The 72,089-nt window shown below is 42.4% G+C and overlaps 4 protein-coding genes across 4 annotated transcripts; 3 read left to right on the forward strand and 1 right to left on the reverse strand.

The window, feature by feature from the left end:
• Positions 1-6,561: 6,561 nt before the first annotated feature.
• Positions 6,562-33,493, reverse strand: lmbr1l (limb development membrane protein 1-like). Its single transcript, XM_083768500.1, has 17 exons — positions 33,212-33,493; positions 24,964-25,048; positions 22,112-22,145; positions 19,860-19,999; positions 18,804-18,907; positions 17,674-17,797; positions 16,429-16,497; positions 16,221-16,285; positions 16,004-16,076; positions 14,969-15,058; positions 14,524-14,600; positions 14,343-14,420; positions 13,858-13,931; positions 12,486-12,576; positions 11,568-11,634; positions 11,036-11,197; positions 6,562-8,670 (listed from the first exon to the last, which is right to left on the reverse strand). The coding sequence occupies exons 1-17, from the start codon at positions 33,272-33,274 to the stop codon at positions 8,576-8,578; spliced, it is 1,491 nt and encodes a 496-aa protein (XP_083624626.1). The 5' UTR covers positions 33,275-33,493; the 3' UTR covers positions 6,562-8,575.
• A 3,671-nt stretch (positions 33,494-37,164) lies between these two features.
• On the forward strand, positions 37,165-38,575 carry dnajc22 (DnaJ (Hsp40) homolog, subfamily C, member 22; the record flags this gene model as incomplete). The annotated part of the gene is made up of 3 exons (XM_083768853.1): positions 37,165-37,729; positions 37,890-38,182; positions 38,399-38,575. The coding sequence occupies exons 1-3, from the start codon at positions 37,174-37,176 to the stop codon at positions 38,573-38,575; spliced, it is 1,026 nt and encodes a 341-aa protein (XP_083624979.1). The 5' UTR covers positions 37,165-37,173.
• A 1,277-nt stretch (positions 38,576-39,852) lies between these two features.
• Positions 39,853-49,215, forward strand: ikzf4 (IKAROS family zinc finger 4; the record flags this gene model as incomplete). Its single annotated transcript, XM_083769718.1, has 7 exons — positions 39,853-39,877; positions 42,895-43,002; positions 43,917-44,204; positions 44,632-44,799; positions 45,515-45,664; positions 47,720-47,845; positions 48,407-49,215. The coding sequence occupies 7 exons, from the start codon at positions 39,853-39,855 to the stop codon at positions 49,213-49,215; spliced, it is 1,674 nt and encodes a 557-aa protein (XP_083625844.1).
• A 7,879-nt stretch (positions 49,216-57,094) lies between these two features.
• On the forward strand, positions 57,095-58,165 carry LOC310861636 (protein arginine N-methyltransferase 1-like; the record flags this gene model as incomplete). Its single annotated transcript, XM_083769171.1, has 1 exon — positions 57,095-58,165. One exon carries the CDS (start codon positions 57,095-57,097, stop codon positions 58,163-58,165), a length of 1,071 nt encoding a protein of 356 aa, XP_083625297.1.
• Between the last annotated feature and the right edge of the window lie 13,924 nt (positions 58,166-72,089).

Consider the following 72,089-nt stretch of genomic DNA (forward strand, 5'->3'; position numbering starts at 1 on the left):
GAGAGGGGCTCCTAGTATCCAGCCTTGACACCCTGAGCACACTCGCTTTGACTTACAGTGCTGCCTTCCTTTGTTTGCCTCCTCGGCCAGGAGACCCATGCATGCCGACACGAGTGACCTCTGAACCCTGCCTGCCACCCCTAGACCTCTTCACTGGAAACACCCAATGGCCACAACAACATATTATTTTTATCCATCTCAGAACAATAGCTGGGAATAAGGGTGTCATAAAAAAGTGTCAAGAGATAATATCCCAGAGGGAACAAAAGAGGAATAATGGAGATTTGTGCTTTTACCCGTGAGCCTGACCTCTCTAATCACCTACGGAAACTGAAATTAATAGATATCAAAGGTCAAAGTGTTACTGCACTATCTTGCCTTTAGTTTCCATTCAGGAAGTCTTGTGGACACCATGTGTCGTCGCCAATAAAGACACCGAGCATTGATTAATCATGAGAATCTTCAGGACTTTCTGCTATTATTTAGGTTTTTACGCTCAGTCGCTTGTATCTTAATGTTGTATCTTGCTGGTATGTGAAGGACGTTTCACCTGTCGCCATCAAGTGTGTTTAAGTGCCGTTTACGCCCAGCACTATAGTGTCTATAAAGATATGATTTAAAAAAAATCATCACAACTCAAGTGCATGGCAGAGACCACACCACAACTAACAAAGACAATGGTGAACGATAGCTTTGTGTGAAAAACCTTTAGCATGAAAACAATTTACTAATTTAAAAGACACTTCTACACTTTAGAAATCCCTCATTAATTAAAATAAGGGATTAAATATTTGATAATTTAGTCCCACTGTATTTTTGTATGCATTTTACCCATCCTAACCATTATAGGAGCAGTGGGCACTACTTAATACAGCACCTGGGGAGCAGTTGGGGGTTAAAGTGTCTTGTGCTCACTTCAACACATTAGACAGGCCGGGGTGTGAACCTGGCACCTTCTGTTTCCGAGGCGACCATTCAGCTATTGCTGCCCCCCACAATTAAACAGTATTTAACAAACAACATTCTGGACAGACATAAACCCATGTGCTTTACACAGTGATGGGTTATAGGTCAATAAGCTGCCCTCTGCAGGGGTCACAGAGAGGCAGCCATGTAAGGGAAGGTTCCAGAAGATCCCAGGATGTTGAAGGGAGGGGTAGCGTGGTGGAGCTGCATCTTCCTGTGCTTATGATAAACATGGAAGAATGCTCAAGTCAGGCCCCGGCACGCAGATGAGAGATCGCAGCCATCGTGACAAATGCAGGGTATGCTCGATCAAAAACAAAAAAAGAAAGCAACAAATGCTTTCATATCAACAATTACCCGCACTGTTAAACCAATACAAGAAAAGAGATTTCCATCCGACATGAAAGGGAAGGGAAGGAAGCAAACATCTGTGGGCTGGAGATGGAAATAAAGTCATTATTATTAGTTTTTATTTCAGAGCCCACCCCAGCACCCCTCCTCTATTCCCCTGCCTCCTCCTGACTCTCAACAGCCCCCAGCTCCCCCACTTCAGGATGGGAGTATATTGCTGTGTGAATGGCTGTGTTTCCTGCAAAGCTACAGCGCAGAAAACGAGATCTTTCCTGCCTCTGGGTCAGCCTACCCTTCTTTGTTCCCTCCAACTGGAGGCCTGTGCCTACACCTGGGCTCATGGTCAAATACCTGCCTGCCATGCCCAAGCCTTGCCCTTCACGAGGAAGTGTCAGGGAGAACTCCAGGAACAACTATCGATTTGTCCCTCCCTAATTGACAAATGCAGGACAAAATAGGAATTTGATTAGATTAGACTTTATTGTCCCAGAGGGATATTGGTTTTCACAGCATGTTCAACATAGAAACACGTAAGGCTAAGGAACAGTAGTATACCGGTACAAGGTTCAGTAATAATTTTAACAAGGAGGTGCTGACGTGCTGTCATAGGATCAATAAAGATGTAGTTATTACATACATGAAATTGTAAAGCAGCAGCAGTAATGTGGACTTTCATAATTTCAGTCTGACAAATCTTTGATTGAATTTAGAATATATATTGAGCTCTCCCGAACCTCTCCAATACCTCCCGATATTGAGCATAGATATATGAAGCATATAGTAGTTTGGCTCTGTCTCTATTCATTCCATGTAGCATGAACATTTTATAAGCCAAATAGAATTCCAGGGAATTAATTAAGATCCCCAGGGGGATCTAGAAACAGAGCGTGGAATTTGCATAACTGTGACGAGAGAAGCCAGGAATGAGCAGGTAGGCAGAGAAGTTTAAATAGCCGCTCTTTTCAGGCAAAGAGTGCATGTGACTACTAGTCATCTGATTAGGTAGGCGCGTTCTCTTGAGTTGCCTGAACTAGCTACGCATCATGAAATAATGCAGACATTGAAATCTTAACCACATTCTCTATTCTGGAACACTATGGTCAGTGGTGTAAGAAAAGTATCAATACCACAACGTAAAAATAGTCTGTTGCAAGTTCAGTATTCAAAATGTACTTGAGTAAAAGTACAAAAGTATTGGTATCAGTATTGGCAACACGAAATGTATATAGGGATGAAGTGGTTACTGTATGTTTTTGTAATAATAATCAAAATCTACAAAGTAGGCTAACTAGTAACTAAAGTTTTCAAATAATGGTAGTGGAGTAAAAAGTACAATATTTGTGAAGTAGAAGTAAAAGTATAGAAACTAAACCAACTAAAACATATCTCAAACTTGTAATTATTAAATTAAGTACAGTATTGATTAGATGTACTTAATTACTTTACATGACTGGCTAAAATAGGTGAACATTCTGTAAAAAATAGCTGATCTTGTTGGCTCACAGTCACAACTAACCGAGCTTCTATTTTTTGCTACACGGGTTTAAGTGGGTAAGTGGTTGTTTTGTCTCCTGGAACTGAAAAGACATGCTGCAAGATCCACTTCCTCAGATGGAGGCCATTGGAAGGGTCGTGAGGGGGGCGGGGGGGGGGGGGGGGGGGGGTGAAGGAAAGTCAAGGCCCCCCTCCATCCACTCTCACTGACCAACCAGCGGCAGAGCGAGCACCACCCCGTTCTACTGTCTCTCACCCTGTTATCAGTGCAGGAAGAAGCAGGGTGGTGCGCCGTGATGTGGCCACACATTCTGGATAACTTCTGGCTTTAGGTACTGTTAGCTTTGTGTCGGTCGAGACATGCAGCACTTCGCCCTAAAAGAACACACGTGTCACCAACAGAAGACAAGTGTAATGAAATGTGACGTACGTGTTCAGGTGACCCAAACGTAACAGTGTACTGTTAACATAGCCGGGGCGTGTTTTAGTGGCTATATTCTTGCTGAGATATTGCAGCAGGTTGAAAAAGCACAGTAGTGAGCCAGGGGGCTGAGGCGATGCTGCAATGGGTTTTTGGACAATAGACTGACCATGGGTGGAACTTCCTGGCCCCAGACAAGCAGGTCAGAGGTCAGATATAACGCTGTATCGCATTAAATGTACCTGCTGTGAAAAATATACATGCCATCGTGTGTACATTACATACTGTACACTCACTGCCCTCCCGTCAAATAGTGATATCAGAGGGGTTCCCCAAACCAATAGCAGCCACCCAAAGTAACCAGTGTAACATTTAGCAGTTTAACATTTAGTCACAACAGTGCTGTGGCAGATGGCCGTCTACTTGGGTTTGGACCAAAGCCTTCCCCACACAGAAGAATGTGTAAAATGGCCCCTTATGGATGTAGTTTAAGCACTTAAACCCTATCTATAATTATCTATTATATCTATATCTATATATCTAATAAACCCAATCTATAAACACACACTGCCTAAAGCTTGTAGAAACGTTTGAAAAATATGTGGAAAAATATTATGTTTTGTTACTTTTGACAATTTGTAGAATATATTTGAATAATGACACGTCGAAAATATGGATGCCAGGGTTAATGAATGTGGTTAAAATCACATTCTGGATTTTACTGTGCATGTGCCAATCGAGTGTGTGAATCAAGTGTGCCATGAGTGTGCACGTAGGGTGGAGGGCAGCCATGGCAAATGGACAGTGCAACCCATTATCAGTTGATTAGCAAGAAAGTCTCGCCTTTTCCTGTGAGTGGCTCTGCGTTTGCAAGTGTCCAAAAGTGGGAATAATAGCCCCTAATGCACTTTGGCATGCACTTCAAACGGCCGACTGTCAGGAAAGCTAATCTGTGTCTTTTTTCCCCCCTTCATTCTCATGTTTTGACAATAAAGATAGCCTATCTCATCCCATTACAGGCTGTCTGTCTCCCGCCTTCATGTCCCCGATATGCCCACCAACTAGTAGTCCAATAGAGCATGTTGAGTCTATTATATACTTCGTTGCACAGTGGTGTCAATCGAACAACGAAAAGCAATACCACTTATTTTCAGCGAGTGACAGTCGTGTGACAAAGTATAAAATAGATTTTACCCAATGGTTATGCTAGCAATAATCATATTTTCGGGGAGGTGGTATTCTAATGTCACCAACCCTCAAATGTAGCTGTTGGGGAGATGGTATTCAAATATCCTCCCCCTAAATAGAAACTCACTCGTTTTCACCATCTCTCTATACAGGTCGTCCTCACCGAACCGAATCTCATTATAATCCAAACATACAGTATAGGCTAAAACCACATGTCTCATTTGCCCTTGCATTTATTCAACAAGAGATAGAATTTCAGCAGCAAAGAATTGGGTTACCTAGATATAGACTTCAAATAGCACAGTTCTGCCAGTGTTTATTTACATTTAAAGAGTTTCGTCCCAAGGACATTCAGTTGGCCAGAGGGTTCTGTGCACTGGAAACAGAGGCAATTCACACATGGGATGAGGGTTTAGGCCAAGAGTTTTCCTTGAAGAATTCCATCTAGTAGTTACACAACATAATTCACCAATGGCTATAATTCACCAATGGTTTTAATTATTGTATTTGATGCATATGAAGTCATGTTAGGGAGTTAAATAAGGTATAAATAACATGTAAATTGCATTCCTCTTGTAACGTTAGTGTCACAAGTACACAAATATGTGAATGTGAATTTGTTAGAATGACATTGTGATGAGATGGATGGCATCTTCTCATATATACAGACACTGGTGATGAGTGATGACATGCATCAGTGAGCATGACATGCATCGGTGAGTAGCATGAAAAACACCTGACAGTTAGGTAGGTTCACCCGTCTTTTTTTTTTTTAGACAGAGCAAATGTGTTGCTCTGTCAGACACACATGGGTTGGGGACATTGCGTCAACTTCATATCCATACATACCCCAACCTTAACACCATAAGAGGTGGAAAGTAGGTCAAGTTTATTTGGCCAAGTACATTTGCATACTCAGTTTTTGTCCACTGCAATCTGCAATCTAATTGGACCAGTGGGCAGCTAATTAACAACCAGGGAGCAGTTATGGGTTCATGGTCTTGCTCAAGGACACTTGGGCGCGATGCCAGAAGAGCCCAGATAGAACCAGGAATCTTTCCATTCACGTGTGACTGCTGTATTACCTTCTAACTTAGCCATTGCTTTCCAAACCCGACAAATACATGCTTAACCATAACTTTGACCCTTAGCTCAAACTCAACCCTCACATATAATTAGACTGCACCCTCTGGCCTGTTTGATGTCCAAAATGAGGCCTATATGAGGCCACTGACCAAGGCTGAATAGCCGAAAGTAACGTTTCTCTCTCACTATGATGTAAAGAAATAAAAAGATATGTAAAACTCACGCTTGCCACTGTGTGCGACCCAGTACCCTTTATACAAAATGAGGCCTATGTCAGCAATGCACAAGCACAACTTGGAGATGTGTCATACCTCACAGAATAACCAGTTCTTTGATGTATATGTAGTGTTCCGGGAACATTGAAGCTCACTCCCTTTTAACAGAGGAAAGGCAACCCAAAACAAAACCCAAACCAAATAAGCTCAATTAAACTCATCCAACAAAAGAAAACAAGAAAAGAAATGCAAACAAAAATCAAGAAGGGAGAAATTAATCAAGAGGCCTGGGATTTGCTTGTTCCGACTTCAGAAAAAGGAGGAGAGGAAATGAACAATAGGCGAGGAAAGCGGATGGAAGAAAAAGAAGGTGCGGGTGACTAGCTGGGGGAGATGAAGGAGCGAAAGCAAGCCAACGTCACCCCTCCTCCTGATTCTGTGTCGGGTTGTTTTTATCTAGCTGTGGCATCCAAGCGGGGAAAGCGTGGGCAACGGTTGTAGCGGCGTCGCTCCTGGCCACTGTTGACAGGCAGGCCAAAATATGTCTTTCTTCTACTGCTGATTAAAGAAAGCCAACAAAGGGTGGAGGGACACAAAGGACAGACATGCACGCTCACCCATCACACTCGCACACGCCCGCCAAACACCAAGACTGAATAGCTACAGTATATATATATATACCAGTAGACAGTCTCTTTTGTTGTACCTATACCGTACGGTACGAATAAGTAAAAGGTGCTGAAGAAACTAATACTTTGAGTAAGCCATCTAAAAAACAGCCATCTAAAAAAAGACACAGGACTTAAGTAGGAAAACAATGCATTTATTGCTTTTCTCATAAATGTGTGGGTGAAAAGTTTTAAGAACACCTGTAATGTCAGAGTTTAAGAGTTCCTTAGTAAACCATTAAAAAAAACCAATGTCACCTTGAGAAGAACTCTAAATACCCTTCCTTGGGTTTCAACTGTGCCGTCACATTTTCAACCATTTTCACATTTTCAACAGTTTTCTTTTTACCGTTAAGATCCCATGGTCCCATAGTAGGTCAATATGTTACAGTAAAGACAGTGCCCAAATGCCCTACAAAAAAATGAAACGGTTATTTTTCCAAAACTAAGAACATTTCCCAGACAAAATGAAATGAGTCAACCTATAATTATTGTGCTCCATGTGTAATGACTGACCTGGTACACACAGGGATTCAGGCAACAGACGCAGTGAATTTGGGAGACACTGCCCCCTGCTGGCGATTAAGCGAAGAGCTCATAAACTGCTGATACAGCAAAGGCAAACAGTGACACAGGATCACTATCATGTCAAAAACAAAATAGTAAAGCGCAATTTTGCATTTAATAGAATGCATGTTATCAACGAATAAAAATGCACATTGAATACATTGCATTGGAAAGATTGTCATGTCAAATTAGTTCTTTGAGCAATAAATACAAAACTAACCTATTCACAAGTCCATAAAACCTCGACCAAATCACAAAAGACAATCAAAATAATCTCTGAAAAGAATATTACTTTTCTTTTCTGTATGCATTGTATGGATTTAAATTGCAGAAGTAAAAAATGTGCTTAAAAGTAAAACTTGCTATAGTAAAAAGTATTGCACCTTTCCCCCACAAAAAACAAAAACAAAACAATTTCACAGTTTGATTGGTCTAAGGCTGACAGTGACACTTGGCATTTAGGAGACCCCATCATGGGGCGAAAGACTACATGTCTCGCATAAAGACAGTGTAAAGTGTAAAGCTATTTATTTTCATCATGTCCTACAATGTATTGATCTAAATCACAGACATCCCCAGACAAAAATAAGACTTCCATCATTTAGAAAAATGAAATATGCTTTTTTGCGATCGATCTAGGCCTCTTAAAAGAAACGTTTCCAAAAATGTTACCATTAGCTTGTTCCCATATTTTCGATGGATCAATAGATGGTGTATTAGGCACACAATGCCTCATTTGCTCCCATTAGAAACCTTCTCACTTCCTCTCATTAACTAACAACACCAGGGCAGTGAGAATGGAAGTTGTGATTCACGGGGTGAAATCTTAAAAGCCTAATTTATGCTCAGTCGCACAGCAGTGTCACACGCTTAAAAATAGCAGACCTACAATCACAAAGGCGTGGCATCTGGGCCACATTGTGAGCTTGTAGGTCGGCTGTTTTCTAATGCACAGTCACCACTTATGCGACAAAGCATGAACCCGGCTTAAAATAGTGGCACCACATTATGGAAGGGAAAGCGTGGGGAGGCTGCAGAGAAAAAGAGCACTCGCTCGACACAGAGCAGGAAAAGGAAATGTAGTCATGGCCACAACGTAATGTTCCAAAATAACTCTGCTGACTTTTACATGTGTTGACAGAGAAATGGCCAAATGATGGATCTCGTATGTCGTTTGTTTTCTTTTCTTCCCATAAGGCATCAGGTATTGTGGCAGGTTGCTTGTGGCAGGTTGCTTGCTGTGACAGATCACATTGCGGCAACACCCGAAGACCCCCCCAATCATGGCCATGATCCCTTTTGTGGCGTTCCATTCATCATAAATGGCACAGGTAAATGCCGCAAGCAGCAAATGTCCTTGCCGCCCAAATAACCTGACAAACTGGGTTGGGTGGGGGGGCCCAGTTCGACCCGTCTAGGTCATTTAATAAGAAGTTCAGCTCCCATTGGACAAACTTGCAGGAAGGTTCCTTCTACTCCCGTCTCCTGCATTGGAGGTGACCCAGATACCGATTGGCCAGAAGACTGCCTTCAAACTGCCTTTGATCCGACAGGTAGTCATTCCAGGGGAATACTAGTAAATATTCCATGTCTTAGGAAAGGCATCAGAATGGTGAGAGTCACTGGATCTTGGACATGCCGCTGGCCAACAGGAGTCTGCTGAATGGTACTGTGGAGCGGGACACCACCAGGGGCAGTCGCACACGGTGGAGACCTGCAAGTCAAGGCAAATAACAACGGTATGACTAACAAATAAGTCCTCCTCTGTAAATGATATAATCTGTAAAGAGCTAGATATAATCTTTCTAACAGAGACATGGCTTGGCTCAGATGGAGCTGTTCTCCTAGCGCCAGCCTGTCCTGCAAACTACAGTTTCATTCACTCTGTTCGCGAGGCTAAGAAAGGAGGTGGACTGGCAATTATTTTTTCAGACACGTTAAAATTCAAGGCTCTGACCCTTGGCAGCTTTACATCCTTTGAATACCAGGCCACTATACTACATGGTCAAGCCTCTATGCCAATGATTAGCATTTATCGCCCGCCAAAATGCAGTAAAGCAATATTTCTAACAGAAATATCAGAACTTTTATCTATCTGCTCCACTAACTATGACAGAACTCTTATCTCAGGTGATCTTAATCTTCACCTGGATGATGCTACAGATGCTATGGCTATGGGTTTCTTAGAGTTATTGCACTCCTTTGAATTTATACAACATGTTGTTGGGCCTACACATAAACATGGGCACACTCTGGACCTGGTGATTTCTAGAGGGCTGAACATCACTGTGGATAGGACTATTGAAAGGCCTGAGCTATCAGACCACTATCTGCTGTGTTTTAATATGACTGTCTCTGATCTAGAGAAAAACATCACTGAATATACCATAAAAAAAGCGTTTTTTTAGCTCTTCTGCAGCCGACGAGTTCTCTCGTCACCTGCCCCCCCCCCCCCCCCTGCCCGATACTCCCCCAGTGAATGATATGGTTCAAAATTTTAATCTTAAACTAGAGTCAGCTCTTGATATAGTGGCTCCTTTGAAAACAAAAAAGAAACATAACACCAGAGTAACACCCTGGATAAATGAGCATTCACGCTCACTGAAGCAAGAATGTCGTAGAGCTGAGCGAGCTTGGAGAAAAAACTAACTCACCATCCACCTAGAGATTCTTAAAAAGTCAACAGTCGCCTATAACAAGGCCTTGCGTCTAGCAAGGCAGGCATATTTCTCTGGCATTATTAATGAGAACAAGAAAAATGCCAGAGTCATTATATTTTCAGACATTTAACCAGAAATGTCCACAAGTACTTTTGTTTTGGTGCTATCCCTTTTAGACCAAGTGATTGACTGTACTCGCCATTTTACATTTCTGTCTAATAAACTATTCAATTAAAACATCGATTTAATCTACAAGCTCACAACGCATCGAGACATCGAGCTTGTAGTTTGAAAATCTATTTTCGAAACATATTTGAAATATAAAACAGGGCTTAAGTGATTAAAAGCAGGAACAGAGAACACGATATATAACGATATATATATATATTACGATATACCAAAACCCAAATGTCACGATATCGGTATACGATATCAATATATGCCACCCAGCCCTGACTAAGTATAAAAAGGTGGAGCGCAATTATTAGTCACGTTGAGAGAAAATAGCTGATTTGGGCGAAAATAAAAAAAGTCCCATCAATCACAGAACAAAAGCGAGCAGGGAGGCAATGGAGTAACACGCCGTGCAGCTGAGATGCTATCTGTGCCATGAGGAAGGGGAGTGTGCGTGTGTGTGGCTTGTCTACGCTCCGAGCCGTTGTTTGTGTTGGGCGGAGGGGTAGAGGGTGTATGTCTGCTGTGACGGGGGCCGGAGGGTCCCCAAGGGGACCCTACTGGCTTCTTGTCCCTTTACACTTTTCCTGAAAATAATTGTATACTTTATAATCTGAGGAAAAGAGACCAGCCCATAGGGAAATGTGTGTTGGGAACAATTTTTCATTGTTCATCCAAGTACGCAGATAGAGATGTGCCGATACCATACCATTTTATAACCTGTGTATCTGTCGATACGGAGTACCGATCAGATACCATTGTGTAATTAAAAATACCCTGAGTCCAGGGACCCTCAGGGTTGATCCATGAGGGGGTTCCAAATGGACCCTTACAAGTCTGTAACTCTGAGAGTGTACAAATGGAACCAAATGGACCCGTAAGTTATGGGGGTCCTTGAAATTAAAAGGTTTGAGAACCACTGATCTAGGAATACATTTAAAAAAATCCATTAATAATAGTTAAAGTGCAGCTTAAAGTTGGTAAAATAATAATGTAAATTGTACAGTAAGAATATGAAAACAGTAGTGCAACATCAATTCAAAATGTTACTGTAAATGAAATCACATCATGTGATAAATACATGGTATCGGAATGGCATAGACCATTACAGCATACCAGCATTTTTGTTAGTATATTTTCTGTCAGAACAACCATATACGCAGACTTGCAGCCTAATGCAAAGTCAAATCGTACAATAAAAAAATAATTAAAAAGAAGTACATGCAACCCAAATGACAGACTGACCGAATGCCCGGATGAGCTCCGTCTGTACAGCCCAGGTCAGAGTTTTGATGAGAGAGGCGGAGGTAAGACCAGCAAACACCATGTTGTAAAGGAACACAATGTAGAAGTTCCCCAACCAGTTGTATCGGCCAAAATCTCCAAGTAGGTCAAAGCGGGTGATCCCTAAAAAAAAGACAAAAGAAAAACAGAATTAAATAAGACAGCTGAAGGGTATTTGATAATTGGTACAAACACAGAAATAATCAGTATTTGAAACTGGTTCAGTGAGTGGCCACAAGTCTAGACCAGAGCAGCCAATAACTGCATACACACTCCCCTCTCGTGGACAGTAAGATAACTACAAGTAGAAATGGCCTATTCAGCACAATCTCGCATTATGTGTGTCATTATTTGACCCTGTAGTAGTAATCAATGTTCTTAGCATGTACACAGACCTTGCACTTCGTAAGCCACTCTGGATAAGGGCATCTGCCCTTATCCAGATTGTAACTGCAAAATGTACAAATAATGCATTTTATGACTGCAGGCTTACCAAGTGTACGTGAAAAGACTGGCAGCGCTGAGCTGAGCACAAGCAGTGAAACGCAGTTCCCAATTATCTGAAGGGGGGAAAGAGAGGCGCAAAATTTGTCAGGGTTCAAATGTGAACGTTTCGGTCGGCTGCTTGTCTTGAGAACTGAACATCAGACAGAACAGAATAGATACAGACGCACAGTAAAATAACAGACATATTCATTTAACTAATGCCTTATTTATATCCCGACGTACGACGGCCGTGTCCCGCTCCGAAAATAGCAGGGTTCGTGGATTGGCTATTTTAGTTACAGGAGGACACTGTCATACAACACAGTATACTGTATAATCTCTGTAGGACTGTCCCAGACTAAGGATTTGTATAGTCGAATCCGATTGGTCAAATGTTGTCTATAGTCCACACTGGCAGTCTTAAAAAAAAAAATATTTTTGCATTATTTGAGAGATTGGCAGTCAAATCAGTCTGATTGCATAACATAAAAAAGTTATGCAACAGAGAATCATTCCATTTGGGCTGTGGGGGTGCTTAATGTCTGATTTAACATACTTTGTTTGGTTTTTTTTTTTGGTATAATTTTTTTACTTTATTCCCTTGATCGATTAGTGGCCTAATCGAGGGCATGCCTACGTTGCTGTCAGGTAGAAACCTTGCAAGTCCAAAACCGTTCCTTTTTTATTTTAAAAACAACATTTTCAGCTTGTAGATCTGCAATTTTCTCCACTTTTGTACAACGCTCTTGTATGACGAATTAGGGCATAAATTCGCACAAAAAAAATGAAAAAATGTAGATACGCCGTTTACTGCCTGACAGCAACGATCAGGATTAAGACTGTGAAAATGGACCAGTAAGTACTGTACGCCGGCCAGGACCGGGTGCATATTACGGTCCACAGGCCCAGCAGCAGTTGGTCTAACCTGAGTGAGGTTGGTGTCCTGAGCACGAGGTACCAACCCTGTGAACAGAGGAGAGCTGTAGAACCCCACCACTGAAGACACCATCAGGTAGCTGAGCAGAGTCACCGTTAGGGAGAACAGTAACACAATAATGAACCACACAGTCATTAACCAACTTAGACCCGAGGACGATTCTACAAAATTTCTTCTAAATCCTGACAGTTTTCTGAAAAACCTCATGTTTCTATGTCAGTGTCACTGGTGCTCAACCTTTTTCCTGTCAAGGACCCCCAGAATTATCTGAATTTGGCCGCCGACCCCCATCTGGAAATATGTTGTTCCAGGGACCCCTCCAGTAGCAAAGTTTTGAGTTAAAAAACGTTTGCTCTGAAAGAATATATATTCAAAGATTTGTGACACATTTTCAGGATTTTTCAAAAATAGCAGACCTACAAGCTCGTAGTGCGGCACTCAATGCCGTGCTATGAGCTTGTAGATCTGCTATTTTTAAATGGCTAAAGCATAACATAATGCTTGAAACACCAAAAAGGATTCCCGCCCCAAAATGAGTTAACATCGCACAGTCCTCAGTGTAAAATCTAAGCTCGAGAGGTTCTTTTGAAAAAAGGCGGAGATTCAGGCACAAAATATTTAAAAGAGGAGAACAACATGTTTCGACATATACCGGTCTTCATCAGGGCAGAGGTTCTCGTTTACCTATGATCCTATATTACCTAGATGTACACGACTGTGCATATTTTCATATTTATTTTCCTACTCGTTTAAATTATGGTTTTGCATAGTATTGTGTATATTTGTCTGTCATTAATGTTTTTAGATGAATTGAGTATGAGGACCCTATTGGAAACAAGCCAATAGGCTTTCTTGGACTCATCCTTTTAGCAGACGTTGTACGGTACTGTAATTCCCTGTGCTTGTCCATGCATGTTAATAAAGTATTTAATCAAAATCAAATAATCAAAACCATTTAATGCATTTGATGCATTACCTCATGTTTTCCTTGCTTACTATAAATCGCTCTGGATTAAGGGCAGCTGCTAAATGCCTACATTTTAATCGAGACAAAATGGTTACAACTGGAAAGTTCCATCTGTGCAGACTTGAGAACATGTCCTTAAAAAACAGCATAAAACCGGCCCCCGCACATCTGCAACACATTTCAAAGCCAAGAATGTGGTGGGAGGTAATCAAACATCACACACTGCCCAAATATCAAGGACGTTACACAGCTAAGTCTGATGTCTGTCGAATTTATTTAACCACTTAATGAACGTGGCTCGTGCGAGACTATCTGTATGCTGTGTGTGTGTGTGTGTGTGTGTGCGCGCGCGTGCGTGCACGTGCAGTGACATCCTGAGTGATAAAAGGATACAGTATGAGGACCACTTGTACCGCTGCTCCCAGTGACCCAAATACAGAGAATGAAACGGCTCCTAGACGAGGGTCCTGAAACACAGACCATCATCAGTCAGCTTCAGCAAGGGCTTTTAGAGGTGCTTTGACACTACTAGGAATACAGCAGTTAATCCAACTAATCGATAAAACAATAACCAATTTATCAAATAATCGATTTTCAGAAATAGCCAATCTGCAAGCTCACAGTGCATTTGCATGACACCACTGTACTACAAATAATAAAATAAGTGGTGAATCAGACTAATTGGTTTAGTTTAATTATTTGAAAAATCAATCAGAAATCATTTAGATTTCTTTTTTTATTTGATTTGTTGATACACAATATGAATAATCAAATTCTCACTTCTCAATTATTAGATTTATCAAAAATAAAATAGTAATCCATACAATAATCGAGAAGAAACCCTACACACCACTGTCACAAAATGTATGTTGCCTCACCTCCATTCCTCTGGGCAGGGCAGTCTCGTCAAAAAGCAGCTCCAGCACGTTGAAACACACCATCAACACACACACCACCTAAAACAGTGACACCATGTACAGCGATGAAAACACAGAAAGGTCATGGCATCGTACTGTTGAGTGGAAAAAAGGGCACATTTTGACATCAGCTCGGCTTTACCGTGAGAGCTAAGAGAAGGAGCATGGCCAATGGGTAGCTCAGGTTACGTTGCCATGGAGATGCCTTCCTGCGCATCTCTGCGGGGGAAAAGATACACATGAGAGATGAGAGCAGGTCAGTGTATGGGCGTACCGGTACAGTGTCATCTCTGTTGAGGAGAGTCTGGCAGTGAGAAATACATTCTCGCTTGGCAAAAATGGCATTCATATCAAATACAATTAAACACTCCATTTGTTGTGGTGTGTGTGGTGGCTTAAACAGTTAAACACCGGGTTGAAGAGTGGGAGAAAATAAAGGGTAAAAAACAAATGTCTTAACGTTCTGTATAGTAATATTTATTTGCAATAATAATGATGATGTCTCAGCACACAATTTGAGAATTCTCTATAGCGGCATAAAAACAGCACCAACAAACAAGAGCAAAACACTCCTGTATATCCTTTACCCAGAGCGATGCGCTTGGTTTGGACCGCTTGGAGCTCTTTCCTCATCACCTCCATGTCCATGTTCAGATGAACCCAGCAAGAACCACCGCCTACAACCACAACAACACACACTATATCACAACTAAATAAAAAACACTGTACAAATTTGTCAGAAGAACATGTTGTATCCAGTTGATCCCTAGCATTCCTATTCTGGGAGGGCGGGGGGGGGGGGGGGGGGGGTGGATGACATCTGCCGAAAATAGCAGAATGTAGATCAGCAATTATAGGAGACCAGATTTAGTATAGAGATTATAAATTCTAAAACATAACATAGCTGTCGTTCACGGATTTGAACTGAGCTAAGGATATACAGTAGGATTCAAAATGGAGGACAATTTCTCGTTGAGGATAGAGACATTTGCCAAATATTGGGAAAATTGGATTGAGTATGTAAGCCCATCGAGACCATATTTAATGTGACTATTAACCAGATTAACTATTAACCAAACATACGTTACATTGAGAATGCTTGTTTGTTTTTACATTTGTTTGGATACCGGTTTCACCTTTTTTTAAATTGAAGAATTAAGGGAAATCTTTTAAAAGAGGCATATCATTGTATAATGCCCGTCATGACAATCCTCATAAGAATGTGAATTACAAGCTGACACACCGTCTGAGACTACAGGATGGGGGAATGAGAGTCAATAGTAAATGCCTAGATACATTTATGTAACAAATTTGAAACGCAATGTCGATGCCTTTTTTTTTTTCGGTTTTCTTTTGTCTTTTCTTTTCTTTGTATGTTTGTGGTGTTGTTGTGTACTGTAAGTTTTTTGTCTGTCCTGTCTTGAAAACCAATAAAATGTTAAGTAAAAAAAAGAAATAAAAAAAAGAATGTGAATTACCCCCCCAAAAAATAAAGAAAAACACAGGGATGTAAAAGGGATGCCTTTTTACGTCTAGCAACCCAGATGCCCAATCCCTTGCCCCGGAATTCTGCTCCACTAGGGGGCGAGTCAAAACAGCAAAAAGAACGTTGGCCCACTCACGGTTCAGTTGCCTGGAGAGCGAGGCCTCCTCCAGTTTTGTGCAGCTCAGAGTTTCTTCTACATTTTCCAACAACTGTGGGAAACGCAAGACAAGTTAGACAAGTCAGATTACTGGATTTTACATCCACTCCAGGGCAATAGCTAATTAGCTATGTGAAATGGCCATTTGGTTCCTCATGCTCATACACAGAAAGGGCACGTTAAGGCTGTCACTCACCCGTGGTTTGACCAATAGGCTGCCAGTGACGCTGAACATTCGGGACAACCCAAATGGAGTGCACACTGAACAGGAAGAAAACAAAAACACTAAAATTCTGTACCGTTTTATACAGTACTTACAATAATTATTTCATCAAACACTACAGCTAGAGGTACCTTCTAATGCCAAGGCCTTGGCTTTGGCTTACTGATGTTGAAATACTTACACAGAAGTAGCAACACTCCAAAGAGAGAGATGCCAGAGTACAGGTAAGGCAGGTAGTACTCCCATAAGTCTGTAAATAAAGTTAAGAATTATTTCAGTTGTTCCAACCATGAAAGCCATTGGATAGGTAGCTAGCTAGCTACTTCAACAAAGTTAAATAACATCTCATGAGCCATTTTGAAGAGAGCCAATGCGCCTACAGCAATTTCCTCCTTTTTTAACAGTTTGACTGTTTTTTACGATTAACCCGCATTTTAATCAACCCCCCTTCACTGCCGAGATTGTTGTATTACCTTTAGAGCATACGCTGAATTATTTGGGCTTTTAATCCGCGAAAATCCATCAAAAAAAGCTCCCGTGGTTTGTTATGATCTGTGTGTAGCATCCACCATCTTGGTGCACCCGGAAGACGCACACAAGATTGGTTTCAATGAGGCGTTGCACCCAATGCATTTCCATTGGCCTCAATTTCCCAGAAGCCCTAGCAGCCCACAGCATGTGACGATTTCCGGTTTCGTCATCACAGCGAAGGCATCCAGTCTCATACTCCGCGACGAAGACGGATTTTCTTTTGATTCATTACATTACGGCGGATTAAACACATAAAACAAAAGGCGGGTATGTCCGATACGGCAGCGACATTAACCTGGAGTAATCCATTCCCGGCACGGAAACTGTTAAGGTTCTTTTTGTGTTTTTAATTTATGCGAAATTGTGAATTACGTTGAAAACTTTGGAAATAATAAAATGCAGGAAACAAAAAATAAAGGGATAGTGAGTCCAGAGTTTAAAAACAAGTGGGTTGCACACATCCAGTCCCTCACTGGTGCTGGACAAAAGGTTGATGCAGTGAAGAAGACAGTGTTTTATCCTTTTAAAACACTGACATACACAGACACGACGTTTCGGCCATAGCTGGCCTTCATCAGGTCTATAGTGAGGTCAAACTGAAATTGTATTCATGGTTGCGATGTTATATTTATTAAGCACTTGTTTTATATTTAGTTGTATTTAATTTTTTTAACTGTTTTTCTTACAGTCTTGTAAAATGTATTTCAATATGTAATTGTAATGTATTTTATGTGTGGACCCCAGGAAGAGTAGCTGCTACTAAGGTATGGGGATCCAAATAAACAAAAAAATTGTGGGTCCAGAGTGACCCACTGTTTGGGAACCACTGGACTCTGTAAATTCCACTTAATGCAACATTGTGCCCAAGCAGCAGCAGCAGCAGCAGCTGACTCACCGTACAGACTCTCCCTGGCCATGTTGTGGTGTAGGAGGGCCGACCCCACCCACACCATGCCCAGCACCAGCAGAGCCAAGAGCAGCAGCAGAACCACTGCCTCGTACACCCGCGCCATCACACCCTGCACACAGTAACAACAACAACTGGTTACATCGATGTACAGGCACAGGAGACATGCCATATGGAGAGAAACTACCATTATTTATCATCATCATCTAAAAGGTTTTAACCGCATAAACCCCTCTGTACTTATTGAACAGAGTTTTTAATTAGAAACCGTTACTGGCTACTGAACAAAACCTAAGCCTGTCGTCTGTGCTTAACTAATTTGCACTATACTGGTGCACATGTTTTATATGACAGAATACAGACTTTTAACATGCTGCCATTTTCAGGCTTTTTGTGCTCTTTTTATTTTCCAAACTTCACTTCATCCTAGTATAGACCCACAGTGGTCTATACTAGGATAAAAGGGGTCTATACCTACTATAGACTCACAGGGGTCTATATACTAGGCCAACTCATTTTTATTACCTCCACAGTGTCATGTATGACTGCACTATTGGCGCTTGTCTGTGATGTGATGCGCGCAGGGTTTACGACACTACTGATGTTTACGACAGGAAAACAGGTACTAAAGTACGTATGCAAATTAATACATACGTACTTAAAGTTGTTGTTAACCGGCTTGTAATGTCTTGTAATGTCCGCTGCTGGCTCTCAGTAGAGACAGACCTGTTCATCTCACCTCCATAGTAGTGTGCGTTATTCTCTGTACATAACACAGAGCAAATCTCTTTGCTGAAAATGGCCGATCTCACATTTATCGTGAGCTTGTGAATGCATAGTTTTATCCACACAAACCCCTATATACACCTAGTTGAACGGAGTGCCCCAGGGATCTACAATAGCTCACTTATTTTTTTACCTCTACACCAAATGTCTTTGCTGAATGTGCCTAATCTGCAGGCTCACAACGTGTCCCGTTGTGAGCTTGTAGATCTATTTTAGCTGAACGTTATAATAAAGGGATTAAAAGGGATGTGGTTTTATGTGGTTAAAGGTGTGTGATGGTGCTACGTAGTACGTACTAGTATATTATGAGGTAATACTTCCAAAGCCTGTACCTTTTTGGACCCAGTAAAACCCTCAGACTCCGTGAAGAAGTATGCAAAAGGCATGAGGAAGACCAAGGACAGATTGGAGAAGAGAAACACCAGGTTCCACAAGCCTGATAACGAGGAAGAAACATCCAAACGTTAGTGGTTTTCATTCCAAGCATTCCTCCTGGTCAGAAAACTGCATGCAATGTTGTGAACTATGTGCACTACCACGTGTGGCCATTGTGAGGCAGTGTAGTGTGATGAAAATGTCAGGTTTCACCAGTGGTGATATCAGTGCAAAATGTACAACATGGTAAACAATATAAAAAGGGGGGGGGGGGGGGGACTCAATGACAGACAAACACTGCACTTTCAGAATACATATTTCCTCTGTGGAACTGTACTAAATGGCACATTTAATGGTTGGTTGTCAACTCAACCTTTCTCCAACACACTCGACATCACGCTGCTGTGATGGCCTGGGGGAGTACAGACTTGAAAAACCATGTCTATAGAGCTCTTGTGGAGTAAACAGCAGCTGCAGAAATGCATTTCCCACCAACATTAACACTAGAGCCCAACCGATGATGGATTGATGGACATTTCACAAACTGGTTTTCAACTTGTCATGAAGACAACACAAACACAGAGCATGTGTTCGAGCACGCTTTACTGGACAAACTAAGCAATGATGATAATGTTTCTAAATTACCTCAAACGCTCTTTCTGCATTATGTAATGGATTTTTTTAGATTTTTTTTTGCATCATACAAAACATGTTGTTAGGATACCTTCAATAAGTCAATATCGGGTGATAACAACATCCGTCTGGTTCCACACAAACCAGTTCACAAGCATGCCACACAGAACACAATCCATAATAATTATCCCTTTGTACACAAAGTCGGGGGGGGGGGGGGGGGGGGTTGTATTGACTGAGCGCTGAGCAGTGTTCCTAGTTCGTTCCAATATGACTTTAAAAACAACAGGGCAGTGCCGTCTGTGGCAACAGAGCAGCAACTGTGAACTTTGGTGGTGTCAGCTCAGCTAGCAGGCGATAAATCAGTTAATCAGCATTACCATGGATGAGTGATCCGTTGAGCCACTGCATGTAGTAGCTCTGTGGGAAGGTGAGCAGGACCTCGTTGGACACGATGGACATGGGGAGCAGGAGCACCGCGCACACCGCCACGGAGAGCGTGAACGTGCACAGCCACAACCTGGAAACACACAAGAGGCAAACAGGAGCCGTTGAGTCATCGAAATAGTCGATTATTTTCTTAGCGATCATTTTATAGATTCCTTTTTTTTGATGAATCAAATAATTGAGAAGTGTGTTTTAACTTTATTCTTTTATTTATACACATACACCAGTAAGACGCCTGAGGGGTGGCAGTGGGGGCAGTGTCTTGAGTGTACAGGGTTTGATGAGGGCCCACGTAATTCTCAGGCCTGTTGAGAACTCTAGTTCGGGTGCGGCTGCACTAATAACTTTGGGGCAGGCCCGTCTAGAGTTTAAAATGTACATGTAACAGTCAAAAGAGTGACATTGAAGAGGAAGGATGGATGGGGAAGGATCAACATATGGAATGTCAGAACAGGTCAGCTCCATATATGGAGATCTAAGGGTTTGAGGTCAGATGTACAGTAGCTGGACAATATTGATGACATCAGGGATCTCCATCCCTGATGACACGTGATGTCACGTGATGCCTGGGGTTACCAAACAACCAAACAACTGACTGACGGGAAATGCACAATTTCATAGTAAATGCGACCTGCAGTCGCAATCAACGAATAAACATGAAAACAACAAGGGTCGACAAAATCAACTGGTCGATTAACCAATTAAGCCCTAATTTGAAGGTTTTCTGTTAAGCGCTGTCAACAAAAATAGCGACAATCGTTGATCTACAAGCACACAATGCGTTACTTTTTTAAATAATCTATTACATCAATTAAATTGAGTTTGATTAACTGTTGCACCCATATTATTTTCCTGACACTATGTGCATCTGTTAGCGTCACCGTTTAGCCCCCTAGCCAAAAAGTCGGTTTAATAGATAGAGGGTATGCGCGTGACATCATCATCATACCCGGAAGTTGGCAGGAACGCCTACTGAGTGGCAAAAAACTACTTTCTGGCCTTGACAACCCACAGAAAAGTTCTATCTGATTGCATTAAACGACATTAAACTCACTGTGCCACTCACTTTATGCATGCACATGCCCTCGTCTATACTGAAGTCTAATTAATACTTCCTCATGCAGTATAGTATAGATCAGCCGAAAATAATGCAAATAGTCAGCTATTTCCGGTGGGTGACGCGGTGGTACTGTATGTCCGAATATAAATCAGGCTTCAAGGTCCTGTGAGGTTGGAGAGGAGGGAAGGAGAACTGTCAGCATGGAAGGACAAAGTGTGAGGTTGGAGAGGAGGGAAGGAGAACTGTCAGCATGGAAGGACAAAGTGTGAGGTTGGAGAGGAGGGAAGGAGAACTGTCAGCATGGAAGGACAAAGTGTGAGGTTGGAGAGGAGGGAAGGAGAACTGTCAGCATGGAAGGACAAAGTGTGAGGTTGGAGAGGAGGGAAGGAGAACTGTCAGCATGGAAGGACAAAGTGTGAGGTTGGAGAGGAGGGAAGGAGAACTGTCAGCATGGAAGGACAAAGTGTGAGGTTGGAGAGGAGGGAAGGAGAACTGTCAGCATGGAAGGACAAAGTGCAGGGAGGAGCAGCCTGCAGGACAGGGCAATAAAAGTGGCTCGTGTTGTCACTTGTCAGTCACAAACAGTATTGCCATGTCCACTTATTATAAGTGACTTTAGTTGGGCTTGTTTTTCCTGTGAAGTTGCTTGTAAATATTGGTAGTTGTGGCGTTTTTTGGGGGGCTTGATTCTAAAGTAAAGCAATTTGCATATTTAGGCTTGTTTCCTAATATTGGTTCTCAAACATTTTCATGTCGAGGACCCCCATGCATTATTTTGTCAACACGGACCCCCATCTGGAAAGTGTATTATGCCAGGGACCCTCATACCAGATTTGTGTTCAATGTTTTTTTATTAAAAAAATAATTAAACAAAAAAGTAAATCCAAGATATATTTTTTTGTAGATAGTCTATTTTCAAATGGCTGATGGTGATGAACATTAGATTTAAATCGCTCATATGTGGAGTGGCTTCTTTTGGGCTTGTTTTCATAGACCTGGTCGCTTATTTCTGTCGCAAAACCTGGCAACAGCGCTCACAAAGCCTCCACGCTGACAGACACGCAGCGAGTGAGATCACAATGTAATGAATGCTGGGTCAGTCAATCATTAGGGCTTTTCACTTACGCAATTTTGTTGACGGTGGCATCTTCAATGTCATCTGAAAGGGGGGGAAAAAAACATGTGTAAGATTATTACTATTATATAACTGATCCAGAGATTAGACGAGAGATAAACAAATCAATATTTGCTGGCATGTGGCGGTTACTATACCATGTCTCCTGTGTTATATAACAAAAGACAAGGGACGCAGTATCAGGTAAAATAATCTTGGCAACTGGAAGAGAAGCGTTGCAAATAGATTACTGTTACCCCGACCAGATAGGAGTTGAAAATGTAGGAATGTGAACAGGATCCGCTTCAGGGCAGATGAAAATTAGCGAGTGTGGATGGATTTGCTCATCTTGAATGATATGGGAACAGAAGTGAGAGAGAAGCAGCCCCCCACATGAGGAACAGAAGTGAGAGAGAAGCAGCCCCCCACATGAGGAACAGAAGTGAGAGAGAAGCAGCCCCCCACATGAGGAACAGAAGTGAGAGAGAAGCAGCCCCCCACACGAGGAACAGAAGTGAGAGAGAAGCAGCCCCCCACATGAGGAACAGAAGTGAGAGAGAAGCAGCCCCCCACATGAGGAACAGAAGTGAGAGAGAAGCAGCCCCCCACATGAGAAAGCTCCTGGCCTCAGAGGCCCTCCGGTGGGGGAGAGAGAGCCTCCAAGTTCAGAAGAACACTTTGTTCAAAAGACTCTCGAGCAAAACATACTTCATGTTTTACACAGACCATAATGCCTAGAAAATTGAGTCCCCAAGGCAGGTAATGGTTTAGCGTTACATTGCAAGGTGTCTTCAGCGACACAAAAGGTGACAAAACTGAAGGTAATGATCTCGACACAAGTAAAATATGCTACTTTTCGGTAATTGAAAAAGCAAAAAAGTAATTAAAACCTAAATGGATTGGTGTTATGCCAAAAAACGTTTTATGAAGGTAGTTGACTCAGTCATGTACAGTAGAAATCCCAGTCTCAGTAAACATGCACCAATGCCTTGTCATGACAAATTTGACCAAATCTTTTTGGGTTTTTTTTTTAAGTAAAATTTAGTTTTTCCTCACACCGAGCTTTAGTCAATAATGTAGTTATGTAATAATTCATGCAGAAACATGCTCTTACAAGTACATTGCAAATGATGGCAAATCTGTGAAACCAGTTCCAGGTACTAGTGAGTGCCAAAAGCACTAGTCGACTTCATTAGTTACATATTGCATCATTTGCCGTTTTAGCTGAAAGGCATAGCCGTCGTTTTGTTGCCCATGCAGTTGATGACATCAACAGCAGCGGAGCCTGAATGCAAAGCATGTTTCCAAAGTTTGCCTTTTCCAAAACCCAATTAAATGAGCTGGCCATGATCCAAACTTCAGCTGAGCCCCAGCCCCACAGATACCACAGCTGGTTCCAATAAGGGGAACTTATTACATAACTTTTACTCCAATTCTAAAGCAACACTGTATGTTTTAGTAGGCGACTATAGCTCCAACTAAGTACATTAGATTTACTCATTTGGTTCCAAAGAGATTACATTATTTTTAACAGCAAGTGATCACGCATGTGTGGCCCGTACTTAAAGTAAACAAGCAGCTAATGTAATGTCTAAATGAGATGCTCACTACGAGCTTGTACTTCTGCTATTTTTTTAAGTGAGAGAACTAGGCCTACTGATTTAGGTATTCGTAGAATCGGCCTCAGGTCTTTAATGGGTTGAATAGGTTTGCTGTTTGTCATTAGTCAACAAATGCACTCTTTGAGATGTTTGTGCCCTGTCAAAGGGTACTCCAGCTATGTATGATGTGCTGTGTGTTTATCTTGTAGGTCGTAGGAGCATTCTTCACCGCCCCTTCCCTCAACCAGACCCATGTGTAGACTGCCTGAAGCAGTGGTTATGTATGTTATGCAACTCCCTTTTACAATTTGCAGCCATGTGTTCTAGTCAAGGTCCAGAGCCTTCGCTGGATAATATATATACAGTATATGGTTACACCTGGACTCAATGTAATCACACACAAGTATTCAAAAAAGAAAAAGTGAATTAATGTCACCCCCAAACACCAGGTATGGGTTAGTGATGTTTGACATTTTTTAAATATAAAAAACAATTAAGAGTGTAGTAACAGCACTGATTCATTTAACCCATTTAGCCATGATCCTGAGCCACTGCCGCCCAGTAATATCTAAAGACATTGGTGGTTTACTGGCCATCACCTCAACGTAGCACTATTGCACATTACCGCAGATTTTAACCCGGTTTCCTGCACAAGAGCTGACATTTTTTAGCCTTCCGGCTTGCTCGGGGGATAAATTGAATGTTGACCATCAGGTCAAAAAAAAATTCAGATCCTGTGTCTAGGTGTCAAAGGCAGGGCCTTTGACACAATCTAAATGTCTCAATAACCACCCCAATTGTATTAAAATACTCATACAAAATTACATTTTATTCATAAAATAGTGCCGCTGATATGGTTTTAAATTTTGTAATTGTAACAACTTGCATCCAAGTTTGTACATTAATACAACTTATTGCTAACTGACAGCTACCTATTGTAGCTACCAACAGAACCTACAATCAAAGGCACAACCAGTACCTATAATCTTCCACCTAACTACAAGGCTATTTCCTCCAGACTAGAGTCGGGGGTTTCTCTAAGTCTAAGATACAAGTTATACTGTACGTCTGCACAGTGCTTGCACTGAAGGTGTGGTCTATATTGTCTTTCGAAGAAAAATTCCAAAACGTGAATGTAACCAGCATGCTTTTCAACGCTGTCATTTATCCCTCCGGCAGTGGCCCAGAGTGACTGCTTTCACCTCCGGGCATTTTGTTATTCTTTTGTCTGCTTTAACGACCACTTTTTTTCCCATACTTACCAGTGATAAAGTCAGCAGTTTTCTTGAAGTGGGTGAGTATGATGTAAGACACCATGTAGAGGCATGTGAACAGCAGAACACAGATCTGTTGAAGCGAGGAAAGGAAAAAATAAACATTAAATGAATACATCATTATTATTTTCTTTTTTGCCTATGTATACCAGGGCATAGCTAAAGACAAATTATATGCTTTGGGTTGGAAGAACAGTTATCTTAGACATACAGTAAAGCACAGGCTCATTCACAAACAGAGTTTCTTAACTATGTTATGATCCTGGGCATGTCATAACATTCAGTGAAAACAGCCTGGTGAACAATAGAAGATCTATAAGCTCACTGCGCATAACGGGACACTTAAGGTGGTTGCACACTGGGCGCGTTTTTCGGAAAACTGATGGAGAAATTCCGCGAAAAACGCGCTCAGTGTGCAGGGACCTTTAGGCCCCTTTTCCACCAAAAGAACGTTCTAGATTCTTGGAACCATGGTGCTTTCACAGAACCGAAGGCCAGTTCCGAACGAACTTTTAGGATTCCGATTCTGAACCAATTCATTTTCAGTGGAAACACTCTCAACTGGTTCAATATTAGGTAGGACAAAAGGGCCACAATGGGCTTTTACATTGGCTAATTTCAGCAAGAAATCACACCTGTGTGAAGTGAGGGGCACTCTTATCATCGTACATCATCATAACGTAACAACTTAGACACGTATACCGTAAATTCTCCATTCATTGTCAATGGGAATTTAAACTTTGTGTAGGACAAAAATACTGATTTGCTCAGACAGGTGACGTAAATTCTCCATTCATTGTCAATGGGAATTTAATTTGTGTAATACGGAAATCTACAATAATAGCTGAATATAGGAGGGGCTAAAAAAAATATGTGGACAGAGTATATGGCCCTGGGAGACCCTGGTCAACGAAGTATATAGACCGATTCAATAACGGGTCTCATGGTCGCAGCTGGCAACGTATTTCCTGTAGGCGGAGAAGACATATCTGCGGTGTAAACAGTCGGCTCTTCTACTACATTGAATGGGAAAGTGACTGATGTTAGTGTGCTCAAGGCAAGCGTTACTCTTTTACCTGCTTTTTACTAACACTAACTTTACAAAGATGCCCAGAACATCGGGATGAACCTGTGTAGTTTTTGGCTGCTCCAACAGTGGTGGCAACATTCAACTTGAGAAAAACAGAATGTTAAGAAATATGGTTGAGACAAAGCCGTGAAAGGTCCTGAAAGATACATAACGTCAGTCTTAACCAATAGCCAATCTTTCTGTTGTATGAACACAAGGCTGCTGTACTTTATACATCATACTTTAAATGTTTAGTATGAGGCACACTAACATCAGTCACTTTCCCATTCAATGTAGTAGAAGAGCCGACTGTTTACACCGCAGATATGTCGTCTCCGCCTACAGGAAATGCGTTGCCTGCGACCATGAGACCTGTTTCTGAATCGGTCTATAGGGGAATATAGTGGTTAACCAACCATTCTAAGCTCATATCTCTGAGCCAGTGTATCTTATAGGCCAAGAGAGGTGGGACATGTCCTTGACACAGAACATCCAGAGAAGAGACAACAGGCACAAGTGATAAGGATAAAATACATCTGAGGGTTCAAGGAGTGGTAAAAGTGACTGAGATAATGATGACATAATTGAGACCCACGCTGACCCAGAGAGTGCCACAGTTCTTAACAATACAGAGAGTGACACAGTTCTTAACAATAACCATGCCAGACGGCCATATAGGTTGGCTCTGCAAGAATAATAGAAGGGGCCACGTTTGTTATTTGTTTTCCAGTTCAGGCTAAAAACTAAAAACAGCAGAAAAATATGGCAGGCTACATAATGCTGACCTTATCTTACAGTAGAGTACACCATGATGTAAGCAACACAGCTACAGCGAAATAAATTAATGATGGGTGTTAGATTTAAGTGTGTCAGTGTACACTGACAAGTGACAATACAGGTTGTTTACTACAGTCTTTGCTTGCACATTGGCGCACCGAACTCTGACACACATTAATTTTATTAGCTTACTAAACTGCCATGTTTTTAAACTGAACTGGAAAACAACTATCAAATCAGGCAGCCTAGGGTTTCATGCTCCTTTAAATAAATCAAATGCATCACTTTAGAAAACAAAGATGGTGGCAACCTTTTGATACGGCTCTACAACAGCAGACAGATGGGGTATGAAGATTACCAGTTTATCCCAACATGGGGGGAGAGGTGGGGGGGGGGGGGGGGGAGTAATGAACAAGTATGGATTATGTCTGGAGATTGATTAAGAGAGAAGAGAGTTAAATGGATAGTCTTTGCTGACCACAGAGGTCTTTCGCCAGAAACTTTCTTTGTGGCCTGCATATTTAGACTACTAAAGCCTGCCCTACTTTCACTTAGCAATCCGTTGTCTGCTGTAGCATTCAACCTTAGTATTCAACTTCAACCTTTTTCTCCAAGGGAATGCTATTGTATGGCTACTAAAGGCAGACAATACTAATATCACATGATGCCAGCCATGCCTCCACCCTAAAGCTGGTCATAAGATTCTTAAATATTTTAAAGCAAACCGAAGCTACAATGAGAAGGACTCATATTCAGTCAAATTTAGCTGAATGAAAGGGCGATTTGGCATATCAAAAACAAACATGCTGGCCCTGATTTCATGACATCAATAATATTCATTTATTTCATATTCCATTTCACCAGAAAAAACTGAAAGGCAAACCTCCATCAGTTGCACCACTCAAATGTAATATAAACAATTTGGTACCAAAATGTGTGAGACCATGAGGTGGGTTTCTGTAGCAGGGTTGGGACATGGTCTTGGATGGAAAAAACCTATTTAGAAGTTTCTATATTTTTGTTGTTAATATTTGAGAAACCAAATTTAAAAAAATACCTTGAAGGGGAAAATAAATGGTCAACTGTGCAGTGCTAAACTTGTTTCAAACAACGATAACACAAATATACACTTTAGCCAGGAAAACTGGCTTTTTGATGACACTGCTATCTCTGACACAGCATAATGGGGAGGAATCTCACACACACACACACACACACACACACACACACACACACACACACACACACACACACACACACCCTGAGAGAGTATACATTTGGCACTGTCAGAGGAAGAGCAACAAAGGGGACAGGATGCAGGGTCTCGTCTCAGAGGTGACAACAGCAACAGAAAACAATAGGTGTAAAGAAGAACCGCCAGAGCATGGCAGTACAGTATGTGACAACAGGGATATGGACTTGCCTGTCAAAACCGGTTTGCAAAGACGAAGATTGAATGCTGCCTCAATGTACTTATGATTAGAATAAATCACCATTTCATCCAAATCAGCCAGCCGCAACTCACTGAGGTACTTTAGTATTATGATTGAAATGTGTGTAAATAAAGTTTGAAAAGGGCAGAAATATCCTTGCTTTAACAACAAAATGGAGAGCTTCTTTTATTCTAAAGTTCTAAACTATGAACAAAGGAAATGTTCTACAGTAGTGGATCCATGGACATAATGGTACAGTAGCAAAAGAGGGATCCCCTCCCCCTATTCTATCCATGAGTGAAGAAGTTGAAAAGGCTGACCCAATTCTCAATGCCGTCGCCAACAATAAGATTGGGCAAAACAAAAAAGTGCATGTGCTATACTGTAAACAAGTAATCAAACCGTTGCCATGAAACAAACCTTCACTGTTTCATTCATTAAAAAGGGAGTGCTTATGATACCGACAGAAAGTGCACACTACCCTCCTATAATGACAAGCAATAGTTGAAAGTCTGCCCCAATCAAATTTTATTTTGATTGAATACTTTATTAGTCTTAAAAGTAAACAGCAGCACGTGGTACAGTAAGACATGCGATGTTACACCCTAGTACGTGTCAATAAAGGAAGGGAATTGACGTTATGAGTGAGTTGGAGGTACAAAGGTGCTATCCTTCGCCTTCTTTGGCTCCATTTGTGGCTTGGGAGCTTAAAATATGTATATTTGGACGTCCTGTCTTGATTTCTTTCTTGTGTTTTTTCTTGCATTACAATACGCAACCATAGGTTTGCGCAAGGACAGAAAAGGTATCACTGTTTGTATAGGATCCATCATCCGTCTCACAAACTCAGTCAATGCTGATGCCTGTGTTGTTTGCACCTCCAAGACAATACCAGACTGCCAGACTCGGCCATGCCCCAAAATAATGTGTGTCTCTCAAAGAATTGTCACACAAACTAACTAATCGTAGGCTACTTCATACCAAACAGAAATGTATCAATTGAGAAACGAAGGGCTTATAACAGCGCAGCTGGCAATGGTCACTTGTGATATTCTAAGATAGCCTGGTTAATAAACCAGACAAATATCGCACGGACCGCGGGATATTAGTCTGGGGAGGTTCAGCTTGGATTTCATTTCCAGGGAAACATTTTCTCTTTGACGCAATTGGTCAGAGCTACTGTCAGTCAAAGGTCTCAAGCATTGAAAGTCACTGTACCAAAGCCCGCCCATATTGCATACCGTGTCCCGATTGGCCGCCCACATTCTCTGGTGTAGGAAATGGGCGTACAATTGAGCCTCTCCAGACCGAATTCCGCCGGCAGGCAATTTAGTTTTGCCAACGGCTGATTCGGTCTGGTTTATTAACCAGGCTAATTCTAAGATGGATGCAATTTTGCAGCTTTCAAATCAACAACATGGTAAGCACAACAATGTTCAATAGTTCAGTCTAAATTGTGAGTACAGCGAGGGGTGGGATCAAGCAGAATAAAGCCCCTTAGTCCAAGGACTGTAGGTAGAAACACGTGTGCTTGACTGGCAAAGCCTAAGACTGGCAGCACTTTGCCAGCTGTTGAGAGCAGAGTTTAGGGGGGCGCTCAGCATCCATAATCATCTCTTTGTGTTAACAGACCACAGGAACTGAGAATTTGGCCAAACATTTTTGAGGGGCGCTAGCCTCTCCTATACAGCTTTTGTCCCCACACTTCTCAATATTTGCCATTGACAATGAAAGGAGAAATTGGGTCAAATGTCCGCCAAATATGATGTAAATCAACACAAAGTTCCCCCAACACATTTGTGGCTATTTGAAAACAAGCTGAAGCTCAGACTTTTCATCTATCTTTACAACTTCCTTCTGCAGAAAGAAGGAAGCCGACGGCTGACAGCAGCAAACGTCTGTGTTATAATTTAACACACTCAGTTTACAGGGGAACTGGCATAACAGAATTCGACCTGGTCTAAGTGTTGTTTACTTTAGAGCATTGTGTACAAATGTCTTAGATTAGGCTAAAATCGAATCACAAAAAACCCATCTATGGCACCGTGGCACGGCTCGGCCCAGCTGTAATCCAAACAAAAGCAATGTGATTATGTTGTGTGTTCGGGAGCTAACAAATGTAGGACATTTAGAGAAATGTCTTAATGTAATATTTGAAGCTATAGAAGTCCTAAAACAGAATGTCCTAGCCTACGCCATATTGCAGTTTATCCTCCCAAATAGATTAAAGCAAACAACACATAATATGAATAACTGCCATCACAGCCTGGCCTACTAAAACAATAGATCTTCAAACATTCAGAAGTAGTGTGTCCCCAGCTAAATGATTGATAGTTAGGAAACAAATGGACCCTTGTGGGTCCGTAACTCAGAATGTACAAATGGTACCACTCTCAAGAGTAAATCAACGCTGAGGATTTTACTGTGATGGGTCACGGTGAACTACAGCCATGTAGTGAGTGAACAGTGACCACCAGAGATAACAGCCTCTGTTGACCACGATGATGGCGAGTCGAGTGTTAGTAAGCTGAACACTTGAGGCTGCATGTCCAGGAGCTTTTAGGGGCAGTGTGACTCAGACCATAAGAGCATTAGGTTAGGTGAAACTGAAAACAACAATGTCAAAATAAGGGAAATGGTATAAATATTCAGTGTTCTTTGCAATACTCCTCTCACTGGAACTGTGATTTGAAGAAACTACGTGCTCAGCTTGTGGTTACCAAGCAGTGTAATCCGGTAATGGCCTACACAAAACTGGGGGGGAAATTGTTTAGTTTCACCATCGTCATTCATTGTCTGTGTGGAACCATAATGTGGTAACATAATATGCTCAGCTATTCATGACCTATCTTTAGAGATCTGCATCTCTTCTGCTTATCAAGGATATTTCACACTTGTAGACCAAATGGTGCAAACGGCTGATCAAACAGCCAGGTCAACACAGCAAATATAACTCAATCAGTAGCAAAAGGCTTCAAATCGATGGATGTTTGTTGAACAAACACTTCATACTTCCTTCCATGTCTTAATATAAACAGAACAAATGTGAAGACAGAGAACATAACTTATCCCATTAACTATGTGTACACTTTAGAGAAGGTGCATTCATGCATACATGAGTGGCACTGTGCACATGGTGTCCTCTCCTACTGCACAGGGGGGATGTAATGTAAGTAAATGCTATACTGTATATTATTTATAGACCAATAGATGTCAGAAGATCAAAGTCTAGGAATTTCTCTCAATATGCAGGCAATGGCATGCGAGCCTGTAGCCCTCCAAGCAGAACCCAATGCTACTGAAGTTTCTGACATTTGTTAGACCCAGTGCATTGGGTCCTGTTGCATCAGTACCATGTCACCTGGTACGCGGACATACATAAAACATAAACAACGTGGATAACGCCTGTCTGCGCTCTTTGACGACATTTCTTCGTGTGAGGGTTTCTGAATATGTGAAGTATAAGTACCCATACATGCCGCTGCGAATATCTCCTGTGGCGCGGAAGCCGTTAAGTATTTTTAATCTTTGTTTGACCGATTTGGTCGCTTTGATTCTTCTCTTCCTTCCTTGTTTATTGACACCTCATTGTACCGCCTATCTGGCTAGCTAGTGGCGCTATAGCTATGACAGAGCAGATCAGAGGCAGGGACGTAGCCGCACAAGCCAACCGCACACCGGGAGGCGGTACAATAAACGGTAAACAAACAAGAAGAAATAAAGCGACCAAATCGGTCAAACAAAGATTAAAAATACTTAACGGCTTCCGCGCCACAGGAGATATTCGCAGCGGAATGTATAGGTACTTAAAGTTCACGAATTCAGAATAACTTAAACTAAAAAAGGCCGTCAGACGCCGCAGATACGAGCTTAGAGAGAATATTAATGTACGTGTTCCAGAATTCCCATAGGGAAATATAGTCATGAACAGTGACCCTACATAAAACTCATCAAATTTTCAGAAAAGCTTTATGTAGGGTTCCGAGAGGGGCTAGCGAGCCTGCATCAAGGAATACAGCTCTATAGAATGGGCTGATATTCCATATTTTGTCTTTCCATGGCTGATATGCCACATGTTGCAAGTGCAACCAGCCATTGGCTACATGATATAGCCAGCAAGTGCACCAGCAGGCATATAGTATCATGGGATACCTCTTGGCAATCAGAACATGTCATGGAGTACAGTAAAGGACAGCTGCGATTTCTGGGTTAACGATCACAATCTATATCTAACCTGATCTTCAAGTTAAGTCTGACATTCAGATTGTACTGTAGTCACTTGAGTTCTTAACGTGGGAAGAATCAGATATAGATTTATAACGTATATCACGGATAAATGCATTACATGCACAACAATCTTCAACCAGGTCGAATCGAGCCATGACAACTGAACTGACACCAAACAGGCATTTAAAAACAAAGAGAGACCCCCTGGACGGGATGGGTCATTTCAGGCCAGCAGTTTAAAGGGCCCCGGGGTGTTACAGAGAGATTGGCCCCTTTGTATTGTGTCTCAGTCTCCGCCACATTCCTACTATAATGACCAGCTGCGGCCATCCACACAAGCGTCTGTGTAGCCTGCTATAATACCGTATAGCTGACTGGTGGTCGCCGAGTTCACCATTCACTAAACTCAAATAGCCTATCTACAAGCTCACAGCGCGTCGCCTGGCGACGCAGTGTAAGCTTGTAGATCGGCTATTTGCGGCTAGTGAACGACACCTCCGTATGATGTAGTACAAAACAAAAGGCTTTTTAATCTACAGTTAAAACTACCAACGAGCGTGTGACATACAACCATAGAGCTGCATACAACACGCCAGAGCGGCCAGACTATAAAAACGTGTGTTGTGCAAGAAATGCATTTAAAATGATCATTCTTGTGCTTTTTTTTAAACTTGAGGTACAGATTCGTTATTCATGTGACGGTTTGCGTCAGTCAGTTATAATAACTTACTATAGTCTCCCGGACGCGGTTGTGGAAAAGTTGCTCTCTAATCGACACGTCGTCCGGGTCCATTCTCCCCCGCAACCATAACACAGTGTGTCCTGTCCCCCTTGTCCTGTCCTCCCTGTCCTGTCCTGGACCTGTCCTGGACCTTCTTCAGAAGCACCGTGGCAAGGAGACCATCATCTCTTTTACACTGATATAATACAACGTGGCTGTCTGTTTAGTCTGCTGCTTCGCTCTGCCACATTTTGTAATGAAGGTGGCCCGCTGACTGTGTGTCTCTCTGTCTGTGTGCAAATGTACGTACTACTGACTGAGTGAGTAGTGTACTGTTGTAAGGAGGGGTTGAGAGAGAGAGGGGCGGTCCGAGAGGTGTGTGGTTGTGTGGTGGTAGTCGACCAGTATTGATTGACTGATTGATTTATTGATTCACTGGTTCACGTTTTATTGACACAATAAATGGATTTAACACAATTAATTTGTACATAGGCCTATAGGCTATCTGTCAAAAGTCTAAAACACAAATATGTTAGAGAGTTTCCATATTGACATGTGCTCAAGCAGATGAAGTTTGATTGTAGATCGGCCAAGTGGTTATGCAAATAGACATAGTATGTAGCACAACCCCTTGTAGACAGTAGGTCTATGTGTACATAAGCTATCAATTCAGGGTATGGTATGGTGGAAAAAAACGTTTTAACCTTAATAGTAGCAAAATTTACATAATTTATAAGGGAAAAAAGTTTAAAAAAAAAAAAAAAAAAAAAAAAAAACTCTGTTTCAAGAGAATCTTGCTGCATACAAAATGTTACTACCAAACCCTATAGGATACACATTATGCAGAATGGCCCATTTCATAGTAATTTGATCTAGTAGCCTAAAGCATTAATGTTGTAGCTGGTAAATGTGTGGCTGAATTGAATTACTTTATCTCATGCTGGGTAGCTTAACCAGTTATCTGTTAATGTGTTTTGAATTAATCATCTAAATGCAAAGTAAAGCTGTCATTGATTGATTGAATACGCTACTTTATTAACAGTTTGCAAAAGGTACCGAGGTACAGTACGTTATACAACCCGTAAGATGCCCTGGGATCGAAGCACATACACACCTTCGCCTGGGTGACGGCAGACTGGTGGGCGAGCGCTGGTGCTTTTGGCATGTGGGGTCAGAGCAACATATGGAATGAATTCTGTACTGGCCATATGGAGCGTGTCCTGAGTGTACAGGGTTTGATGAGGTCAGATCAACATATGGAATGAATTCTGTACTGGCCATATGGAGCGTGTCCTGAGTGTACAGGGTTTGATGAGGTCAGATCAACATATGGAATGTCAAACAGGTCAGCTCCATATATGGAGAGGGTGGCAGCAGGGGCAGTGTCTTAAGTGTACAGGGTTTGATGAAAGCCCAGGTAGGGCCAGACCTTAATTCTCAGGCCTGAGAACTCTAGTTTTCGCCAGCTGCCGGGCGCGGGTGCACTAATAACTTTGGGGCGGGCCGTCTAGAGTTTGAATGGACAGGTATCAGTCAAAATGGAGACATTGAAGAGGAAGAACGGGTGGGGAGGGTCAACATATGGAATGCCAGAACAGGTCAGCTCCATATATGGAGATCTAAGGGTTTGAGGTCAGAGGTTAGAGGTCAGAGGTTTGAGGTCAGATGTAGAGTCCTTGTAAAAATCCTTGAGGGCTTGTTTCCATTCTGGTCCTGTGTATTCAAATTCATCAAGTCAAATCATTTGTGTGGGGTAATATGTGCCTCTGAGATGTAGTGGTGTAGAAGTATAAAGTATATAAAAAAACACACCTGTGTGAACCGAGTGGTGCAACTCCCCTCTCTCCCCCCTCCTCTCTCTTTCTCTCTCTCTCTCTCTCTGCTTGTCAGATTAGCTTTATTATAGATTTCAACTGTACAGAGATTACACAATGCGGAGGGTGAAGGCGAGATTTATTGCAGACAGATTGATTACAGTATGGAGCTGGGATTGAGTGAATGGACAGAGCAGGTGACTGATGCATGATAAACAGAATGATGAGGAGGAGACATGGTGAAGGAGCTTTGGCGTGAGCCCCCGTGGGGACGGGCCGGAGCCTCCGCTCGGATCCTGCCTGGCGAAGGCAGGGGGGCTCTTAACCCTGCCCCCCTGGGGCCGACCTGGTGGAGCCTGCTGCTGGGCGGTGTCGGGGAGGTGGCGGGTACCTGAACGGATAGCTGATCTGATTGGAGCCGTTGAATGATGCGTAGTTCCATCTCTCAGTTGAAATTATGTTTACAACTAACACATCAATGAACCTAGACAGTCAGTATTTGGATTTGCGTCCAGCAGGTGGCAGCCATGTCACATACTTCTCTCTTTCCAATTTCACGCATGCGCACACCACTCGTGCTCATGACGACGGTCGACGGATACCCACGGACATTCCTGATTGTAGGAGTGGTTGCACCACTCAAAAAGTAGCTACCTCATGTCAAAATTGTACGAACAGTAACCTACAACATGAGTAATAATGGACAACATAATGTTCAGGAGGAAGACCACGGTTTCAAGCTAAGATCGTTGGTTTCCTCCGCCACCATGCCATGCTAATTCCATTCCTAGCCTCAGGTATCGAGCTCAATCATCTTTTCCACAGCTACAATCAACTCCACCATTTACCTGCCATGGTTACTGATGTCAGCTCCACCCTCGCGACTCACAGAGGCCTCGCTGCCATGGCAATTGTCAAGCAATTGTCCGCCCTATCACCACCCTCGCTTCATCAAGGGAAAAGTATATGCTAGTCTGTTTCACCAGCCACTCGTGCATCATATCTCGTTCTACAGTTTCAGGTTCCAGACGGGGGTCTCGGATTGGGGGCGTGTCCTCATTTTATTAGAAGAACGCCCTGCTACTCAGACCCCAGGCCAAACACTCAGGGAGAAATTAGGTCAAATGTATAAATGCTAAATCTTGTCCCCACACATCTCATATTGCCATTGACAATGAAAGGAGAAATTAGGTCAAATTAATGCCAAATATGACATAAATGTAACCAACCAATCAGATTAATTCAGTTGTGATCATGTGATGATGTATGATGATGTATAATGATAAGAGTGCCCGTCACTTCACACTATGGTCAAGGGTTCATTGATTTCTCTATCCAGGGCGGCGTATCAGTTTCAATGTCACAATCCAAAGTCCATATAAATGCAACAACATGTTCTAGTTTGATCTACGGAAGTCACAGAAAGATTGTCTGGGGTAAGAATCTACAAATACATTTCCATATTACCATTACCATACAAAAAAACAAACAAACAACCAAAGTTAGACTGAGAAGAGAAAAAAAGGTTGATGTGGTGTGAATTAATGAATGCAGCATATGCAGGGACAGATTTGGTGCTTATGGTGGCATACGTAACATGAACAATGATTTAGAAGAGCACTGTCACATCCATGTCACACTCAGTATGCTAGTATGTTCTTACTGATTTAGATAGTGGGTGGTCTTTTATGTAACATTATTGATTCTGATCTTTACTGTGGTTTATCTCTGCTCAAAGGTTAAAACACAGATTACTGTATTTCCAGTTGTTATTATTTCGAAGTGTGTTAGACATGGAATGATTCTGTCATGGCCCTTAATATCTAGCCTGGCATGGCATGACCAGACTAAAACACAAGAGCAAATTGATTTCCGCTCTGGCAGATTCATCTGGTTTCCAGGGTAAGTATGTACTGCTCAACACGGATCAAGCATTAAGCAATACTCTTCTACTGTATATCAAGATTATTTTTGTTATTAAAAACATGTGTCAAGGACAAGTCTATATGCCTATAGACTTGGAGTTGAAGCGGAACTCCCCCTTACTTAAAGTTACTCCCCTTTTAATCATATTTCTCTTTGATTAAGACCTGCAGGATCTCTTCAAGGATGCCTACAAGCACTCTGTGGTGCAGGAATTGACACAGAGGTGTCAGTATGGTGAAGAGAGTGACTGTAGCATATGCCCTGTGGGCTGCAGGTGGGCCATTAGGCCTCCATCATTTATACTTGGGAAGAGACAGTCATGCTCTCTTGTGGATGCTAACCCTAGGAGGGTTTGGGTTTGGTTGGGCAAGAGACGCTCTCCGCATCCCTGCATACGTCAATGAGGCCAATCAAGAGGCAGAGCCAATCGGAGTAAGGACCAGATCTGCAATGGCCCTCCCTCCTCCCGTGGGCCCTGTCAGGTTTGCTGGGCAGGTTTGTGTGGGGATCTACTTTGGCACTGTGGCTCTAATTGGACTGAACTTTCTCAGTTACTTCTATTTGATCGTTCTGCCTTTGAGTGTGGGAGCGGGAGTGCATCTGGTGTCTTGTGTTGGCCATCAAACATCAGACCTGCGAAAGACTCTGACCTCTTGTCTCATTACCTCGCCGATATTCTATGGCAGCAGCCTCTCTCCTCTGCCCATCAGCATAGCTGCAAGTATTACTGCTGCACAGCACCGCAGGTTCAAACCCCCACGACCCACAGGGTGCACAGAAGTACTTGGTATGACTGTCTCTCTTTTTACAGCCCCATCGTTTGTAAATTAAAACTTAGGCTACTACTGCACGGCTGTTCCTGTTTTTCTTTCACATATTAATTTCAACATATTACTGCACAAAATTATTGTAATTGCTAACCGTGAACGCCCATCTGTCTCTCTTAGGTCCACGGCTTTACAGGTTAGGCCTGGCCTGGCTGGCATTCTCTGCACCACTGGGCTACTGTATATTCTATAACACTACAACTACTTTATACTACCTGTCTGACTGTGTATCAGCCCTGCTGGATGTTTTCTGGTTCTTCCCCTGGCTCAGAGGTGCGGTGGAGTACATCCTCTTGATCCCATACCGGATACTGTGTGCCCTGACGGGCGGGGGTTACACTGAGGAAGCATGGAGGAAAGTGCTCGAGATACTGCTCAAAGAGTACACAGAGAGAGAAAAAGAGGCACTGAAAGTGAGTTCATGACAACACCGACACAGCGACACATTATGACTCACAGTTCTTTCAATTTCCTTCCTGAGCTTCTTGAAAGCGTACTTCAAAATGTTAGTGTTAATTTAACTCTGTCAGGTTTCTGGTTTCTGCAGTGTATAATATCCTACATGTTTTCAAACGTTTCCAAATTGTGCCCATTGTTTGAGTATGTGTGTACATGTGTTTCTGTTCTAGGTGTTGCTAGTAGACAAAGAGGCCACTTTTGAGGAAATCACCCGTAGCTACAGGGAGCTGGCCAAGACTTGGCACCCAGATCACAATCCCAGGGAAGAAGCTGAGCTGACGTTCATAAAAATCAATGAGGCTTATAACATTTTGCTGCAGCGATACAAACCCAATCGAGTCAAATGATTTCCTACAATTTGCTGTTCTTTAGATAGAAAACGTTACACTGTCACTGTCAGTGTCAACAGCCTGTACCTGGACCACATGAGACTACTTACCAGGCCAGAAATATAAATAAAATACTTTTTGCTGCCATCTTGTGGCACAGCATGGAATATTTTCAGAATATTTTTCAACACAACAAACACATCACCCCATTGAATTTGCATGGGCATGGGCATTGTCTTGTCATATTGATTTTTCACTTTGTTTATTATATTCATATTATACATTACAGACGTAAAATATCCGCATCTGTCTTTTATTTAACTCCAACTACTTACATAAAATGTTTATATAGTGATAAGAAACATTAGGCTGAGGGCAGAATCGGCGCAAAACTGCCTTTGACATCATCATATAGCTAACTAGTCGTCTATGATCAGAGATCAGCTAGTTAAATATCTATTTTGATTCAGAAACAACTTCCTCGATTTGTCTAAATAAGTGCGTAATGTACAGATGATTTGGTGAATTCTGATGATAGCAAAGCATCTTTCTCTACAGGTTGTCTCATGTCTCATCTGATGTGGCCGTGTCAGTGGCCTGCCACTTTGCCACATGCATCGATGCATTCGGCAATCAATTGAATGATCAAGAGTTCTGTTGTACAATTATTCGGTCTGTATCCCAGCATGGGCCCGGAAGTTGTTTGGGATTCCCAGGTAAAGGAAAAAAGAAAAAAAAAGAAAGCAAGGCAAGAAAGAAAAAAAGAAAAAAATTCCCGGAGATGCTGTCGTCGCCTGGGAAAACAAACAGCTATCCAGACAATTAAAAAAAGGGGGGGGGGACCTTGATCGGCTGCCAGGTAAGAATTCGAGACTTTATCGCGACGCTTAGTAAAGACCCTCCACGGGCATTACATTGGAAGTAACGTGTGTTTTTGAATAGTTGGTGGGGTGAATGCCATTTGTCGTGTGGTCGGGTGCCATAGCAACGGCGCATGAGAAACATTGTATCGGCGGCGCCTGGGCTAGTTTGACATGTTCCATGTTCAGATGACAGCTGCGTGCGTGCAGTGCGGCATTTGGGATTCTTGCAACTCTTGCAAAATCGTCTCGCGGCGCGCTGTCTGTCGCGATCGTATATACATTTAGGCTGATACGATATATATGACAGCCAGGACAGGAGAAGAAATGACAGCAACGCGAGGCGAATTCTGTCATCACCACCACCAGCAGCAGCCCAAACAAGTAGCCCAGAAGAAGGCGAAGGCACATAGATATTGGTGATGATATGTGTACATGACGGAATCGCCCCCGGACGCGGGTAGACGCGCCAGACACGGGTCAGTATTTGTGCGCGTTCCTTAATTGCTCTGCCATGTTGTGACTGGTGCGTCTGTCTGTGCGTGTGTGTGTATGTGCGTGTGTGTGTCGGCTGCGCCTGTTGCTCCCCATGCGCGGCCACTGCTAGATTTCCCCTGTGATCCCACTGTCTCCGCCCCTCGTGTCTCGCCGCTATTGTACTGTCATCCATTTGTGCATGAGGTGCAGCAGTAGCTCTACTATCTGTAGCTGGTGGCACACACACACACACACACACACACACACACACACACACACACACACACACACACACACACACACACACACACACACACACACACACACACACACACACACACACACACACACTCACACTCACACTCACACACTATACACAGGCTGCCTGTCGAGGTCGCGTCTTGCTTGTATTCCTCCTCCTAACTCACTCTCTCAGCATGTAATAATAAAAACTCTGACATGGTTTTTGCTCCCACAAAAATATGAATAATTAACCTGATGATGAAGAACATAAACTACAATTGCATGACATAATAAATATCCCTGCGGCTGTATGTAAAGGTTTGGGAAGAACTGAAAACCGTTGAAGTCTACATTCTGGTATTTTATAAACCATGGTGGCATATATATATATATATATATATATATATATATATATATATATATATATATATATATATATATATATATATATAATTAAAATAAATGTGTCTGCTTGCATCAATTCCTCTGAAATTATATGAAAGGTTTATAGTGATTTTAATTACTCAAAAACAAGTTCAGCCAGTGAACGATCTACACATCGATCTACTCATCAACAGGTGCATTAATACATAATTATTAATTATGAGCCTGGAGAGGTATAACACATTTACACAAGTTTATTGATTAATTTTTTTTTATTTTGTTGTACAGAGAACAAAACAAAGAAAGGCACCCACCTGTTCCAGAACAAAGTAAAAAAGGTTAGAGAACTTTAGAAATCTGGGGTGACAGAATGGGAGGGAGAGGTAACGGATTGTTGATCACTGTCTAGCTATCATGTTGGATAAACCACTGTTGGTCACATGGGTCACAGACCCATTTTGATGACTCAAGTAATTTTATGACTCCTTTTCCTTTCTTACATAAAAAAATATAGGCTATATATTTCAAAATATATATTTTATATTAAAACATTAAAATAATTGTATACATTTTAAAACAAACAAAGAAATGGCATGAATAATAAAAAAATAATAATAATTAAAGTAGATTAGTGAAAATAGCTGATCCACCAGCTCACGCGTTGTGTGCTTGTAGATTCTCTCTAGTTTGGGCCCCAGCCGGGCCAACGTCTTTTCGGTCTCGACCTGAAAAGTTTGGGAACCACTGATTGTAAACCAACCCTGGAGACCCAATCAGTCAGGGAGCAGGTAGCATTATATATGTGTGTGTGTGTGTGTGTGTGTGTGTGTGTGTGTGTGTGTGTGTGTGTGTGTGTGTGTGTGTGTGTGTGTGTGTGTGTGTGTGTGTGTGTGTGTGTGTGTGTGTGTGTGTGTTTTACTTTCCTTCCACATCACCAACTAAGAAGACTATTTCATAAATGTTTTTATTTATTTTGATTGATTGAACATTTTATTCACTTTAATAGATTTGAATTGGATTTTAAAAGTATGGGCAGTATAAATGCTTAAAAATGCCAAATGAATGAGGCACAAAATAAGCCAAGGGCTTGTTTCCATTGTGATCCATTAAACATTCAACCCTCAAATGAACTGGACAAAAACAATACAAAACATAAAATATACAGTATATACAGAATGAAAACCTGCATTTCCGTGTGCTTTGTGACATCACGCCACCATATATGGTCACGCCTCCATCTCCATATATGAAGCTGACCTGTTCTGACATTCCATGTGTTGATCCTTCCCCTGCACGCGTCCTTCCTCTTCGATGTCTCCCTTTTGACTGATACCTGTCCATTCAAACTCTATGGCCCCGCTCCAAAGTTATTAGAGCACGGCACGAAAACTAGAGTTGTCAACAGGCCCGAAAATTCACGCCCGGCCTGGGCCCTCATCAAACCCTGTACACTCAAGACACTTCCCCTGCTGCCACTCCATATATGGAGCTGACCTGTTCTGATATTCCTTATGTTGATCTGACTTCATCAAACCCTGTACACTCAAGACACGCTCCATATATGGCCAGACCTCATCAAACCCTGTACACTCAAGACACCCCGCAAGGCACCCCGCTGCCACCCTTAGATCTCCATATATGGAGCTGACCTGTTCTGACATTCCTTATGTTGATCTGACCTCATCAAACCCTGTACACTCAAGACACGCTCCATATATGGCCAGTACAGAATTAATTCCATTACATATGTTGATCTGACCCCCATGCCAAAGCACCAGCGCTTGCCCAGCAGTCTGCTGTCACCCAGGCGGATGCGTGCTTCTCGCCCTCAGGGCGTCTTACTGGTAATAACAGGGACTCGACAGGAGTCACCTCGGGCATAATTATCTTCTCTTGTCGGTGCATGTACCATAACTGGAACTCCTCCCCTCAGTCAATAACTGACTATCAATATAAAATTCATGAATTGGTTGCAAGGCAGAGACATATTGTTAGAGTCAGCAGACAGTGGAAAACTAAGTAATTCCACCTTTCTTTTTAAACAGAGTCAGACTGACTTCAACTGACTAAAGGGCACTTAAACTAAATATAGATATGGTGAGCTTCAAACGAAACCTGAAATGCCTCGCTGATGTTAGATGGTGTAAAAAGTGCTTTACTAATGTGGCATTACCGTCTCATTAAATTACATTTGGAACAGTCTAATTGCCCTATAATGTTTCTGTAGGCATCTGGTGAGAGAATGAATGTTGATGACTGCAATGGACGCTCATATGTACCAGGTAATGTTACGTCTGTAGAAGAACTTACATTGATTCTAAATTAATTCATTTGACATTGTAAATGTTGAGAGATTCTCTATGTGTATTTCAGGCAGTGGAGGAGAGTCAGCAACAGAGCAGGATTATTACAGAGGTTTGCAGGGACCTGCAGTGAACTCTCCCAGCAGTCAGCAATCCTCTCCACACCGTTCTCTGAGAGGTCAGTTATCATCTCTTTGTGGCAACACGGACAGTGGTGCAAGGTAGCTAAGTACATGTACTCAATGTACCCAAGTTTCAAAGTAATTGGCTAGTTTTTCCCATTTCTTACTCAATACTTCTTGTACTCTTGTACTGTTTTACTGCACTGCATTTATTTGCAAGCTTTAGTTACTAGTTATTTTCAGATTTAGATTTGTAATAATGAATGCAATTATTCATCGAAAACTGTCCATAATTCTTCAGCAGATTTAGCGGAAACTACACGACGTGAGCTTGTAGATGGTCTATTTTCAAATAGCATCAGTAAAAGGGTATCTTTGAAAAACAAAGAAACTGTTGCTCTTTATTAATTTGACGTTTCGGTCGTTAGACTTTCATCAGGACGGATATTGTCTAACGACCGAGACATAAAATTATGGAGATTAACATAATAAAGAGTAATTTCCGAAGGTGTGCGGGTCCTTTTCTTTGTTTTTCAAAGATACCACTTTTTTCCTACGCACCTGTCACCAACCTTTTGAGGTGTGCATCTGCCTTTTTCTACAAATAGCATCAGTACATCTTGATTAATAATGGTCAATAATAATAGACCAATAACATGATATATCTGATTCTGCAATAGGCATTCTGCATAATGACAACTTTTACTTTAGCTACTTTAAGTACATTTTGATGCTAATGCTTTTGTACTTTGACTTAAGTAAGTAATTTGAATGCAAGACTTTTACTTTCATACAGTATTTTTACACTGTGTTGTTGATACTTTCCTGTAAGTACAACATCTGAGTACTTCTTCCACCACTGAACATGATGGATGACATGAGCAATGTGCATGGCTCTACTCTACTGTATGTTACCGTGTAAATTAAACATTTTTAGACTTTTGTTTTCCTTTTTTTTACTCTTTATCAGCAGACTCTGTCAAGGTCGAGCTGTACAGTCACGATGAGTCAGTGGAGCTTCAGCAGCAGCCAGAGAAGAGAGGAGCCATGAGGGAGGACAACGGGACAGACACCAAGGAGGAGGAGGGTGGTACAGAGCCTTGTGGGACCGGAGGAGAGACAGGAGGACACATTTACAGCATCAAGCCGGGCTCTCCAGGACCTATCCGGCTGCCCAACGGAAAGCTGCAGTGTGATGTGTGCGGGATGATCTGCATCGGACCAAATGTGCTAATGGTGCACAAGCGCAGCCACACAGGTGAGAAGTGGAACTACCAGGGCCGGATTTACCCATTTACCACCGGGCTAGGGTGGGCTGCAAAAAAATAAAACAAAACATAAATCCAATTTAAGTGAGATTTGTGTTTAGTTATTGTATATTTAGTTTTATTAGGGTGAATTATCCGCTCCCCAGAATGTTTACACAATATACACAATATTCTACGTTTTGGGTCTGAGATGCTAAATCTCCTCAAATGGTGGTCTGTGGCTCAAATGCCTAATAAATAATGGACCTTGATATGAAAAGGGTTGAAAACCACCGCAATAGACCAATACAAGCTCACAACAACGTTGTGCTGTGCTGTGTTGTGAGATTGCAAGTTGGCTATTTTCATTGTGTGACATGATGCACACCACAACCAAGAATAAATCAGGCCTAATGCATTGCCCCATGTGTTTGTCAGGTGAGAGGCCATTCCATTGCAACCAGTGTGGGGCTTCCTTCACCCAGAAGGGAAACTTGTTGCGCCACATCAAGTTGCACTCAGGAGAGAAGCCGTTTAAATGTCCCATTTGTAACTATGCTTGCCGCCGCCGAGATGCCCTTGCTGGACACCTTCGCACACATGCAGGTATATCTGTCATGTTCAAATAGCCTGCCCTACAGTGCAACTACAATATAGATGTTTCTGTGCATGTTGACTTGTGTAAACCTGTTCAAGAAGATCTCTGACATTCTTCTTAGATGTTTAATGAGCCTGAATAAACTATTTTGAACACAATTTCGATGTCATTGGACCGGTCCTCTCCACTTTGCTGTGCTGTTTAGAGGAAATATGTACCACAATTCTTTTACCACACATGAACATAATGGTATGATGACATTTACATGTTTTTGAAACTGTCAACTGTTCTGCCTTTTGTTGTCACTGCCGAGAAAGAAATAGCAATTTACGGGAATTGCCGGCGGGGAAACCATTTTGACTCTGAGGAAATGACTGTTTAAAAGGAAAAGAAAATCCCCCTTCCAATTTTGCCTTTTTTCAACATCTTGTCCAATTGTCCATATAATAGGTCTTCAGTAATATTTAGTATTTACTATGGGGCACTGCCATTCCTGTCAACACACTGAACTGTACACTTCAGAGAGGTAGAGCGTGTAGAATAGATGGTACCATCTAATAATGAGCATTTTCTGAGGACCAATTATATGAATATACAGTTAATACAGAATATACAAGATTGCATGCTTCGACTAAGTGTAGACAGTATAAATTTAGGTTTCCACAACTTATGGTCTATATAATGGTCAGATGACTCAGATCACATTCTGTCTCTGTCTTCCAGTGACCTCCCCGACAGTGGGCAAACCTTTCAAGTGCACCTACTGTGGTCGGAGCTACAAGCAACAGAGCACGCTGGAAGAACATCTGGAACGCTGCCATAGCATAGCATACCTACAGAGTCTGGATCAGCGGTCACCAATCACAGCACAAGGTATCAGACAGCAGTGCTTCTCAATGGTTTTAATTTAATGTAAAAACATTGATGTGCGTTTGACTGCAAAGACCCCCATATGAGAATATTTTGTGGCAGGGACTCCCATACAAGATTTATGTTGTTAAAATGTTTCAAAAATGTTCAAAAATGACAGACACATTCACTGTAATTTAACTCTGTGAGACTCTGTAAGTGGACTGTTCAACTAAATGAACAAGTAGGGGTCCAGGGTCCATTTGGTACTCACCAGGGGTCATCAATAATTACCGGTATGTCCGTACACGGACAAATGTGTCTGTGGCAAGACTTGGCCTTGTCCGTGGCAAATTCAAGATTTTGTTTTTACATGCCATTATAATGTGAATGTGGCAAAAACTGAATTTTGACAAAAATGTCCACCACAAGCCAGGATTGCGATGACCTCTGGTACCCACTTAAAACATTTCTGATTTATTATATGACTCAGGCAGCACTGGTACAACTTCCTCAGTGTGTTTTTGATTGATTGATTGAAATATGTATTAACAGTTTGCAGAATTACAGTACATTTCAAGCACAACTCAATACAAAGACTGTTAACTGTGAGTGGACGACCCAATAAAGCATTACACTTATTTACAAGAGGGTCCACCTTATTCAATTCATCAAAACATTTAGAGACATACAAATAGATACTTCTATATAGCCAAAGAACAGAACAGGAATTCATCATAAAGGAGGTAAAAAGGGAAAAGAAACATATACAGTGAGGGGAAAAAGGGGTGGGAGGTGGGGGTTCCGAATTGCAGCCGTCCGTAGGTGCCCTTTGAGAGCGGTTTTGAAGGAGTCAAGGGATTTGCATGTCTTAATGACTGTTGGTAGGGCGTTCCACATTTTGGTGGCATAGGAGCGAAAACTATTTAGTCCCTTCATTGTGTGGAATCTGGGTTGCACATGGTTTGTTGCACTCCCTCTGGTGTTGTGGGTGTGGACTTTGTTAACATTAAGGAAGTATTTAGACAGGTACATGGGTATCTTGGTGGTGTATCGAATCTTGTGGACCAGACCCATTGCAAGATGCTGTACTCTGTCGTCGACCCTAAGCCATTCCAGCCTGTCAAAGTTGGCAGGGGGGGTGAGGCCAAGTGACCAGTTTGTTTTGGGAAGTCTGGAGCCTTGTCTTAAGGGCTTTTGAGGTGCTGTGGTACCAAGAGGTGCATGCATAGTCGAAGAAACCTTGTACGTGGGCTCCTGTTAGGGTCTTCAAGGTGTTCCTTGTTCCTGTAAAGGAATCTTGTTCTTTGGTTGACTTTTTTGATTACGTTGGTGGCCATTTTATTACCGCAAAGATTAGCCTCCAGAATGGAACCTACGTAGGTAATGTCATCTTTTCGTGTGATAATATTGTCACCCACTCTAACCAAGAAGCCATCTGCCTTGCTGAGATTACTATTTGATCCAAAGAGAATGGATTCAGTTTTTCCCCAGGTGTAAGGATAGTTTGTTATCAGCGAGCCAGGTGCAGATTCTACTGAGTTCAGAGCTGAGGGCCTTTTCAACCTGCAGTTTGTTCCTGTCCGAGACCAGCAGTGCTGAGTCATCTGCGAACAGGAACAAGTTGCAGTCACAAGCTAATGTGATGTCGTTTACATATATTAGGAACAGTAAAGTCCCTAGTATGCTTCCTTGTGGAACGCCACAGCTCACTGGGAGGGGGGGGGGGCACAGTGTTCCGTTCACCTCCACCATCTGTTCTCTCCCCTCCAGGTAGGATTGCATGTCATCGTCTTACGGTGTGTCACTTATATCAAGGGGACCTATAGGCAAATCGCTGTCTGAGTAACTCCAAGTCTGTTTTGTATTATTATTATAAGCCACCATTAAGAATGCATTCATGTTGTGATGTGCCTAGGTCCCCCCTTGATGTGATTTTGATGTTCTTATTGTACTTTATTTGAACTGTGAACGTGGTAAAAGACTGTTTTGACGAGGGCTCGCATTTACTCTGCAGCAACATTGTACATTGTTTTTAAATGAATGCATAAGATAGCGATGATTCATTACATATTTCAGGAGAGGAGTCTCCAAGCCTGGAGCCCAAACCCACGCTCCAACCATCCGCTGAAAAACTCCCAGTTGTTGACAGACTGGTTAATAGTGTCACCAAACGTAAGAGGTCAACACCGCAGAAGTTTTTGGGTGAGTGTTTTTGTTTGTTTGCCACAGCACTTTTTTATATTTTGTTTTGCATTTTACATTGAGGTCATAGGTAGCTTTTTACTAATAACCAGCCTGAAAAGTTGAATGTACTAGGGTTATATAATGGTGGCTGCCTGGCTTTACAGCATTTCCAGTTTTTATATAATTTGCCATCTCACATTTTGGTAAATGAAATTAAATGGTACTTTTATCCAGTGCTTTACAATCTGCATTACATTCACATGCACATTCACACACTGATGGCGAATGGAACCATGCAAGCTACCAACACCCTGCTCATCGAGAGCAGTTAGGGGTTCAGTGTCTTTCTCAAGGACACTAACACAGAAGAAGCCAGGGATCGAACCGGGAACCCAAGTGGGCCGTGACCAGGGTGGGTGTTTATGTGTCAACAAACATGTCCATTGTCCATATCAGTTTATAAAAGCTGGGTGCACGATGCACTTTGTATTGTGTGATAGATAAAGAAGAAGACCAAATTAGTCCAGGTGGCCACCATCATTATGAACTGGGTCAATTACTGATCAATCCTTTTTGTAGGTGAAAAGCACATGCGCAGCGATGTACCTGAAGCACCTTATGAACTGTCTTCTGGCTCGGAGAAGAATGGAGACCTCTTGAGCCCTCAGCCTGTTAGGGACTCTGCTGGGTTGGTGGGGTTGAGTGCTAAGCACTTCCAGGAATCCAGGGTTAAAGCTGAGAATCATGAGCCACCCAAACAGTCCCATCCCCATCCTGCCTTTCTACCAGAAATCCCACCAGTTATTGGCTCAGTTTACAGCCACATGTCTTGCCAGGGCCTCAGAGACCACGGTGAAGGTGGGCTGACTGCCACGTCTGTGGAGCTGGCTGGAAGGGAAGCAGGTGAAGGCCGCAATGGTCCTCCGTCAGCCCATAGCCACACCACGACACCCAATGGCTGCCCTGACTCCACAGACACAGAAAGCACAGCGGAAGAGCAGAGCACAACCAGTACCTCCAACCACCATCATGTCCGCTACCCAACCCCTGCACTTCCCGGCAGCCACCCCACTTCCAGCCCCATCCAGGCCAAAGACTCGGACTGGGAGAGAGCGTGCCCTCCTCCCACCACTGCTGTGAAGAGGAGCCCTGGCACACCGCCCTCTTCCAGGCAGACTGTGCAGGTGGTAGACAGGGAGGGCCGCGCCTTGCGCTCCTTTCACTGCCAGCACTGTCGCATCTTCTTTCTGGACCACGTCATGTTCACCATCCACATGGGCTGTCATGGCTTCCATCAGCCCTTTGAGTGCAACATCTGTGGCTACCGCAGCCAGGACCGCTACGAGTTCTCCTCTCACATCAGTCGTGGAGAGCACCAAGTGGGCTAAGGAAGAAGAAGGGGAAGCTGAGGAGAGGTTTGGGGCAGAGCTAAGTATAATAGTGGTAGGAGGAGGTGGGGATGACTGCTGCTTTCTGAGATTGTGGGCTCAGGTTTGTTCTGCACCAGATCAGTTGCTTTGGATTTTTAGTGTTAGTAAGTGGACTTGAAGTTTTAATTGTCAAGAGGAATAATCAAGCTAGAGCAGATGTGAGTGAAGTTTTTTTTTTCGTTCACTCACATTATTCAAAGATTACCGGAGGCAAATTACATTTCATGATGGTTTGCACTCCCAAATCAAATCATCTTGCAAAACTCTTGGTTTTGCTTCAAAAGTGCCTTCTTGGTGGATTTCCTTTTGCAGACAAACTGTGGGGGAAACCTGGTGCTCAAAAATCTTCAATAGCCATCTTTTATTGGCTAGTGAAGGGCGGTATATGCCTGGCACTTTGATATGCTAAGTGTACTAGCCCGTTGCTTTGTATGAAAGAAGAATGGACTCAATCTAAAATTGCTAGAGGCTTTTAAAAATCGATCAATAGATATGTACAATTGTACAGCACATGCATTTTCAGAGCTTTTAGCAAAGCTTAATATGCACTAAGACAACTTTGCGTTTTGCAACTGAGGATGGGATTTTTGGTTCGGTAGATTCAAGCTTAACATGCACTGAGAGCTTTGTGATTCTTGGTTAGAGAAGAGCTTTTGTCACTAATGAAGCACAGACGGATTGCCTTAACTCCTACAGCAGCAACCCTGCTGTAGGAATACATTGTTTACAGCATGGTTCAGAATTGGATGAAGTCATCTCAGAAGGGAAAATATTTGCAGTTGCACTAAGGGATAAACAAAATATATATACTTTTAGAACATTGCAAGATCGTGGACTAAAATAACTTGAAATGATTTGCCTTAGATGGAATTCAGTTGTCTGGGCTCAGATGTGGAATAGATTGCTGGAATATAGAGTGAGCCTTAGAACCCTGGTGCAGATCAGACCATGACCCATGTTGTGTACAGTGAAAAAGGGCCTGACCAAGATTAGACAGGGTTCTAAGTAACCCTGTGTAGAAGATTGCACTTTTTCGGTTCTTCGCTTATACTGTATATGAGCATTTTCGCTGAAGCACTTGATGGCTTTACAGTTTTCAATTATTTTTCTTTCCTGTGATCGTTCTATTGCACTGATAATAATAAGCAAACAACAATTTAATATTTAGTTTGTGACACATTTGAAAGAGAGGTGGGGAAGCCTTCTAATGTATAAGTCTGGGACTGTGGTCTACGCGCTCACTTTGCTGCAGTGTGACTTAGTGTGTCACAACAACGGACAGACAATTTGATATTTAAAGAGTATAGACTTTTTGTGGTTTTGCACTTAGTGGATGAGATTTTAAAATAATTTATGTAATGGGAAGTAACGAACAAAATAATTTGAAATACTGTATATTCAGTTATATTATGGGGGGAAAAGAATCACTTGTGATGATCTATTTAATGTTGTTTGTTACAGCCTTGTTGTATTTAGTCAGCTATATCCCAAATCTTATTCAGCATACTGTTACCTCCTGCTTAGTTATAGCACCCAAATACCTTATTGCTACTGTATGGTGAGTTGGCTGATAAATGGTAATGTTGAGAATATGGATGAGACCAAATTCAGTATTCTAACTTATGTTATTGTGTGTTTGCAGCTTTGTTTAGACCTTTTCTTTCATTTAATTGCTTTAAAAAAAAAAAGTACTTGGAACTTTTTGAAAAGATGTAACCTACAACTGCACTTAATGGTTTGACAAGTAGGGAAATGTGTGTGAATGGAAAAACAGCATGTGTGCTCGTCATTTACCGCTTTTAATCGGAATTGTGAATTATTTATATGTGAAGCTATCTCAAACCAGAAAATGAGGCATGGGTTTTTTTTTGTTTCCTTGTGTGGACTTAATGTTTTCGAATATTTTGTGAAATAACGTGAAATGACAAAACACTTTACCTCAAAGTTAAAGATGTACAACTGCCTCCTTATTTCAAAGAGTCATGTTGCTTTCCGAGATGTTATTTGCAGTTACAAAAGCGTGCTCCCCCAATATTCTAGACTTTTTACTGTCAATAAAGTCAAGTTTATTGCAAAAGATTATTTGTTCATTTTAGTTGTGACAGCATACTGTTTTCTCTTTGCTTGCGTCTTTGATGCATCCAGTACTTTGTAATCAATTCAATATATGGTGTGTAAACATGATATAGTGTTCACGCAGTGAAAACATTGCATTTGGAAGTGCGTGTGAGGCTGCATCCTAGAAATGAGAACACAAAATAATTGATTACACTTCCTATATTTTCAGTACAAACAAAATGTGTCACTAGATATGTAACAAATAATTAAATTATTGGTTAAGTACAGCCTTACAACCAACTGATCCTATTCAGAATCTGGGACAGGATCTTTACTTAATCTAGGCTACTTTTTACTCTACGTTTATGTTGAACCTTTTAATTGTCATTTTAATTGTGTCAAACTTTGAAGAAAAGAAAGTAGATTGCTCCTGACTGAATTTATCTTATGTGTGTTATCTTATCTAACGTATTCTTTCAGTCAGATTCCTTGTGAGTGACATATGAAAACACTGAACAATGAACAGGATGTGATTCATTCTTTTTTTTTTCAATAATATTTTTATTGATTCTTACACTTTATGACAAAGACAAGACAGAAGAAAAAACAAAAACACAGACAGCTCAGCTCACACACGTTGTAGAACAAAGGACACAGTTATACACATATACCCATTACCTACATCGAACCAAAAAATAAAATACAAAAATAATATACAAATATGGACTCATTCAGTTTGGTGAAAGTCTACATGGGTTAACAACTCCCCAGAGAAAATAAAATAAGATATGCATATATAAAACACATAGTCACATACATTTGACCTATGGTCAAGGTGGTAGCTAACTGAGGGCCAATAGGGGCAATTAAGGGCGGCGGTGGCTCAGGGGTAGAGTGCCTGGATGGTAACCAGTAAGGTTGCCAGTTCGAACCCGGGCTCCCCCAGAGTTACTGTCGAAGTGTCCTTGAGCAAGACACTAAACCCCTAATTGCTCCCGATGTGCTAGTTGGTGCCTTGCATGGTTTCCGCTGCCATCGGTGTATGAATGTGTGTGTGAATGGGTGAATGTAATGCACAAGGCGCTATATAAATGCACCATTTACCATTTACCATTTACCAATAAATCGCAAATATGGGTCCCATATTTTATAGAAGGCATCTCTTGTGGAGCGTAGCAGGCTCAGGAATTCCAACGGCATGCACTGCATGATTATTTTGTGCCAATCCTTTTTTTGTTGGTGGTTTCTCATTAATCCAATTAATCCTAGCAGCATAAATGAAGAGATTAAACAGACGCGTGTGGAATTTGTTAACAATCTTGTCATCAGGCAGCCCAAGAATCAAACACATAGGGTCGGGTTCAAACTCCATATTGAAGATCTCATTCAACTGCTGCACGATACCCAACCAGTATCGTTTAATCTTATGACATGACCATATACAGTGAATATACATTTTTTAAACAAATGTTAACTAATATATTATGTAATATCAAATATTAATACGGTATTGGCATACCATAACTAGAAAAAGTGCCACAGGTCTCCACCAGGAGGATAGGAGTGTGTGTGATGTTTGGCAACATGTTTAGGAGTAATATAAACATGTTTGTGTGTGTGTGTGTGTGTGTGTGTGTGTGTGTGTGTGTGTGCGTGACACGACGCGACTTGGCCTGTTGTAGCGCCACTATGACGCTGATTTGAAAACTGTCAAGTGGCTTTTCTTCCTCAGCCTAGTGGGAATATGCATGCACAGTTTCACCGCAATTGGACGCTGCGTTGAGGAGCTGTGGCGATTTGTACAAAACGGTTACAAAGCGGGCTACTCCTAAAAACTTTAGAAGCCAATCGTAGCCAATCAGGATGGATTATGAGAAATCAAACAAATCCGTCTTGATCACATGACGGAGAGAGCATGTGTACCAATTTGCGTGATATTTGGATACAATCTGAAGGAGTAATATGAGAAAATGTGTTTTACATATGTCGGCCTCCTGGCTCCTGGTGGCGCTATAAAGAGCAGATGTGAAAAATTCCAGGCAAAGGTTTTCCTTGGTCTCTAGGGAGTGTGCAATGCACAAAGTTGTACACAGATCTGTGCAGTTAGAGGTAAAAACACTAATTGGCCAGTTATAGTGCCACCATGAGGCTGAGTTGAAAATGTTCCAGTGTCATTTCTCGGCCTAGTGGGAATGTGCGTGCACAATTTCACGGAAATCACACGATGTGTTGCAGCATTTTGTTTGAAACCGTGTACTCCTGCGAACTTTGGTAGCCAATCTTAGCCAAATCTGAAAGACACGTTTCATTGAATGGCTGTAGAGAGACTGTGTACCAATTTGCGTGATGTTTGGACAAAATGTGTAGGTGTGTACTTACTGTCCAATATATTGTTTTGCACAAAGCGGCCCACAAGGTGGCGCTATAAGAGGCCAATGTGAAGACCTTGGGGCAGAGGTTCAGCTGTGGCATTCAGGGAGTGTGTGTGCAGAGTATGGCTGCGATCAAGCCAACGGTGCCGGAGATTAGCTGTCCACAGACGAACATACTCTCTCCCCATGCCTGGCCTGGTGGAGACAATTATATTTCTAATGCGTTATTACACTATTTACACAGTAGATGGCGGTATACTCCAACATTTAATTTGCCATTGTAAATTTGTCATGAGCCAGAACCAGGGCAGGGGGTTAGTTAAGTCCACGTGGAGGGGATAGCAGTTGTATTAGAAGTTGTCTCTCTAAGCAAAAATAAAATTGACAAAAATAGAATAGAATTAATGATGAATGTGTAATAATTGTAAGCTCTATGGAATGCTGACTGGTTAAAACAAATTCAGATGGGCCTGGACGGCCACGTCTCTCTCCCCATTTCCAGTCTATTGTATAGCCTTATTAGCCTACTATCAAATAAAGGCATATAAAGCCCCCAAATAATATCTTACAAAATAAAAAATAAATAAGAAGTTCAGATGCAGGGACGACCTGATAGCCCAATGGTTAGTGTGCATGTCAGTCATCGCTAGACCATTTGCTGAATCTTTCTGCATTTCCTGTACTGTCACTGTCAACAAAGCCTAAATAATGCCCCAAAAATATCTTACAAAAATAAAATAAATGAATAACCTGAATAAATAAGTGCCATTCAGGACAGCATTAGTAGATCAGTCTTAGTCATTCAATGAAGTGGTTGCTGTATATAAAGAATGACCATTGAGCAACGCTCCTGGCATAATCTTTAATTATATAATTCATGGCAAACATTAGGCCTACACAATATGGTCACATGTGCTCCATTTATGTAGAAAAACAAATACAGCAAAAATGAAAACTATAAATAATAAAGCAGCAAGCAATAAAGATTTTCTTCTTACTTGGCCAGTGCAGCATTGGCTTTGATGGAATAGCATCCGTTAAATTAGACCAATTCCAAGGTGATAGAGTTTCAACAATTTCCCCCAACCTCCACAGCTCAGTCCTGGAAGTTGATGATGATGATAACATCCATAACATCTGAACTATCTGATCCAGTAGGTAAATGTATTCCTTCTGAATGCATATATTCAGACACATTATAGGCTACTCGCTACCGTAAAGTTAAATAGGCCCTTCATGAGCCATTAGTTTTAACATTTCCTTCTCTTGCTTTTTTTTAAACAATATTTGCAGTTGACAATAATCATTAATTGTACAGTAGTGGATCACATGACATGATGGTTTCTTCCCACACGTTTCTGTTTACCGGTAACTACATTAAGGCCCAAACAGCACCAATGATTCACCATGCAACTCCTTGCAACCAAACGGTTGAGATAGTATCACTATCCCCAATGGCAGTTGCAAGGAGTTGCATTGGTGTGTCCTTAAAACTGTTTTGTTGCAAGAAGTTGCAAGGAGTGTTTGCCTTTAGGCTCTATAAGTTCTTTCCGATGTAGAAAGTGAGTCCTTAGTTTCCTTTGTATGGCAGGGTTGTTACCCTATAAACAATAAGAAGGTAAAAAGAAAACAACATGAAATTAATGTTACAATAATATAAAACTTTAATTTAACTTTTACAAATTAGTTTTTCTCAGACTCCAGCAGATACAAGTAGCAAACTTCAAACAGCCTTTTTGTTACTCTAGTAGTAGTAATCTATGCTGTGAATATTTTCATCTCACCTTGGCTCTCTCTCTCTTTCTCAAATTTGACAACATTTGACAAACTCTCTGTAGTCATAGATGATAACCAGTAGTTTCCAGATGCGCAGCATCCAGAAACAGAATGGCTTTGATATAAACCACTGCCGAGAACTCTGCCAGGATATCAGGAGGTCCCTCCGGGCACTCTGACGAGAGAGAGAGAGAGAGAGAGAGAGCATAAACATTCACATACACAGTGATGGCAGAGGCTGTTACCTCTTCCAGCATCCGGCTGTCTGTCCGGCCTACTAGTACCACGCCGGTCTAGCTTCTAACGCCGGTCTGCACAAGCCTCCACACTACGCAGAAATATATCCTGCATGCCATGGGGAATGCTACAGACTACAGTACATTCAACATGCATTCCAATGTCATGTTTACAGTACAGTCTGCATTTTTATGATGATGTTATTTCACGCCTTTCCTTCAGAAACAGCCTCCTTGCATACTATTGAATATATTGGAATGGGTGTGTGTGTGTGTGTGTGTGTGTGTGTGTGTGTGTGTGTGTGTGTGTGCATGCGCGCATGTGTGTGAAGCACAGATGTGCTGGCTAGGCAACTATATCCTCCTGCACTCACACTACAAGAGTTTTGACAACATTTTGGAAAGACTCAATTCTGTGGGTGTCAGAAATTAGTATTTAAAGAATATCTTTCCAAAACTCTTGTCAAAACTCTTGTAGTGTATGGAAGGTATTAGTCCAAATAATGACAGGTGAGCAACTCTTCCACTCTAAATGCTGATCATGAACAGCTGTGTGGGACCAGCAGCAAGCCAGAAGTCACTTCTTCCTCAGCACTTATAACTTATTGGGAAGCAATGGGAAGCATTTGCAAATTTGTTCTCTTGACTCTTTGGTTTCAAGCAAGGCTCTGGTTTCAAGGTAAAAGCTTTTTCGTTTGTTTCCAATTTACATTCATTAAATTGTAGGCCTGTTACAGATTCATAGGAAGACTAAATAATTTAACTGTGAAGTGTTATAATTAGCTAGCCACAATTTGCAACACTAGATTTTTTTTATTGGGTTGAATCTAGAGTTGCAACACCAATCATTGACAGCCCATACATCCAAACACAAAAGTCCTATCTGACTGTATTAAACTACATTAAATTACTAACTACTACTTGAACTATCCTTTCTATCTACAAAGTGTTTGTTTCATTAAAATCTGCTGTAGACATGTTATGAGCTACTTTCTGTCAAGAAATTCTGTGCAGGTGACTATTTATTTTAGTGTTGAAGGAGTTTGAAAGCACTCTTGGTGTGTGTGTGTGTGTGTGTGTGTGTGTGTGTGTGTGTGTGTGTGTGTGTGTGTGTGTGTGTGTGTGTGTGTGTGTGTGTGTGTGTGTGTGTGTGTGTGTGTGTGTGTGTGTGTGTGTGTGTGTGTGTGTGTGTGTGTGTGTGTGTGTGTGTGTGTGTGTGTGTGTGTGTGTGTGTGTGTGTGTGTGTGTGTGTGTGTGTGTGTGTGTGTCCCCGCCCGAGTAATCGATAGGAAAATAAAAAGCTATTTTGGGTGTGAACTTGTACAATCCATGGGGGTCCTTTAAATTAAAAATGTCTGACAACATTCCATCTCCACAGACACACAGCAGACTGAAATGGCAGAGACAATGGAGACTTCTCAGCGGGAGAGCTCTGCCGAGCCTGCTGCTGAAGACATGACATCAAAAGACGAGCCTGCTGCTGAAGACATGACATCAAAGGACTATTACTTTGACTCCTATGCCCACTTTGGCATCCATGAGGAGATGCTCAAAGACGAGGTGCGCACCCTGACCTACCGCGACGCGATGGTCCACAACAAGCACTTGTTCAAGGACAAAGTAGTGCTGGATGTGGGCAGTGGCACAGGTATCCTTTGCATGTTTGCTGCCAAGGCCGGTGCCAAGAAGGTCATAGGGATTGACTTCAGCAGTATCTCTGACTACGCCGTGAAAATCATCAAGGCCAACAAGATGGATGATGTTGTGACGATCATCAAGGGCAAAGTGGAGGAAGTGGATCTGCCAGTGGAGGGTGTTGACATCATCATCTCGGAGTGGATGGGTTACTGTCTCTTCTACGAGACCATGCTCAACACTGTCATCTATGCCAGAGACAAGTGGCTGAAACCAGATGGCCTGATTTTCCCTGACCGGGCGTCGCTCTATGTCACAGCCATTGAAGACGGACAGTACAAGGACTACAAAATCCACTGGTGGGAGAACGTGTATGGCTTTGATATGTCCTGCATCAAGGAGGTGGCCATCAAGGAGCCCCTGGTGGATGTGGTGGATCCCAAACATGTGGTCAGCAGTGTGTCTCTCATAAAAGAAGTGGACATCTACACGGTGAAGATCGATGACCTGTCCTTCACCTCGCCATTTTCCCTGCAGGTGAAGAGGAACGACTACATTCACGCCCTGGTCACCTACTTCAACATAGAGTTCACACGCTGCCACAACAGGACGGGCTTCTCCACCAGTCCTGAGTCTCCTTACACCCACTGGAAGCAGACCGTCTTCTACCTGGATGACTACCTGCCAGTTAAAACTGGGGAGGAGATCAACGGCACCATCCATATGCAGCCAAATGTCAAGAACAACAGAGACTTGGACATCACCGTAAACATCGACTTCAAGGGTCAGCTTTGTGAGGTGTCCAAGACCTCCGAATACAGGATGCGCTAGTACGCGCCTGTTCACCCCCCCTGTGTGTTTCTGTGTACCATATGTGTTTTGAGGAAGGGGGGCGTGGAGAAAGAAGACAACGGGGTCAGAGTTTGTCTGTGGGAGAGGGAATTACTCTCCTTAAAAAGAAAACATAATTTTTAAGACTCAGACTCTTTGTGTAATGTTACTTGTTCAGATGGTGGTGTGCTCTGAGGGTGGCAGATCTACAAACTAACATGCATTGTGGGCTTGTGGATATACTATTTTCAGACCAAAATCCGACACTGTGTGTTTGCAGCCACTTATAAATGGGGCATTAGTGTTAAAAGGGATGATTCCCCTTCGAGGCCCATTAACAAGAGTTGATGCTGTAATGTTTTGCTGATAGATGATGGACCCTTATAGTTTTAAGACACAAAATAAATAAATGCCTTCACCATTGTCTTGCAGTAAGTGTATTTGTTGTATGGCAATGATACTCGTTTTAGAATAATGTTTTATCTTCTATTTCATGAAATTCTAGATGGGCCTGCCCTCTAGTTTACATAATTGCTACAATTCAGTTTTTACAGGCAGGTGCACACACACACACACACACACACACACACACTATTTACCTGGTTCCCCTACCACAAACGTTGTTTGTTCGCAGACGATACAAATTTCTTCTGCTCGGGCAATGATTTGAATTGCTTGGCAGAAAAAATTACAAATGAAATGGTAAAACTAAAAAAATGGTTTAATAAAAATAAGTTATCATTAAATTTGAAAAAAACAAAGTTCATGATTTTTTCTTATCTGAAACAAGAGGAAGTGGTACTCTCCATAGATGGTGTGAATATCGAAAGAGTTAACGAATTCAAGTTTCTGGGGGTTGTTTTAGATGACAAATTGACATGGAAAAATCATATAGCACATGTAAAAAGCAAGGTTGCTAGAAGTCTCTATTTTGAATAAAGTAAAATATGATTTAGAAATTAATATACTGAGGATGCTTTATTGTACTTTGGTCTTACCATATTTCATGTATTGTCTGGAAGTGTGGGGCAACACGTACAAAAGTAATATACTTCCCCTGATCTTATTACAAAAAAGAGCCTTAAGAATTATTCATAATGAAGATTTTAGAGCACATACTAATAGACTTTTTATATCATCAAGGTTGCTAAAAATTACGGATTTGGTTGAACTTAGAACTTTGTTAATAGTACATAAAGCAAAAAGCAGAGACCTACCAGAGCAGTTACAAAAACTGTTTGTGCCCAGTTCAGAAAATGAGGATCATAGAAGAAAGCATGACTTTAAGCACCGGTTTGCGAGAACAACATTAAAACAGTTCTGTATTTCCGTCATAGGAATACAGTTATGGAATGTAAAAAAGAGGGAGTTGAAAAGCTGTGAAGCAATATTTCAGTTTAAGAAACTGTTTACATTGGAGAAAATCAAAAATTATGAATTAGAGGTTTAATTATTGTTTTGCTTTTCGTTTTGGTTTGGTTCAAATTCATTTTTTTTTTTTTGTGATGTGCTGTCGTGGCTGTTAGCCCGACAGTTAGTACTTGATGTATTAATGTGTGTAGAGGGGCAGGTATAAATAAGATTTATCTTCTTCCTGTCCCTTTTCATTATGGAAAATGAAAAAAAAAGTAAGATATGCAAAATGAATGTTATCCATAAATGAAATAAACATGAACATGAACATGAACATGAACATGAACAAACGGAAATTATTTCCTGCTTCTGTCTTCTTAATACTGAAAATACTGTATGCAGTCATTTTCATCCTTTTCAGCACTCTTAGCAGGGAAATCTGTAAAACAACAATGGGAAAAGAACAGCAATGTTATGTAATAAAATGTAGGATGCAAGCAAAACATTTCTCACCCAGTTTATTATTCACAAGGCTAATTTAATCTCTGCAGATTCTGCTGCAAGAGTCGTTGAGCAGCACTCTTGAAGTGCCCACATTCCACAGTCCCTGCAAGCACAGCCCCAAACCACTATCCTATATATCTGCAATACCAGTGAGCTGTGGTGTCCCACAAGGAAGCATACTAGGGCCTTTACTGTTCCTAATTTATGTTAACGACATGACTTCAGCTTGTGACTGCAACTTGTTCCTGTTCGCAGATGACTCAGCACTGCTGGTCTCGGACAGGAACAAACTGCAGGTTGAAAAGACCCTCAGCTCTGAACTCGGTAGAATCTGCACCTGGCTCGCTGATAACAAACTATCCTTACACCTGGGAAAAACTGAATCCATCCTCTTCGGATCAAATAGTAAACTCAGCAAGGCAGATGGCTTCTTGGTTAGAGTGGGTGACAATATTATCACACGAAAAGATCAAATTACCTACCTAGGTTCCATCCTGGAGGCTAATCTTTCCGGTGATAAAATGGCCACCAACGTAATCAAAAAAGTCAATCAAAGAACAAGATTCCTTTACAGGATCTCCTCACTGGTCAGCAAAAACACCTTGAAGACCTTAACAGGAGCCCTCGTACAAGGTTTCTTTGACTATGCATCCACCTCTTGGTACCACAGCACCTCAAAGGCCCTTAAAACAAGGCTCCAGACCTCCCAAAACAAACTGGTCAGGCTCCTACTTGGCCTCACCCCCCGAACCCACCTCACCCCTGCCCACTTTGACAGGCTGGGATGGCTTAGGGTCGTCGACAGAGTACAGCATCTTGCAATGGGTCTGGTCCACAAGATTCGATACACCACCAAGATACCCATGTACCTGTCTAAATACTTCCTTAATGTAAACGAAGTCCACACCCACAACACCAGAGGGAGTGCAACAAACCATGTACAACCCAGATTCGGCACAAACAAGGGACTAAATTATTTTCGCTCCTATGCCACCAAAATGTGGAACGCCCTACCAACAGTCATTAAGACATGTGAATCCCTTGACTCCTTCAAAACCGCTCTCAAAGGGCACCTACGGATGGCTGCAATTCGAAACTGGCCTCTGTAAAATCTGAATCCCCCCCACCCCCCCACCCCATTTCCCTCACTGTATATTGTATATTTTCCCAGTGCTTGTATATTTTCCCTTTTTTGCTTCCCATATGATGAATTCCTGTTCTGTTCTTTAGCTACATAGAAATGTCTATTTGTATGTCTCTAAATGGTTGTATGTCTTTAAATGTTTTGATGAATTGAACAATGTGGACCCTGTTGTAAACAAGTGTAATGCTTAATTGGGTCGTCCACTCACAGTTGACAGTCTTTGTATTGAGTTTGTGCCTAAAATGTACTGTAAATTCTACAAACTGTTAATAAATATTTCAATCAATCAATCAAAAACCACATCTATCACACATAGGGGAGACTGTTGGGTACATTTTACTAAATTTAGAGTAATGCAACCTGTGCAATACTTTAACTTGAATCAATCTATATCTAGAGTTGATAGAGCAGCTCTGAACACTAGAAAGGCCCTCCTCCCACAACTCGACTGAAATTGGAACGCCCAGCTCCTAAGCCCACGCATCTCTGAGATGACCACAGTCCACCGATGCCCCAAAGGCAGCAACAAAGCTGGAAACTAAATGTTTGTATGTATGAGAATTAAATCATAGAACCCATGGCTCCAGGGTTTGACTGTAAATTCTGGGATGTGCTCGCTCACTCACTCACAAACTGCCTAAATTGGAGAAACATTAGGCAGAGCAAAACCCCTTTCTAAATCTGGTTCAGATTAGTTTCAGGGAGTTCCTACAAACTGATCTAACAGTTTACGTGAAGGCTGTACTTTGGAGAGAAGCAAAGATGTGAGTGTGAGTGTGATGTTTCCGAGACTGCCATGGAATCATGGATTCAATCGTTAACCAGAGGGGGGCGTCAGAGGACCAGTCATCACCAGGAAAGCCCCACTGATTAATTCATCTTAGTGGCATTAGGACAGTTGGGGCATTTGTCACAGGTTGCTCCATAGGTTCCAGGTTCAGGTGGGGCGCACTCACAGATATCCTACACACACACTGGCCCCTCAATAAATCAATCAATCAATCAATCAATCAATCAAAGTTGTAGAATTGAATTACTGTGCAAGTCTCGTTTGTATTTGTGTATTTGCAAGTTAGTTCACAGTCCACTAGATGGAAGCATTCTACCTTCAGTGGTCCGGATAACCTTTCTCTACTCGATTACACTTGCCTTTCAAGAAGTCTTCCATGGTCAAAACATCATACATGTAGCTTTTAACGGCACTACATCAATCACGAAGCAAAACACTCACTGCAGGTGAAATGTGGCTCCTTTAGCTAGCTCATCCGTCCATCATTCTGGCCTACAGTCAAAGGCCACGACTGGAGAAGCGTTTTATGGTGGAAAATGTGTTGAAAGACTCAAAGACAGACTGTTGGCAGAAAACTTTGCCAGGATAACTCTGTTTCTGGAAGTGATTAGCCTTCAATGGGTGGGTGAGTATACTGTATTGCAAAGCGACAAAAATATTGTGCGTGTGCGTGTGCGAGCGAGAGAGAGATATCTTGCGTGCTCGTTCGCGCGTGCGTACAGGAGAGACAGATTGGGCAGGTTCTGTTATGCAAGCAGTTCTCAGTATGCTTGCAGATGGAGAGAAGTGTGGCTCCTGTGGTTGGCTGTCCCCTGTGTCACTGCCTTTAAAAAAATCTGTTGCCAAGTGAAATGTCTTTTTATTTACAGGCTTTTAGCTGCCAGATGCTGGAGATAATCAATGGAGACAGATTCATAGGTGCATGCATGCAAAGACATGATGCGTGTGCACACAGGCACGGCACGCGCGCGCGCACACGCACATTGCGGGCAGGGATCCCCCATCCCAAAAGTATGCTGAGACTGTGAGTAGCCTAATTAATGTCATATTCACTGCTATGCTGGTGACACACACACTTGAGGGAAGTAGTAGGCTGACAAATCCATGTCACACTAACTTGCAATGAATGATCGTGATCTCAGTAATGTTGGGTTTGAGACATTACAAATTCCTGAGGTATCACATTTACGGGGTGTGTGTGTACTAGGAGTGCAAGATTTGTGACTGTGAGTTTTAGGGAAGAAGGTGTGCGTGCAACTGTGGCCCGACGAGGGTGGGTTGGGTGGATGTGTGAGAGGCTGAGCGAGTGTAAACGTGGGTAACGGAGTGTCTGCTAAAGCGAGTGACACAGGAATGTGTCACAGTTCCTGCAAGCCACCCTGGTCCTAAACTGCAGCAAATAAACATTCCTCCACTGCTGTGTCATTGCTGAGCCCTTGCCCACTGTCGCTGTAAAACACAGCTTGTAATTAAAACCAAAACAACAAGCACTCCCCCCTTTATGGGGGGGAGTTAACTGTATTAACCAGAAAATAGACAATAATAGACAATAATTCTTCAATACTGATATTGGATTAAAAAAAATGGTATGACCTGTACCTATTGCAAATATAAGGATTAGAGCCGATATTTTTTACATTTGACTTTCTTGTCAACATCGGTATCGACAGTGATGCAGCATTGCAGCCGATGTGTCCTGATTACTGACCACTCTATACCTATTTTGGGCATGCGGTGGCTCAGGGGTAGAGTGCCTGGATGGCAACCGCAAGGTTGCCAGTTCGAACCCGGGCTCCCCCAGAGTTACTGTCGAAGTGTCCTTGAGCAAGACACTGAACCCCTAATTGCTCCCGATGTGCTAGTTGGTGCCTTGCATGGTTTCCGCTGCCATCGGTGTATGAATGTGTGTGTGAATGGGTGAATGTAATGCACAATCTCTGTAAAGCGCCTTGGATAAAGGCGCTATATAAATGCACCATTTACCATTTACCATGCCATAGGTGGAAAAAAGTTTTCAATGTTTTTGAGTTTCTAGATGAGCCACGGCAATTTTGGAATTTTCTTTATTTTTTAAAAACCTTCATCAAAAATGTTTCTTCAAATGGATCAATTGATTGATTTTGCACATTTTGATAAAAACTCATCATCATCATCATCATCATCATCAAAAGTAACACATCAGTAACCGGTGGGCTAGGACTCATCAAACCCTTTACTGGTTTTGTGTATTACATGTACAATGAATGTGACTTGGATGCTGCTGTACGAATATGCATTTACATGAGCTCAGTCTACTCTATAGCACCAGGCTCAGGCTATTCAGGCTCTCATTACAACATTAATGCCCTGATAGCAAGAAGCCCTTTGTGAGTGCTAGCGTGCACGCATCCGCCTGGGTGACGGCAGACTGCTGGGCGAGCGCTGGCGCTTTGGCATGGGGGGTCAAATCAACATATGGAATGAATTCTGTACTGGCCATATATGGAGCGTGTCTTGAGTGTACAGGGTTTGATGAGGTATGGAATGTCAGAACAGGTCAGCTCCATATATGGTGATCTAAGGGTGGCAGTGGCTTGAGTGTACAGGTTTTGATGAGGTCTGGCCATATATGGAGCATGTCTTCAGTGTACAGGGTTTGTAATAATAATCTTTATTGTGCCGAAGGATATTCGTCTTCACAGTCTATTCAAACACCCACATCAAAGTTTCGGGCCTGTTGAGAACTCTAGTTTTCGCGGTCTGCCCGGGCGCGGCTGCATTAATAATATTGGCGTGGGTTGGCGTGGGCCCGTCTAGAGGTGGACAGGTATCGGTCAAAAGGGAGACGGGTGGAGAAGCATCAACATTTGGAATGTCAGAACAGGTCAGCTTCATATATGGAAATGGAGGTGTGATGTCACGAGGCGTGACCATATATGGAGGCGTGATGTCATGAGGCGTGACCATATATGGAGGTGTGACGTGACACACGGAAATGCAGGTTTTCATCGTAGTAAATGCGACCTACAGTCGCAATAAAGAGAAAATAGTGGATAGACTGGGACAGATTTGGATGCAATTACACAGATTCAGAAGCATTCAAATCCAATACGACTAGACACATGTGGCTCTGTAATTCATCATCGGCTAGTGAGTTGCTACATTCTCGATGATTAGATAAATGCAGGCCTCATCCCCGTTGACAAGTGAAATGACGCACAGGCTCATGCTGTGTCACATGGCTTGCACCACAGTAGGTGTTCATATTTCATGAGGAGATTAGGGCTGTATCCATAGAATGTCAGCCATCTGTAAATATGCCCTACTGTCGGTTCTCCGTCCTACCTCTCTTTCCCTCATATTGCTGATCTGTTTACGGGAAGTCTGAGTGTGTTTGCTATCAGATCATCTCGTCTAGAATACACAGAGTGGATTACAGTTAAAGCCCTGACTCATGATTTTCCACCTACGCTACTCATCCCAGTGCAGCGGCAATTTTTGGTGACTTTGTTTCTTGTATGACTTTGTTAGGTTGACCTCGTCAACCATAATGTCCCTATTCTTGGGCATGTCATAAGCGAAAATAGCTGATCTACAAGCTCACAACATGACAGTGAGATTGGCTATTTTCTGAGAAGAGATTTGGTGTAGAGGGGAAAAGGGAGTGGGCCCAGTACAGAACCCTGGAGAACCCCAGTCAACGAAGCATATTTGGTTTAAGTGGTTAAAAATCAAGCCATTCTAGTCTAGACTTAAGTTAACCGACCATGTAGTCGGACTAACGGGATGTCGGACTAATGCGCAGTCCCCGTTGCAAGTCTCTTAGTTTTAACCAAATGGACTGACATTCTTTGACTCAGCACTCAAGACATGCACTGCGCAGTGTACAATGATGTGACTACATCTATTAGTTCACAAGTTGTTATGCACAATCCATGCGTGCAAGGAAAAGGTCAGTTACAACATAAAAAAAAAACATTCTGCACATCAGCTTGCTGCTCCAATAGAAGCACAAATACACAGCATTTCCTCCAAAAGTTTGGTCTCTTTATCTGGTGATGAAGACCAAACCTGACGTGAGCAGTCTGGTACTGACATGAAGTGGTCATTGATGCTGACCACCCACTTGTTTTCTGCAATGTGAGCGGTGCAGATGCAGTAGGGAAGAGTTGTCTTTGTTATTGACGACTCTATCCATACACATTCATGTATGTGGTCGAAGAGATAATTTAGTACGAGTTAAATGGGCCAACTGGGACCAGGCCATCAAACCAGTGGTCACAATCAAGAGGTCATGGTGGTCTACTCTGTAGTGTAGTGTATTGGGGGTTGATGGTGAGGGGGGGGGGGTCTCGATAAAGCATCGTAAATTATTGCAAAGTGTCCAAAGCGTCATAAATTATTGCAAAGTGTCCAATTTACATCCAGGCACACACAATTTAGTGACACTCGTGTGCGTGCAAACAATACAATACTATAGCCAATTCCATTGCATATGGAGCGTGAACAGATTGTGTTGTCAGTACTCCGCAACAGACACACACGCACACACGCACACACACACACACACACACACACACACACACACACACACACACACACACACACACACACACACACACACACACACAGGAGTCACACACACACACAGGAGACACACTAACACCACAAAATGTTATCCCTCCCACCTCCCCATCTCCCTCCACAGGGGCACAGAGCCTCTGACCACAGACATCATACTGATTGCTCACAGTGGTTGAGCGGTCTGTCCACATTCGCACCCTGATTCACTGTGTGCACGCCGAGGAAAGCGGGGGTTTTTCAGACCGTCTGGAGGGTTGTGGACAGTAGTCAGTGTCCGCTGTGTCTCTCTCCTTAAATCTATCCCATCATCATCCCTTAACCGCCTCCTCCCATACCCCCACCTCTCCTAAACACAGGAACTGTCAGCGCGGTGCCTCATATTTGTATGGGATCGCCCAGGGAGAAACGTGTCTGTCTGTTGAAATGAGATGCAAACAATAAAGATGGCGGCTCGCAACCCAGTGGGATCGTCGCCAGGTAAAGGTACTGGTCAAGGGTGAAACCACACACACACACACACACACACACACACACACACACACACACACACACACACACACACAGACTTTGACTGAGAGAGTGTGATAAACTGTGTGATAAACTGTGTGTGCACGGCAATCCACGCATTGTGACCCGTGAGCTTGTAGATCTGCAATATTTTGCTAATTTTTAACATTGATATGATCATCACAATATAGATATATTTTGTCAAAGAATATTGTGGACATTTTGTTTTATGTCGTCCGCCCCAAGTTTGAGGGCTTGCACTCTTATTGTACTTCCGAGTATAAATAAAGTTATGTGTGTGTGCTTAAGTTACGTGCGTGCATGTGTGTGTATGTCTGCGTGCTTGTGATGATGAATGTAACCATCTCTCTCTCTCTCTCTCTCTCGCCGTGTGTGACATGCTGTGGCAGGCCAGTGGATGATGAAGTGATGGAGATGTTTGGAGACCATTGTGATGCTGGTTGGCTGTTACTCTGGAGCTGCCATCTGCCGGAAAGGTCAGTTGCTAGGGGACGATTCTCCTGGACCGTGTCTGCCTTCCAGCTGCCATCCTCCTCACACCCACCCACACACGCACCGGGCACCACAACACTGTAAAACTGTTAAAGGTGCTGTTATATAATGATAGGTCTGAGTTAAAACAAAAAGGTGTTTAGTTAACAAGTTAAAGCTCTATATTCTGATCCTAGCGACCTTTGTTTAAATGTTTTTTCGGTATCGGGGTTCTCCCCATCTCTCCAGCTCTTTAGTAAACAGAGAATAACGCTCACAGGTGGGACGCCAATTTCATCCAATCAGGAGAAAGAACGCATCTACCAGCTTAAATTGTATAGTGGTCAATTTTTTCAGTTTTTCGTCTTCATCACTTCCAAATGGACTTCTTTATCCTGTGTACTATACGAGTCCTCACTCCTGATTGGATGAAATCGGTATTCCGACCTGAGAAAGTATCTTCTGTTTCCTAAAGAGCTGGGGAAATGGGGGTACCCCTCATACTGAACAAATGCTCTCTCCAGTCTATAGCAATGATTACTTTTGGAATATAAAGCTTTTTTTTTTGGAACAATTATTTTAACAAATATCAATTACAGTACCTTTAATTTAAAGTGTAGGCCCACAAATGAACAAATTAGGACTGATTTTATTGTGCAAGTACAATCAAATATGCTCTCCAATGTGCGTGAACGTGTGTGCGCACAAACCATAGACGCAAACGTACATAGTGTATGTACATTGTACAGGTATGTGTGCACAAACATGCGTATGTAACATACACACTTTCTCTTTGTCTTTGTTGCTTCTGAACTGTTTTCATGTCATTTCCATCCCCATTAGATTAAGTCATTTTGCTCCTTTATCTGTTTCTGTACAGTAAAAGCATCTGTGTATGATTTTCCATAACTTTAGACAAAGAATATCACTGCCGACTACCCCGTTTACGGTACTTTCTAATAGGATAAAGCTGCATACGTTAACACTGTACATAACAGCCTTGTGGTTATGTAATGGTAGCACGAAAGTGCTGTCAGTGATTTCGTCAGGAGGTTTTGAGGGCTACCTCTGTCACAACAATACCGTAATTAATTGTGACTTTGCCCACAATTCAATTATGGGATTACAGTGTAATGGTGATACTGAGCAGTAATCATAGTACTGTTGTGCAAAAACAGAGCATACCTCAGCAGGTCCAAGCCACCGCACAATTGTCCATTACAATCACACAGATTCAGTGTGGTGACCCAGATCCAATTTTACATTCATTATCATATGGCCTTAGAATTATCCCAAACTCCACCCAACGGGGAAATATCTTGTCCACAAATTGGCTGGAATTCTAATTGGAAACCGTTATGCTTCTATCATCTCTGAATTATGTAAAAATGTATAAAGAAATAAAATGGACTATGGAGCATACTTTGGGCCACTGAAAACGGTTTCCTTGTTGGGGCTTGATCATCAACGGCATCCATTAACACTTACAGCGCTAGCATTTATTGACAAATTATGATATAATTCACACCAGCATTTTTCCCTGTCCAGCTCTTATTTTGAAGAGCCAAAAATGAAGACCGGATGTTGTGAACTTATGTTGGGTTGTGTGACGATGCTGTTATGTTGGGTATCGTTCCATGTTTGCCATGGGTGCTGCTTTATCATGATGCAGAAGGATCACATCGTCGGCTCTGGGCCCTTGAATAAACCTTATTTTGACCAAAAATGCCATCTGGGACAAGGAATACAGGCGATTGAAAGAAACAGATAGAATGGGTGATTATGGCCACGATGATTTTACTGCCGCGATCCTGTGTTATTGAGAGCACCGGCTAGCAACCCGATGCTAATGTAAGTAGCATTATGGCTTGATCAATCGAAATCGATATAAAAGTGCAATTGCCATTGATCTACGTCAATGGCGTTGAGATTTTTAAATAATGAGCTTTAATTTACGTAGATCTCGGCCAATGTCGTTCTAAGTGTTAAGCTGCATTCTGTCATCGTTTAGCCCCTGCATCAACCAGTGTGGTTTTGTTTTAGGCTATTATCAAGTTACTTAATTGGCACTATTATTCAATTGAATTTATACAACCCTTGGCCCCAGTGGTGTAGGTTAGTGGTCCTATAAAGACAGCATATTGCTTCAATTAAGTTTTTTTATGGGAAATAGATTAATTCCGCGAGTAAACTGACCGTGTAACAATTAGCAAGCATTCAGAGTCGAGGCAGTAATTAGGATGTCAGAGAAGACGATCATTTATAGATGTCACTTACTTTTAAGGAGTAAAAATGTGTAGAATTCCGCCAATAATATTAAATGGACTCAACCGTCAATTTGGAATTCTCTTATTTTGTTAGTTTAAAGGAGTTAAACAAACAATTCTATCTTTCTTTCTTTCATTTTCATGAATTATTTTTCATTCATTCGTATCTACTGACACTTATGTTTAGCACGCCACATTCACTCACTTTTCACTTTTAGCCTGTCCCTCTCGGCTGGCCACAGCAGACATAATAGTGATTTTATTTGTATTTATTTTTTCACGGGTAGGAGAGCTGTTGTTTTTGTTTGTGTCTTTCCCACCATGGCTGCCTGCTCGCCGCCTGGCAGCCCCGTCCGTGTGTCAAAGGTGGCAGGAGCAGAACAGACTGTGGGAACAGCCGGTCGGCCTCCCTCGGTCCCCTGCTCCCCAACCAGAGGGGCAGCCATCAATCCAGCACTCCCCCTGCCTCGCACACACACACACACACACACACACACACACATAAAGACAAACACGCAAATGCTCAACCAAACATACACACACTCAAATATATACACACACACACACACACGCACACACAAAAACAGCCCACAATGCTCACACCCTCTCCCAATAATCCACGGAAGCAATTTAATCTCGACTCGGGTGGCGGCCCATTGTCGCCAGCCCTTCAATCTTTCCTTATTAACTCTCGCTTTGTCCCGCATCCGAGCTCCTGGACTCATCTCTCCTACATTCCGATCGGTGCTGCTCCCAGCACTCCCAGGCAACCTCCATTCCCTAATCCCGCTGCCCCCCCCACTGCAACCGCCAAGCGCCACCAGCAACCCCCCCCCCCCAACACACCCCAACTCTTTCTGCCTTTTTTTCCCTCCTCCAACCTGCCGATCACCTACTTACAGAGTAAGGTAGGGGCATTAGCTCCATGGGTTTTCTGAAGGCAGAGTGTGAGGGAGGGGTGGGGTTAAGGAGGGAGGGAGCCACAAAGTGACTCCAGCCTGGACAATTAGAACAATGAGTTGGGCCTGTAGGGGACTAACTCGCTGCGTCACGCCTGGACGGTGGGGTATTTTGTCGGTTTAATGAATTGTCCGTCAGGCCAGGGCCACATCGCAGGCCGCGCAGGGAGAGGCCAGCAGGGACCTAGACACTAAGTCGGTATTTATTACACTGCCTTTGTCACTAATTGAGCTAATTATCACTGACTCCTCAGCACTCCCACAATGACGGCACCCCCACCTCAGTCTCACCGCCTGGGATTTGAACCCTGCCTTCTCTCCTTCGCTTCGCTTCCCTTTCTTTCTCTCTCTCTCTCTCTCTCTCTCTCTCTCTCTCTCTGTCTTTTATCTGTCTGCCCCTGTTGCTCTCTCTCCCTCTCTCATTATCTAGCCTCTGCCCTGCAGCTCTCGCTTTGGATGGTTCTATGCGCGATAAATACATAGATGCGCACGCGCAAATAGCCAATTTACAAGCTCACACACAACACAATACGCTGGGGTAAGTTGTGCTTGTAGATCGGCTGTTTTCTGTGCGCTACACCAGCGCGCAACTAAGTATAATGGGACTTTTAGAGTTGTTTTCCTACTATTCCCTCTATGTAATTCTTCATACTGCAAGGTAAATCATTACGTCCTGGCCTCATTGTGCGAGTCATCCAGTCAGCCAGTGGTGATGATTGGTGTTGTTTAGATGTGCGTGACCCTATCATTAATGTCACTTTTCCAGCTCACGTCTTTCTGTTTTAGTAGGCCCTCCCATGCGATTCCTCACACAATCCTACAGTTTTGTATTTTGTATCAATTAGCTCTGCCTCTAGAATAGATCCTCTTTTATCTTCCCAACTCCATGCTTATTCCTCGGAAGAGGACTCTTTTCTTACTCTATAAGACGTGAACCAATTCGAGCCCCGTTTCACGCTGACCCACGTAGCCGCATCAGTTCATCCCACAACAGCCAAAGCAGTCTCCCTCTTGCAAAACAGCGCAGTTTTTTTACTCCTAGAGTCCCATGAAAATCATAATCATTTGGACAGTCTCGTTCCATTGTCCTCTGTGCTAAGTCGCGCTGTCTGTCCTTGGCGTGACACTTTGACTGCTCTGGTGGCAGGACCTTTGTGCTGCTGGGTGTGTTGGCGGGCTGAGTGTGGCTATGCCGTGCTCTTGTCTGGCTGACCCCTGCTGCCCCCGTACTGTGCTGCGGTGGGGCTGGGGAGAGAGAGTGCACAGAGCCTTCCAAACTCCTGTGGTCAGGCCTGGTTTCCAGGGGTGGGGTGGGGGGAGGAGAGGGGGGGGACTGTGTAGGCTT

The sequence above is a fragment of the Protomyctophum parallelum genome, assembly GCF_964188405.1.
Source record: "Protomyctophum parallelum genome assembly, chromosome: 7".
NCBI lineage: Eukaryota > Metazoa > Chordata > Actinopteri > Myctophiformes > Myctophidae > Protomyctophum > Protomyctophum parallelum.

What these genes read in the sequence shown, in the direction of transcription:
- lmbr1l (XM_083768500.1), bottom strand. Translation starts at nt 33,274, where the DNA reads ATGGACCCGGACGACGTGTCGATTAGAGAGCAACTTTTCCACAACCGC. An exon ending in TGGAGTGTTGCTACTTCTGT is followed by an intron (nt 16,286 to 16,428) that starts GTAAGTATTTCA and finishes CTTCCTGTTCAG; the next exon opens with TGTGCACTCCATTTGGGTTG. An exon ending in AGGACACCAACCTCACTCAG is followed by an intron (nt 11,635 to 12,485) that starts GTTAGACCAACT and finishes TCCCCCCTTCAG; the next exon opens with ATAATTGGGAACTGCGTTTC.